Source organism: Podarcis bocagei (genome assembly GCF_964188305.1).
Source record: "Podarcis bocagei genome assembly, chromosome: 3".
NCBI lineage: Eukaryota > Metazoa > Chordata > Lepidosauria > Squamata > Lacertidae > Podarcis > Podarcis bocagei.
This window is the reverse complement of record NC_138127.1, coordinates 32,889,234-32,960,584: the sequence shown is the minus strand read 5'-3', so window position 1 is coordinate 32,960,584 and position 71,351 is coordinate 32,889,234. Positions and strand designations below refer to the sequence as shown.

The window sequence follows — 71,351 nt, the reverse complement described above, 5'->3', positions numbered from 1 at the left end:
AAGAGAACAAAATGCTTAAATACATGAGCAAGTGTATTCTGAGAAGGAACTGCCTGTTTAGAAAGATAGCCTAGATGATTTAGTATTTCTTTTCCACCTCTCGCCAGTTTGATTTGATTCATAAAGGTGAATTATGCCCACAATATCAGTTTCCAAAATGAATTCTGCGCTCCTGCACACAACTAAGCTTCTCTGAAATACTGTAATTTAGAAGTGTAGAACTGGCCAAAATTATAGCCATTTACTCTGGTTGTGTTGTTTTTCCTGGGCCAGAGTCCCAGTATGTGCAAGGAACCCTTCTACCTGAAAAAGCATCTCCATTCATTTTACTGGAAGTGTATATTTCTTTAGGTGTGTGGATTGAAGTGAGCAGTGTGGACCGCTGTGCACATTTATCCTTTTGAGTCTGTGTGGGCTTTCTAGATTAGGCTTTTCAGAGAAAGTGCCAAGTTCCATTCATTTCAGTGGCACTTAAACATGCCTACACTTTTCTGAATTGCCATTATAAACAGTGTGTCGATGTTATACAGTGTTATAAAGTATGATATATGGCAGTCAAATATGAAGTTGTAAATGATTTTTTTAAGTAAACATCAGTGGAGAATGACTCTTTCAGTGTTCTTTCTTTTTCCTTTTTCACTTCTGTGTCAAATCCCCACATGCTTATTAGATGTAGATATTACAAGTTTCCCCCCTGGCCTTTTTTAATTGAAAAAAATGCTGCAGACTTTAATGCAATTGTTAGATTGGTCAGCTGAAGCTCTACACACAAATAAAAAAGTACACATTGAATTTTTGGGACTGAGATTGACGCAGAAATTGCTATGCAGATTGTTCTCACACATATCACATTTATGTAGTTTCCCTAGGCAGCTTACAAAAATATTAAAGTACAGCATATAACAATTAAAATGAAATTAAACAGTAAGAGGCAGCCAAAAAACCCACACCATTCCTTAGAACAGAGATAGCATAAACTAATTTACAACTCATAACCAGGGGGCAAGTATGATTTAAAAAGAAAGAAACTTAGATGTTATGTTCCTTTACTTTATATTCCAAACTTGCAGCTGGCTTACTGCAGCTACGGTGGCTTTCCTTTGAACTATAAATCAAGCTGATAATTGTAGTTGAAATTAATATAATTAATTTATCTACTTAAATCTTCTCTTCCAACACCCATCCAATACGGAAGGGACTTGGAACTTTTCCAGTTTATTTATGTTGTGTTACAGTAATGCAAAATTCCTATTTCTGAATTCTGAAATGAGAAGGACTAGTCAATTTTCTTTTCTGAAACTGTCAGTTTCACAGTTTAGAGAATATAGGCTGTCCCTTAAAATATTAAAAGGGCTTCTATTCAACTTTAGTAAGGTTCTTTCTACTGTGCATTTTTGTACAGACCAAATATTAAAGTTAGGAAATGTGTAGCATTGATCTGAAAGAAAATGAGCTTCGTTACTCTTTCAGCATGGGGCTAATTTTGGTCCACCTCAAGGTGGGTTTCATCCACCTTACTGGCAGCCTGGACCACCAGGCCCTCCAGGTCCTCCAGCACCTCCTGCACCACCTCAGAATCGAAGGGAGAGGCCAGCATTCAGAGATCGCCAGCGTTCACCTATCACATTACCTGCAAAACAGGAGACTCCTCAAATCGGTATGTCCTCATCATATTAATTTTAATAAATGTAGTGCCTTGGGCTGAGCCAGCTCCTGTTATCAGTACAGTACTATCACAGCTTGAGCGAGCTGATCTTGGAGCCCCAATAGGAGGGAAAATGCTGAGAGAATGCATGGGCAGGAGATTTCCCTTGCACCTTCCTATGCTGTGGATTTCAAATGGCGTGTGAGCTCCTGTTGCTCTGTCTCAGCTCTTGCCTACCTAGCAGTTCAAAAGCATGCCAGTGCAAGTAGATAAATAGATACCAGGTAAAAGGTGTTTCCATGCGCTCTGGTTTCCATCACGGTGTTCTGTTGCGCCAGAAGCAGTTTAGTCATGCTGGCCACATGACCCAGAAAGCTGTCTGTGGACAAACGCTGGCTCCCTCGGCCTAAAAGCGAGATGAGCACTGCAACCCCATAGTCACCTTTCACTGGACTTTACTGTCCAGGGGTCCTTTACCTTAGCCACATCCCAACTCCTATTTATGTGTTTGCCACCACAATGTCTAGTTTAGCCTAGGGAGAGAATTAGAAAGCTACAGTGGCTTTCTCTCCGTGAAACATCCTAAAAACCTCAAACACATCAATTATCTGATGAGCTTAAAAAGAAAATGAATGGGTTCATTTTTAAGAAACTACTTTTCTGTATGAATATTTAGATGCTGTTAAACGCCGAACTCTGCCTGCATGGATTCGTGAGGGCCTAGAGAAGATGGAACGAGAAAAGCAAAAGAAGCTAGAGAAAGAGAGAATGGAGCAGCAGCGTTCTCAATTGTCTAAGAAAGAAAAAAAGGAAAATGCTCACACAGGAGAAGAAGATGGACCACGGTTACCTCAGAAAAGTAAATTTGTAAGTGAAAAAGTTTATTGCACTGACAGAACAGTTGTAATAATGCTGCATTGAATTCTAACCCGTATTTTAACCTATTTCATAACCCTTTTCTTACAGGATAGTGATGAAGAAGATGAAGATCTTGATAACGTAGAAGCTACAAGTAGTGGAAAAGTCAGTAGAAGTCCCTCTCCAGCTCCTCAAGAGGAGCAAAGCGAACCAGAAATGACAGAGGAAGAAAAGGAGTATCAGATGGTATGGATGAGTTTGGGACCAGTTCATTGGCCATGCCTGCATGTGCTTGCTTATTAGTAGGCTGCCATTCTATTTAAAGAAATCATAGTTGGTTTATCAAATAATGCTGATTTAACTAATTTTTGTTAAAATTCATTTGACTAAAATAATAGTTTCCAGAAAACTCTGTTTTTAGATAGCGTGCATGTATTTTGCAGCAAGTGCAATTTTAGAGAGGCATTCTCTCCTTTACATAATTGAAGGGGGTGTCTCTTTAAAGATGGTGTCTGTCACCTGTTGTTTATACTTACTTTAAAACATTTTTTAAAAAAATTAAGGATTCCTTTTTGAGTTGAATAAAAACAGCTTTAATCAACCTGTCCTTAATTAGTTAAAATTTGCACTCTTAGTTATTAGGAAAAGCTATTCCCCTTGGGCTAAGCTAGAGAAAGCTAGCAAGCCTGCTAGCAAGCAAGTTCTCTGTGCCTCCACTAGTACTTCCACTAGTAGCTATTAAGGCAAGAACGAAATGGTTGTATGCACAGCCTAATATGATGACAGTCAACTCCAACTTTAAAGCCACACAACCAGAATCAGCATTTAACTACACATATGACCGGCTTGAGAAAGGACATAGAACCAAATTTGGGCAAAAAAGTGGACATTTTGTAAAGTTACGGGCTAGAGCGACACTGGATATCACTGATATGGTGCTGATATAAGATGCATGGCAAGGGGAGAGAATGGCTAGAATCAAGTTAGGTACACATAGCATACCCAAAGGTTTATAAATGCTTGAGCAAACTTTAGATAATTCAGGCTCTTGATTTATAGGATCAACAGATTCCTATAAGGATCTGGATTCTCTTACTGAGAAGAAAAGATGTATGTGAAATGTGATTATAGCGCTCTTCTCTCCCAAACTCTGTTTCCATCTTCTTTCATTACTTGACTACACATCACTGAATGCAAAGGTGAACTGCTGTGCATACTGAACAAATAGGTACATTGCTTGTTGTTGAGCATGTAAGCAGTTGCATAGTGTGAGCCCAATGCTTTCTTCAGCAGTTCCAAGAAATCATGGGTAATGGAACCATTATGCTTCCTAACCTGAATAACTGAATAGAATTGCAAGAGTTTGCTGAGAATTGTGTTTGAACTGGGGATTTTATATTTATAATTGTTTAGATGTTGCTGACAAAAATGCTGCTGACAGAAATTCTCCTAGATGTCACAAATGAAGAAATATATTACGTGGCTAAAGATGCCCATCGTAAAGCAATAAAAGGTATGCTTAGGCTTTCTAGTACTTTAATTAAATATCCTTTTGCATGTCCTAGAACATTTAAATCCATAGTATCTGTACCTAAAAGCAGTCTGTATGTTAAGGAAGAAAAGTTGCAAAAATTCAGTTGTAATAATCATATACTATTGTCCTGTGCAGTGTATTGTTCTGTGCAGTGTATTGTGAGTTAACTTCAGTTATTCCATTTCTTTCCTATAGAATGTCATTTATTTATTTTAAATGTTTACATATTTTAGATAATTCTAGTTCAAATTTAGCTGAGTAAAACTTAAGGCATACTTGAATTATGAATGAATTTGCTTTCACTGTTAGCCAGCTATTTTCTTTTTACGAAAATAGGCAGCTTTATTCCATGTAGTTGTGAGTAAATAATTATATACAGTTCTGTCTGCAGATGAAATTTATTAACTTGGAAATGTATAACTATAAGAAACTGATCTATCCACTATTAATTCACAGTTTAAATTTCTAAACATTCGTGGCCAGAAAATAACTGGGTTTTCAATGGATTACGTTTTTAATGTTTTTTCTCTCCTCCACAAAACAGCAATAGTAGTAGATTTAACAATACCATAGACTCTCATGCCTATGAAATCGTGGCTATTTGTGTTAACATGTTGTTCCTGTTGTTGATGTGATACAAAGCTCCTGCAAAACAGCTGGCACAGTCCAGTGCATTGGCTTCCCTTACTGGACTTGGTAAGTATGTTCCCAGTTTTGAGAGGGACTTAATGGGGAGATTGCTCTGGCTTGCATTTCTAAATATGTATTGAAACTGCCCAACATGCAATAGGCAAGCATCTGATAACTTTTGTGTTTCTTAGAAAGGGCTTATCTTGCAAATAAACCTATTGAAATACACAAAATTGTACAGTGGTGTTATTTCCATTGTAAGCATAATGTAAGCCTGTCCTGTAAATGAAGTGTTTTGCACCAGATAGCTACTACAGTATCTAAATAAAGTAAATTTGGAGGAATATTTCTCCTGTTTTTAATTCAGCTATTAGTGTGTGCTTTGATAAAAGAAACCAATAAAAATCTACAGTTTTGTCCTGCCAGCAATCCACACAACAAATCTATGTTTTGAGTTCTCATAGCCAGCAGTTAGTGTAATATTGGGATATGCTGGATATGAAATTAAGAATTACATTCTGAGATGTAATAGTTTTTTTAAAATGTTTGAAATATCAGTGTAACATTATACAATTTTAGTAACTTGTTATATTAAATATTTTTACTACTAGTAAAAAAATCTTTCACGTTAGCTTAAATGTATTAGTCAACTAATACTGAAGAGAACATAAAAAGAAAGTAAGAATGCTTCTGTATCAGATGTTCAGTATTACTTTCTGCTAGTCTTGTTAGTTTTTCCAGATCTATCTTTTGGGGGAAGAGAAGTCCATTCCTATTCCATACCTGTACCTCTTTAATGTACAGTCTTTTCTGAACAGTAGAAAATTGATTGGCATTTGGGACTTTTTAAAGCCCTGGATATTGAAGCTGGCTGAAATCATTGCAAAGATGTCTTCAGGGACAGGTCTTAGGCACTGCACTCCTGTGTATATGCTCTTGCTGATGTACACTAAGCATTTGGTACTGGCTCTGTAAAGAGCTTTTTTACCCATATACTTAACGGGAAAGTATGTAACCATAGCGATTGCTTGCTGGAAAACATGGCAAGCTATTCCGGAAGAAGTAAAACCAGATACTGAACAGCAGGTCAAATGTGTGGGCCTTGAACATCCAGTCAACCACCTTTGGCACTTCCTCCAGAATAAGTGGCTTCTTCAGTGAAGAAGTGAAAGATGGGCAATATACTCTCCTCTTTGCCCTGCAGAAATATTAAGAACCAGGATTAATCTTCCCTCGTGATAGACTAGGCTTTATGCACGCAGGTGGACTGGGTGGTTATGGATCAGGAGACAGTGACGATGAGAGGAGCGACAGAGGCTCTGAGTCATCCGATACTGATGACGAGGAACTGCGACACAGAATCAGGCAAAAACAAGAAGCATTTTGGAGAAAGGAGAGAGAACAGCAGCTATTGCTGGAGAAACAGCTGGAAGGTAGGATGTGTGTTTGGTTCAGAATTGACAACAGCAGCAATGGTTTCCAACCTCTCAGACTTATGTGCCAGCTTGTACCGTAACTTGCAGCCTGGGAGCCAAGTGCAGAATAATGCACCATGTACACAAGCCTGAGCTATAGAGTACATTACAGGTAACTGAGGAATTTGGGGTTTTCTCTGTGCTTTGATACTAGTTCACAACTCCAAATAGTTTTATCTTTAGGTGACCTCACCTCTGTCAATAACACAGATAGTAAAATTTCATAAGCAGAGGCCTTGGCCATTGTAATTCCTAAGATCTGTTAAGAGTTGGATACACAAGGACTGGCTCACATCCAGAATGTAACAAGTAAAGAATCTGCTAGAATCTTTGGATAGAATAGAGGCAGAATTAGCTATAGCATGAAGAAATCCTTGGGGAAAGGCACACACTTTCCAGTACAGAGATTCCAGGAACACACATATTACAAAGATTCCTCTGAATTCATTGAGACTGCCAGTTTACAGTTGCCCATGGCAACAGAGATATTTCATAGATATTTATTGTGATTATTGTTTAGGTTCCATTTATATACTTGCTTCAAAACCCTATTAAAAAGGGAATTGTTGATGATTAACAACCCAATCTAATTCATGTTCACTTGTAAATAAGCTCCAGTGACTTTCAAATAGCTACAGAAAAGAAGTAATATAAAAGAAGTAATGTTATACTATGCTGCCTTGTTGATACACTGGCCATTAGTGGACGATAGGGAGAGATTTCTTGTATCTCTGCCATCTCGCTTAGCGTGATTTTTGTATTTGTTTCTTTTATGCACTTACTTTTGCAGAAGAAAAGCTCCAGAATGAGAAAATTGCTAAAGAGATGAGTGAACTCACCAGTAAAGAGCAAAACAGCAGTTCACCACCAGAGGATGCAAAAGAAGAGGTGGAGGCGGATGTGTTTAGTGAAAAGAAAAAATCTCCAAAGCAAATGACACCAGATGCTGAACCCAAAAAAGAGGTTAAAGAAAAAGAGAGAATAGGGAGGAGTAGGTCAAAAAGTTCAAGCAGTGGTAGTTCGAGTGCCAACAGCAGAAGTAGTAGCAGTAGTAGCAGCAGCACAGCCTCTAGTTCATCCTATAGCAGTAGCTCTGGTAGCAGTCGCAGCTCTTCACATTCTTCTTCCCCTAAAAGGAAAAAGAGGCGTAGCCACAGTAGATCACCTTCACATAAGGTTAGGCGCAGCAGAAGCAGGAGCTATTCTCACAGAAACAGGAAAGAGAGGAGCAGGAGTAGGGGCAAGGTAAGAGAAAGGCGGAGATCTAGTAGACATAGGAGTGCAGACAGGGGGGAGAGGAGGCGAAATCGTAGTCCTTCCCATGACCGAAACTGGGAGAGGCGTAGAAGTGATAGTCACTCAAGGGATAGACTTGCTAGCCTTTCCACTCGTAGTGGGAGTCGAGATAGGCGTAAAAGTGAGGACCAGCGTAGAAGTGAAAGTGGAAACAGGCACAAACACAGCCACGATAGTAAAGTTCAGGAGAGGAAAAAGGAACGCAGCAGGAGCCTAGAAAAAGACAAGAAAAAGAACAGAGAGAGGGAGAGGGAGAGAGACCAGGAGAAGCGCAAAGAAAAACAGAGAAAAGAAGAAAAAGACAGTAAAGCTGGCAATCATGATGAGAGATTAAAGAGGAAAAGAGATAGTGAAAGAACGGTCTCTCGTAGCGATTCAGTTTCCTCAAAAACATTAAGGCATGATTCTAGGCAGGAAAGCAAGAAAAGTTCTACCAAAGAGAGCAAAAAGCACTCAGGTTCGGAATCTAGCCCAAGGAGCAGTTCTGAGTCACCAGGCAGCAGCAAAGAAAAGAAGTCTAAGAAAGCAAAGCATAGTCGGTCGCGGTCCGTGGAGAAATCTCAAAGGTCTGGTAAGAAGGCAAGCCGCAAACACAAGTCTAAATCACGATCAAGGTAGTATTCTTTTAAGTATCTTGTTTGATTTATGTATTTATTTCTGTTTTTGTTCATCATCATGCCTGCAACTATATATTTTACAAGTTAAGCTAACTTCTTTAGATTATTCTCGGTGGGGTGGGGGTGGCGGCGGATGGGAACGACTTTGATAGCATTGATTTCCAACTAAGAAAATTTAAGTTTTTAAGCCTAACATGTGTGTTTTTTGATAGTTCTTTTCCTCTTTAATTTCCCTCCCTTTCTCTTTATTTTTCAGATCAATGACTCCTCCACGTCGTAAACGCTGAGGAATGATATGGCACTAGTCATACGATTTAAAAATTCCACGAGTTTTTAAGGGCTTGTCTCATTATAGAGGCTCATTATAGAGGCTACAGTTGTGGCTGTGTAGGTGAAAGCTGAACCCTCCTTTTTAAAAAAATAATCTGTAAATAGCTGTATTTTTGGGAAACGCTGCTCGGAGTTAAGTACTTGCTAGGATTTCTTTGTATTTACATTTTTCCTTAGTAGTGCTTACTAAGACTATGAAATATGCCATTCTCTTTCAGCTGTAATGTTCTTAAAATTGCTATTGAATGTACTGTGATGTCAATAAAGTTCTTTAGTTCATTTTTTGTTTAAATTCTTGTATTTTAATTTATTTTAAATTACTTTTTTTTTTTACAATACACTTTAAAATACTGAACAGTTTGTCAGTTTTAAATTTTCTCGGTGTTTTAAGTTTCCTCCTTGGATAATTCAAGGTCGGTCAGTCCCTGGGCAAAAGAATTGTTAAAATGAACTGTAGGGTTTTGTTTTTAAAAAACATTTATTGAATTATCATCCTACTGTCTGTGACTAAAATGTGCATAATTCTTATTGTACAACATACCAATATTAGCCAAGCACAAATAGTAGCGAAGTGCAAGTAAACAACATGTATGATGTGAGTTTGTAACTTTGAAACTCTATTCCTCAATATCCTACTTCTGTGTTAAAAAGCACACTCTATAATGGTTCATATGGTTAGAGAAGCTATAATCTATTTTGGATTCATTTGTTTTATTACTCTATAACTTCTGCATTAGAAACCATTAAATAACTCTGTGATACAGAAGGTTAATAAAAATAACTAGGTCTGGTCTTGCAACTTATTACTAGAAATATGGTTTCACTTTAAAAAACAAGACAGTTTTTAAACTTCTTTTCCCAACATATTAACCATCTAGACTAGAGAGATGGTCTTTTGGCTGATAGATCTGAACTCGTAAAAACAGGCATTTGCAAACTGCAAATTTACAACCTGCCCATCCCAAACAACTGTCAACAAACATTGTGAGTTCTTGGGAACTTCAAAATGTCAAATAATACATTCTGATGAGGGGTATTATGCTTTTTGGCTTTTAAATATAATTTGCTGACTAAATATACCCTTTAAAAATGGCTAACGGATGCAATGGCATATGCAATTGGGAATGTTCCATTAAATCTTCCAGGTAAATATTGCATAAAAAGAACTGCACCAAACAATTATGTTGCCCAGAGTCCTCCCATCCCTTTCTCCATGAATTCAACCTACTGTAGTTTTAAACGAAAGAAGAGAAACAAGCTCTAAGAATAAACTGGTTTTTAGATAACTAAGAATCTGAGAGATTTGGTTCAAAATTAAAACAGTGGGGGCAAAGATTTTTTTTCAGTGCTCCCATTTATTTTAAAATGAAGTACTGAGGAATACAGCTTTCTATGATCTACTGCATCCACTTTTTAAACTAGACTTCTATTTGTTAAGTAAACAAGATTGTGCATGAAGCTTTTTATATACTACACCAGCTGGATTTGTCACTCCCTGTATCAATGGAAATTTCATTCACACAAGTGCACTAATTTCAGTAATGTCTGTATGCCAATAAAGAGAGCATACTCTTCCTATTTAAAAGGTTCATAGGTTTTACTTAATGGTCTATATAACACATCACAGAGAGAATGGTGGGACCAAACTGTTGTCACAATGAGCTTTTAAGTAAATTGAGTTTCCTTTACTGGAGCTATAATTAATTTTTCTACAGAATATGATAAACATATTGACTTGGATCCAAAGAAGTGAGAGAAGGAGGCTGTCTGGGCCTATTTGGGTTTTAGTGCCTTGTGCCACCACCAGCCCATACAATCAGTTACCTACCTTATAATTTCATCACCTTTCTTACACACCCTGCCAATTATTCTAGTGCTTGTGGAATCAAAACGGTTGCCTAGATAAGAGTCTATTCTCTGTGCTGAATGAAGAGACAATTGAAGAGTTATTGGAGGTTGAAGGTCTCACCGAGAACCATCCCATGTACAAGATTGTAAACAACCAGAAGTTTTTTCTCCCCTCATGTGCAAGCCATAAAGGCAGGAAGGGAACATCTGTCTGCGAGCCAGGCCACACTCGAGTGGTGAAATTAGCCTACTGTACAAATTAAAATATACATTTGTTGCTCCAGCCATTTTATTCTCCACTTTACAAAATATATATTGAAACGTTGCAATAAGGAAAGGCTATAACAGAGACTGATGATTGCTGAGAAAGACCTAAAACAAGAGCCACCCCCCTTTAAACTTTTTACCAGCTTTGTCTGATTCACCAACTATAGTTATTCCTGGACAGGGATAACTTGGCTGCTGTTGTCCATGTATTGGTAACCTCGAGGCTGGATTACTGTAATGTGTTCTATGTGGACCTGCCCTTGGTCTGGTTTGGAAACTCCCAACAGGTGCAGAAAGCAGCCGACAGAAGCTTCTGGTCAAGAACCTGTGACGCCATTGCTAAAACAGCTGCTTTGACTGCTCACTTACTATGGAACCAGGTTCAGGGTTCTTGCACTAATTTACAAAGCCCAGAACAATTTAGGTCCAGGGTACCTCAGGAATTGCCTGAATCCTTATATCCCAGAGATAATCTGCAGGAGCATTGTCTGTCACTCCCCAAGTTGGGGCGGCTCCTTGGACAATAACAAACGGAACCTTTGGTGTCATCTGCCCAGTCCTGTGGAATTATCTGCCATTATTCAGCAAGCTCCTTCTGTGTCAGCCTTGGTGTAAACTTCTCTATTCAGGCCTATGCAGACAATTAAGAATGCATCCTTCCCACAGTAGTTATCTTTTTCCTATTTGTCTTTTATTGTATGGTTTTATGTTTTATTGCTGCTAACCGATTTGGGTGTGTGTGGTTTGTTTGTTTTTTAATGACACAGCGGTACATAAATATATATATTTCAAATAAACTAACAAATAAACTGTGCTCAAAAAAGCGGCTTCCTGGCATCCCGCAAGCAGGACTACAGTCTGACTTTGCTGCAGGGCTGTTTCCCCCGGCGGCTTTTCAGGATGACCGTGGCGCTATTCCTAAAAGCTGCGTCTCTTCTCGCCGGAACCGGAAGCTGAGCGCGGGTTGTGGCTGGAAACGACGAGCCCTATTGGTTAGGTGCAGGGGCCGGGAGGTGGAGCCCCGCCTGAGAGTGGCACCGCGCGGAGATCCACTTGAGCCATGAAGGGCTGGCAGAGCGGCTGCCTCAGTCGGGCCAGGCGGCTGTGGGTCTTCCGCGGGGAGACGGCGGGAGGCTGGGCAGCTTGCCGGCGCGCCCTGAGTTCCTGTGAGTAAGCCTTTGCGCTTCGCCGTGGCTATGGGGTCCTGCCCTACCTTCGGTGTCCTTGCATGCTGACGGGCTTCTTCCGCACGTATCTCCGGCTGGGTGGCTCTCTGTTATCCCTGCGGAATTGGCACTTTTGCTCTGGTAAAAGGCTTGGGGAGCCGATCCCCCCCCCAATCTGGTGCTGAAGTGACTTCAGAGCATTTCATTACAATCTGCTGCAGCCTAACTGGACGATCCTTTTGAAATTGGTCACACCCGCCCACCCTACAAATGGATTTCTAAATCTGTCTGTGCTTGGCTTAAATACAGGATCTTTCAAGCACGCTTTCAAACACGTGCATTTGGAGAGGATCCCTAACGAGAGAGAGAAAAGACAAAAATGTATCAATACAGGACGCAGCATTTCAGATCGGAATAGGGGACAATCATGTATTGTACAAGGCAGGCGGCGACCCTAGCAAGCGGGGCTTCCTCTCGCAGGGCTGCCATATTTCTAAAAGTAAAAACCAGGACACCCTAGAAGTTACTGAGTTTTTTTTGTTTAGGACAACCCTACCAATTACAGCCCTACCAATTGACATAGCAGAAAACTGCACCTGTTGCATTCATGCCTGGTGAGCTTAAATTTTCCTTTTACCCCAGTGTTTCAGCTGTCACGGATTACAGCCAAAGCTCTAGATAGGTTTCGTGGCATTTGCCTGCCCCTGCCATTGTAGTGTTTCCCCGCTGTCTGTTGATTGTAAGCTCCTTAGGAACAGGAACCTCAATTTGCTGCTTATGCAATTTTACAAGGTGCTAGGGTGTGCTGCGGGGACGCGGGTGGCGCTGTGGGTAAAAGCCTCAGCGCCTAGGGCTTGCCGATCAAGACCAGTTCGAATCCCCGCGGCGGGGTGCGCTCCCGTTGCTCGGTCCCAGCGCCTGCCAACCTAGCAGTTCGAAAGCACCCCTAAGTGCAAGTAGATAAATAGGGACCGCTTACTGGCGGGAAGGTAAACGGCGTTTCCGTGTTCTGCGCTGGCTCGCCAGATGCGGCTTTGTCACGCTGGCCACGTGACCCGGAAGTGTCTCCGGACAGCGCTGGCCCCCGGCCTCTTAAGTGAGATGGGCGCACAACCCTAGAGTCTGTCAAGACTGGCCCGTACGGGCAGGGGTACCTAGGGTGTGCTGCTAATGCGGTAGAAGGTGGGTAAATGGCTTTGCCATCTAACTTTGGATGAATTTTCACAGCTCCAACCAGGTTGTCTGATACTCATGTCACTAGCTTGTTCTGTTGAATGTTAAGTTTGCATTGAAATTATCACTGGAGTGTGAGGGTGTGGATCTTTCACTACTGAGGTAGTTTTCCTGACAGTATTTGTGTATTTATTTATTTAGATGATTTTTGTCACCTTTGTACAGGCCACAGGATGGTTTAAAATCAAAGCAAGTAAATAAGGATATGTAAAATCCATTAAAAACATACAACAATCACTGAATAACAGTTTTTCATCACAGCAACAATCAGGTCTCATCTCCTCCAAATGCCCGCTGAAAAGCTGTATTTACTAGCTACTTGGATCTGTAAAAAATGAGGCGAGATGCATGTGCAAGGATCCCAAGGTGCAAGGATCCACCACCGAAAAGGGCCTTTTCTTGACTCTTGCACCATATTAGATGAGGAGTGCCTGATCTGCTGATCTTATAGGAATGGTGTGTCAATATGGGAAAAGGAGCTCTTGCACATAGTAGTTTTAGCCCATTAAAAAGCAGTGTCACAAACATAACTTATGTATAAGAGTGGTAACACATGGTTGCCCTTTTGGATTAAAACAATCTGATTCCTGAGACTAATTATGAAAATATGCAAAACGTTATATGCTGCTGAAAGAACTCCAAAATGTTACATGAGCCAACTGTTTGCAGCCATTGTTTGTAGAAAATAGGTGCTAACCTGTTCAGCTAGAAACTCAGATGTATTAGGGATTCTTAGCAGTTTTAAAAATTGTTGGGCCAGGAAGCTTACAACAAAAATTGCTTTACTTCTCTCTCTCCAGGTAATCACTATGGACAGCCTCCTCAAATAGTCCAAATACCCTTCCTTAAGAGGTGTAAAAATCAGTTAAAATATCATATATTTGTTAGTTTTGTTCAAGCGAGGAACACAATGTGAGTATTATTATTATCTGTTAATTTTCTGTTCCATCCTTCATCCAAGGATCACAGAGTGGTTTACAATATAAAAACAGAAAAATTAATAACATAGTAATAAACAAAAATAATAACCTCCCACACTTCCTGTATTTTCTGATTACTTCATAATGATTGACTCAGCTCAAAATGAAGATTGTGGGTTTTTTGGAGGGGGTTATGGTTTTCATACATTTCTTAATAAGTAAAAAAATAACAGTAGTGTAATCTGTAACTCTCTTGGTGCATGGCCTACAAATTAGTAGCATTCTGGACACTTGTGCCTTTGTATTGTAAGCATAAAGCACATTTTGTGCCATTATGTTAGTGTCCCTGCCACCAATGTTTTACGTAGTGGCATGGCAAACCTTGCTAATGGACAGCCATTTGTTTTATTCAAACAAAAGGGCCATTACATGTTGGTAAGGCATAATTTATATATGTTGGGCAGCAGGATTCTGCACATCCACCTCTTGGATTACTGGATGTGATTTGTGAATTATTTGTCTCTACGTAGGTCAGATAGTTTGTAGTCTCTAGACTTTGTCAACATGAATGTAACAAGTGCTCGGTTGATTCAAACCAAGGGCCCAATTAACCCTAAAGTGGCTAGCTAGATTTTTTTGAAGTTCGTAAACAGGCCATGAAAACCACCATCTTTCGTACTCCACCAATTGGTATTCAGAGGCATAATGTCACTCCCTGAACATGGAGATTCCATGAAGCTATTGTGTTTATTAGCCATTGATAAAACTATTTCCGAAATACATTAGCCTTCAATACATTAGCCTTCAATGTAAGGAGCGATCATGTGGGGTCCAGCTGTAATCTGAATTTATCCACTCGTGAAATTTCCCTTTTCCAGAAAGGGAACTTCTTGTTGCACTTCTAAAATCATATTTTGCTAGCTGATCCCTCTTTTTATGCCATCTAATGTAATAACACCTTTGATGTTTAGGTTACTCACAGAGCGACACTACAGCATGTCACAAACAACAGTCGATCCAAAGGAGATGAAAAAATTCCAACTCCTGGCACATAAATGGTGGGATGAGCATGGAGATTATGCAGCTCTTCATTCTATGAATGATATTAGAGTGCCATTTATTAGGTAAGGTTTTGGAATGGGTCAGCTTTTACAAACTTCTGGGAATCTGAAAATCGTAACACATCACCTTTTAGAGTAGAGGTGTCTTCATTTGTATTGCTCAGCTTAAATATTTACTGAGTGCAAAGCTATTACAACTGGAGCTGTAGACTTTAAGTGGTAGACTGAATGAGCAGTTCTATTCACAAGTAAGTGGGCTTTTTGTTGTTTACTACTTAGTTGATATGTGGAGACCAATTTCACTTAATGAGGGTGTGTTTTAATAATGGGAGCTATGAGGTAAGCATATGCGTCTTTATTTTTGAGCCAATGTTGATTCTGGAGTGTGTATTGTAATAGGAGATGAAAAAGAAGAGAATATTAAGGATGACGAACCTTTGTTTAGTAAACAGAAAGTTCCCTGATTTCATTCCGTATCTCAGCAAGGCAAACATTTTGAGGCATTGGTAATATGCAAGTGTAGTTGATCTTTACTGGTGGACAGTCATAATTAAAACATAATTTGTTTTGTACTTTGTGTAAGAGATACTGTTTTAAATATGAGAAATGATCATCAGCCTGGAAGCCCTCTCTCTGGTGTGAAGATCCTGGATGTTGGCTGTGGTGGTGGATTGTTAACTGAGGTAGGGCTTACTCCTTTTGATAATAAATTTTCTTATCCCTGACCCTTTGTTTTGAAGTAGCACAGCACTGAAGTTTTGAATAGTGCTTATTTTGTTCTTCCAAGTACTTGTTTAATTAGAAGTCTCTCTTGCAATCTGCTCTATTAGTTCATTATGGTATTACTTATAGTAAGATAGTCTAGTAAAGCAAAATGCTATGGTGTGTGTGCCGATGCACATATTTATTATGTGCAGGCAGGACGTTGCTGTGTTCTTGCTGGAAATGCAGAATTTACTTTTTATAGTATGTGTTTGTGGTCTACAGTTTCTAGAAGACAAAATAATTAGCTATTTATTATAATTGGCAGTCTAAACTGCAACTATGCTTATGATGATCGGTTCTTCTTAATCAACCTAGAAAAAGTAAAATAATTGAATATTATTGGATCTGTCCCTTCTATTATTCCAGTAGGGGTTTTTTTGGGTGGGGGTGGAGAGACACCAAAGGGATAGATGTTAGGGAGGAAGCTTTGGATTTTACTTTAAGCTCTTCAGTAACTTCCTTCTAATCAAATAACAACTTGGTTACATATTCTTTTTTTTTTTAAGCAGAAGAGACTAACGTATCTATGGTCTTAGCCTCTAGGTAGACTGGGAGCTTCGGTTACTGGGATTGATCCTCTGGAAGACAGCATTAGAACAGCAGAACTGCATAAATCATTTGATCCAGTCCTGGCTAAGAGAATACAGTACAAATCCTGTACGCTAGAGGATATTGTGGAAGAGGCATCAGACACATTTGATGTCATTGTAGCTTCTGAAGTTGTAGAACATGTGGCTGATGTGGAAATGTTTATCAGGGGCTGCAGCAAAGTGTTAAAAGTGAGTTGGAAGAAAGCAAAAAAAGAATGCTGAATCATTTGCACTGTAAAATTAAGCTGTTGATTATAAGAAATGTTTTGCATTGGTTTCCTTTTTTTTTTACTTGCTCTGTGCTAAAGAGTGTAATTTTATGCAACCCTTATTGATTCAAATTATCCAGATTGAAAACAAACACAACCTTTACAATATTGCACTTTTTCCTGCTGAGGAAATAAACCAGACAATAAATGGGTTCTGGGTACAGATCTGTTGCATTTACCTAAAAACATGAAGGAAATAAATTATAAAACACAAAATAAATAAGTAGATATTTTGAGTTCTATTTATCCCAAGGGCCCCAGGGTAAATAATAGTAGTTTAGCGATCACATAACCCTGGCTTGTAGCACCCTGTTCCTCACAGAGCTGCAACTCGCAGCATTCCCTGCAAAGAGGGTTTGACTATTAAACCATTAGGAGTTATAACTCTGTGAGAGGAATAGCAGTCTTGTCACAACTTTCAGCATCCTTAACAAACTACTGTTCCCTGGATTTTGGGGAAGAAGACATGACTGTTAAAGTGATACAATACTGCTTTGAATATAGAATGCAGATGGGGCCCTAGATTGTTTTCTTATAGAAACAAGCCAAACAGTTATTAGTGCACAAAAATATTGCAGTAACGCTTAGCAGATATTCTGTATACCAATCTCAGAACCATAGTAACATGAATAAATTTGAATTTGGCTTCAGTATAAATTGCATTGCTTATAGTACAAATTCAAACAGCTCTGATGAGACCTTTTTTTGAATTGACCCACGCAAATATGTTTTGGCTAGGCCTACATGATTAGAGCTACATTACTTGGCTGATAGGCTAGTTTCACCAATTAAAAATCTGGTGATTGGCAAGAAAGGTGCCAGTATTTGTAGGGATGGCAGAATTTTAAAATAGTTTTATTCCAGAAAACTGGAGGCAAGAATAATATTTGAAGAAGCATTATATGCACATATGTAAGGAAATTCTTTTTCTAAGATGGTGTCTGCTGCAATGTCTTGAAAATCTGTAAAGATTTTTAAAATCAATTTAAGCTTGAACCACATTTTTTTTATTTACTTTGGTGACAATCCTAATTTTCACACACTAACTGGATGCTGCTAGTTATATTGTGTATACATGACAGATGTGCTAACACTTGTGCTGTTGTTGTTTAAGCCGGAAGGCTCCTTATTTATTACTACAATCAACAAATCACAGCTGTCCTACATCTTTGGCATTGTGGTAGCTGAGAGAGTATTGGGCATTGTTCCGACAGGCACCCATGATTGGGAGAAGTTCATACCGCCTGAGGAGCTAGAGAGGCTCCTAGAGTCAAGTAAGTGTTTAAACCCCAATGAAAGGACATAGTCAGTAACTTCCTTCAAGTTTGGCTGCTAGCTGACCTTAACTATCCCTTGATACAGGTGTCACATAAAGCAAGCATGCTTTGCAGAGTAATCATATGTAGTCAATGGGTGGGGGGAATCTAAGGTGTATGAAATACTAAATCTAGAGCCAGTGTGGTGTAGTGGTTAAGAGTGGTAGTCTCGTAATCTGGTGAACTGGGTTTGCGTCTCTGCTCCTCCACATGCAGCTGCTGGGTGACCTTGAGCTAGTCACACTTTTCTGAAGTCTCTCAGCACTCACCTCACAGAGTGTTTGTTGTGGGGGAGGAAGGGAAAGGAGAATGTTAGCCGCTTTGAGACTCCTTTGGGTAGTGATAAAGCGGGATATCAAATCCAAACTCTTCTAAATCAAAAGACCTGCCAGGCTTACACCAGGAAGTGAAAGACAGTTTTGTGAATTTGTTCACACTTACACCCACAACCCTGGAATCCTTTGATGAAGAGTGGTGAAGAATGACTGTAAATAATTAAATGGGGGAAGGTGTCAGGGACAGCAGCATCTTGTCCCTGTCCTGCAGTTCTAACCCCACTTACCTGGGGTTGAGCTCTATTGAATTAAATAGGACTTTCTTCCGAGTGAACATAGGTTTGCCCTGTTAGTCCTTTTTTGGTGTCCCGTTTTCACCCTGATTTTTGTAGGTTGCATTTAAAGTGTATTTTCAGAAGGGATTCTATCATAAAACAGTTTCTCTGCTTTAGGAATTTATGTTAATTAAGCATCAGTGAGAAGATTTACTGTATGATATCATGGGGTTGGGAAGGGGCAAGTGTACCGTTCTACAAGTGGCAGGTTTGGGTAACAGTGTTTATTCCACTTGGGGGAGGGAGAGGGCTGACAATGAAATGATGAAGTGGTATATACACACACAGGAACATGTAGATATACCTCAACACTGACTATTGGATCATCTGATGTGTAAAATGTTGGTGTGTAAATTGTAGGTGTCCTTTAAAAATGATTATAAACATCAACTTTCTAAAGATAGGTATTTTGTTTTGACTCTGAGTTTGGGTTAATGCATGTGTTAACCTGTGGTTTTAGTCACAATTCAAAAATAATCAGCCAGGTGCTAATTTGACTTTGTAGCACTGTATTCAGCAAGATACATTTTACTTGGGATGGACATTCATGAATGTTTTGATAGCATCAAGATTTAAAACCTGTTCGTAATGCTGCTTTGGCTGGCAGTTTATTGAGACAACACCACCATTGTGCCAGAATGACGTTACAGGAAATTTTGCACATGTTTACTGTGGATGTTAGGTCCTTTTTAAGAATAGTCTCCTTATGCTGTCTCTCTCTCTCCTTTCTTACAGATGGCTTTTTAGTCAAGACAGTGAAAGGAATGTTGTACAACCCCCTGTTTGGGTCCTGGAGCTGGACTGAAAGCACTAGTATTAACTATGCACTCCATGCTGTAAAAGCAGATATACAGGAACAAGTGGATCCAAATCTAGAGACAGACAAAGAGCAGCTCCAGACAAAAACTATGGCATCAGAACCTCCAGCTAAGACATTATAGCCAGAGGTAGTAGGAAGTTGGAGGAAGATTTGCATAAATGACTGTAATGAACCAGGAAGGAACAAACAGTATTGTGTTCACAGTGCTGGATGTTAGAATGTGTCTGCCAGTCTGTCTTGTGGTAAAGAATGGTTCATTCTCCACAGTATCAGATCTACAAAGCTCTCAGAGATGAGTTATGTTAAATAATGAGTCAATTGTATACCTACAGATTAGGTGTGCTGTGCAAGTTATTGGGAAAGGGGCAGTTCTTTGTGAAAGAGTTCTTAAAATGCATGCCTCTAAAATTCCAGAGAATAATTATTTTCATAGACTTTAGAGTTACTGGTTTAAAATGCTACATTTTGTATTTGTAAAACAGCTGAATTGCTTTTATTATCCTAATTCAGCAGCTTGTCTAAGAAATAAACCCCTACTTATTTCTTGCTTGCCTGTTAATCTTCAGGTATGCTGTTATGGGTACATTCAATGGAACCAAGACTTAAATCAATGCGAGGACTATTTCTTGACTTGTTAAGAGTTGCTGTTCAATATGTGGGTGAGCAGAGGGTTGCTTAATGCACTGCTCCCATGTGGAAATGCAGGGCTAGGAAATGGGGACATCATCATGTGACTATCATGTTGGAAATACATGTGCTTGTGGCAAAATACAGCCATGCATTCTCCATAGCTGTAGGGACAGACGCTAGAATGTTTTTGTCACTTGAACTGTGCCTTGGCACATTCTGATCACTAGACTCCAAGGGACCTTGGTATGGTATCCAGACTGGAAATTAAGCCTTGTCCAGTGATCTAAGGAAATGGTAGGGTAAGCTGTACTCTACTAGATATTGAAGTCACCTGACTTAAAGAAGCTTGGATTGGAAAATGTGCTTAGAAAACATATCACAAACTCTGGGGTGGGGGTATAGTGTAAATCTGGTCCCTTCCTTCATGAAGGTAATGCCTAGAAATAAACTGGTCTTTAAAAATGGCAATTTGTTGTTTAGTCGTGTCCGACTCTTTGTGACCCCATGGACCAGAGCACGCCAGGCACTCCTGTCTTCCACTCTGCCTCCTGCAGTTTGGTCAAACTCATGTTAGTACAGTAGCTTTGAGAACACTGCCCAACCAAAAAATGGCAGTAGCTAAGACTTATTCCATCTTATGCTAAATTCTAAAATCTGAACTGCACCAGCAAGATTGTCAGTACCAAGCCACAAAAGCTTTTTGCTAAAATAGCTTTTACCACCCTTAGAAACAATGAAGAATAATTCCATTAAATATTACAATCAATATTTCATGTGAGGTTTGTTGCAATAGCACCATTGGTGCCTAATCAGAGGAACAGACACATTCCATCTCTAGCAGTAAAAATGTAGGCACTTCTCAATAGAATTTTGCAAGGCAAAATTGTGTTGCAGGTTTATTTTTGTAAAAGTAAAAGATGGGATAATTCTATGAAACCTCCCCAAATTACTGCTTTGCTTTGCAATGAATGGAGACTCTTGCAGCATTATTTGTTGTCCGTGGAGAAATAGCTGAGGTCGGGTACTTAAAGGCTGTTGTTCCTCACCAGCAGCTGTTTTTGTTGGTAGTAACATGGAACCACTCCTGCCCACCTAGCAGTTCAAAAGCACCCCTAAGCGCAAGTAGATAAATAGGTACCGCGTTATAGCAGGAAGGTAAACAGCGTTTCCGCGTGCTGCGCTGGTGCAGGCTTGCCAGAGCAGCTTCGTCACGCTGGCCACGTGACCCGGAAGTGTCTCCGGACAGCGCTGGCCCCCGGCCTCTTAAGTGAGATGGGCGCACAACCCTAGAGTCGGACACGACTGGCCCGTACGGGCAGGGGTACCTTTACCTTTAATATGGAACCATGGCTTTATGCTATTTGTGTAGCAAATGCTTTATTAACTTCCTGTTTCTGTATTTTAGCCTTTTATATCTCTTTGATCCTGGCTTCAGGAGAACAAAGCTGGTCCTACCTTATAGTCTTGCACCCTAGAAACAATTAAGGCAAGAATTTCAGCAGAGTATATCTGCCACTACTCGCTCACTGTTGATAGCAAAGGGCTGTGCTGTCAGCAGTGGGTTGAATAGGGGCAGATACAGTCTTGTATAGCTCTTGCTTTTTATCAGATAAATGGGAAAAGAAGTCTTAAGGAAACATGTAAATAAAAATAGAACTATGGAAAGAACACAGATTTTAACACTTGTAGAAGTTGAAACCATTCATGAGGGCTTTTTTATTTGAGGAACTCTGTGCCTTTCAGTCACTACTGTGACAGTAAGGATTGTGGGAAAACAAGAATTCTAGCAAGATATTTTGGATTGCACAAAATTGCCACATTCCTACTGAGAGAAATCTAGCCCTGACTATATGACGATTCCGAAGCAGGTACCATTCAGTTTAATGGGGTTTGCTTCCCATTAAGTAGCTAGAGGTTTGAAGTCTTGACTTCTATGGTAGGAGATTATAAGGTGTAAAAACCACTGCCCCATTAAGTCCAACCTTCTGCTGGAATATCTATATAGTGGCCATATAGCTACCAAATTCAGGAAATGTTCAGCTCCATCTGTTGCACCCTGTTAACAAACGATAATCTACTATGGTATTCCATGACAAAAAGCCAGTGAGCTTTATTACTACTAATTAGCACCAAATTAATATATCAACTCATCTGAAATGTGAATGGCAGATTCTCTGGGTATCACCAAAGGTATAGTGTCTATATTAAGTATACTCCGTATATTTTCCATAGATTTAGTACACAAAGGGATTGAAACTAGATCCCAGTTTTCTGAGCTAAACTACAGTGGTACCTCGGGTTACAGACTCTTCAGGTTACAGACTCCGCTAACCCAGAAATAGTACCTCGGGTTAAGAACTTTGCTTCAGGATAAGGACAGAAATCAGGCGGCGGTGCAGCAGCAGGAGACCCCATTAGCTAAAGTGGTACCTCAGGTTAGGAACAGTTTCAGCTTAAGAACGGACATCCAAAACGAATTAAGTTCTTAACCCAGGTACCACTGCATATGATCCACCTTTTCTGGAAAACCTTTGGAGCTATCCCCAGTATCTTAACTAAGCCAAAGTACACGCAATAGAAATAGTTGTACAGTCATACCTCAGGTTGAAGTAGCTTCGGCTTGAGCATTTTTGGGTTGTGCTCCGCGGCAACCCAGAAGTAACAGAACGCGTTACTTCCGGGTTTCGCCGTTTGCACATGCACAGACTCTCAAGATGACGTTATGCGTGGAAGCGGCGAATCGCAACCCGCAGACGCAGGGACGCGGGTTGCGTTCGCTTCAGGATGCGAACAGGGCTCCAGAACGGATCCCGTACGCATCCAGAGGTACCACTGTATTACATATTCCCCTCCTTTCCCTTTTAAGGAGATCCGGTGGCATAACTGACTCTATACTCCCATCTTCCTCGTAACCTACACTCACTGGCGGAGGAATCAGAGTGTGGAGGGAGCAGATCGCCCCCGATACCATTATTCCAGTAGGGTGCCATCGTGGTGCCCCCCAGACATGCGCCATGCCCCCCATGTGGCGGACGCCGTGCCCCCACAGGTGCACGTCATGCCCCCCGGGGGGCGCCAGCCACCCCCCCCCACCTGCTCTCAACCCCTGGTAGCGGAGCATGCAGCTTCACCACTGCCTACACTCTTAGATAATCATTATTTCAAGGTCACCTAGCAAACTTGATGCAGAATGTGGTTCTGAACCCAGGTCTCTGTTCTGGCTTTCCAACTGTGGGCTAATTGGGGGGGGGGAGGGGGAGAGAGAGGAAGCATTTCACTCCCATTCCCACAGTGTACAGTTGTGAAGTAATAATCATTCATGTCCTGTTAGATACAAGTAAATGCACAATTTTTGAAACGTTCATTGATTTGTTAATGTTTGTTTGCCTGGTTGCGCAACAACATTCCCATAACCACAAGGCTTCCCCTTTCCAATTATTGACATCAAGATTACTCTACTGATGGATTCTTAAATATGTATGATGGAAGTCATCTTTAAAGCGGTAAGCCAGAAGCTAATTGGAAAAGAAGATGCACTTCATAATAGAAAAAGGACAAGTTGTCCTCGGTCAGTAGAATCTCTGCAGAAAGAAAGAAAATGTCTAAAGAAAGAAAAATTACTATTATAAATACAGGAAGAAGTAGATTTCAAGGGACAGTAATGAAAACATTAACAGGAAGACAAGTGGAAGTTTGCTAAATGGCCTTGGCATTTAGATCTGCTCTAGATTGTTTCTTAGGCTTGTAAGGATAACCTCACACTTGCCACCCTAAATTGGGAGGATTGTTAACAGTTTTTTTCCATCTGCAGAGGCATCTCGGGTAACATGGGTGGGGAAATTAGCTGTTCCCTATGATAGGATTCAGCAACTAGTCACCCTTCCCCTCCCAAGAGGGGTTTGGAAGAGCAGTCCATGTCAATCCCTGCCAGTAGGCCTTTGCATCAATGCCATTTGAGTAAGTGGCAATGGGGTCCATCAGAGACCCACCCCATTCTCTATTAAAAAGCATCAACGGTCCTTTGCCCAAACTGGTTGCTGACTTCTGGGCCAGGGGAATGGTGATGAATGAAGCAACCATGGTTCTGAGGGCCAAGAGGAGCTAGGCGGCAAATCTTTTGTCTGGACGCTTATCTGAGAGCTAGCCCTATTGAATCTAGAGTGAGACTTGCTTCTAAGTAAACATGAATAGGATCACACCGTTCGTCCTCATGGCCAAACATGGAAGGAAAACTAATAATTAAAATAAATAAAAACCCGCATCTTCTAAAAAGCAGGGGTTTTGTTTACCAACGAGAACGCATGCTTTTATTTGTTAGGATGCTGCGTCCAGCCCCCCTCCCCCCACACACCTGAACGCCACCCACGTGACACGGTCGGGTCTAATGTTGTGAAAGCTGCAGGGAAGGAAGGACAGCACCATGATGATGAGCCAATGAAGCAGACCGGGGCGCGCTTTCTCCCTCCAAGCCAGCCCTCAATCCCGCATCGATCCCCGCCCTGTTTGTCCCAGAGCTCTGGGCAGACCTGCCCTTTTGCCGCCGCGACCTTCCTCGTCCTCCCTCCAGCCGACGCCACAGTGGGAGGCAGGCTTGGGTGAGTGCGCCTGGATCGCGGGGAGGGGGGGGGATGTTTCAGGGTAGATGAATCGATCCTGAGGTTTATTTATTTATTTGTTTGTTTTCCCCAAGGCAGGAGAGCCATGACATCACCCCTCCTGCATGCAAAGGCACAAAGGCGAGAAGCAGCTGCAGGAGGACGGTGATGATGATGTTGCAGAGCTCGCCAAGGAGACCCGGCGCGGCTGCTGCTCACGCTGCTCTCGCTTTCCTTTTCCTCTTCCTCCTCCGCCTCTAACTAAGCCTCCGGCTCGCCGCCTGCTTCTCCCCCCGATGCAGACGCCGGCCCTGGCTGCGCCCGTGCTCGTTGGGGGAACCGGGATCCAGCGCCGCCCTCGCCGCGCAGCATGCCCTGGGGGGTTGGCTTCGCCTCGTCCAGGTCGTGCGTGGTGGATCTCAGCCGGAACCAGAGCCTCTGGTGCGCGGGCTCCGACGAGCGCTTCTCCTTTTATGGGGAGATCATCGCTTTCCCTCTGCAGGATTACGGCGGGGTCATGGCCGGGCTGGGGTCCGATTCGTGGTGGAAGAAAACCCTCTATCTGACCGGGGGAGCCTTGCTCGCCGCCGCCGCCTACCTGCTCCACGAGCTCCTGGCCATCAGGTGAGAGGGGGGCACCTCCGGGGGGGTGTCTTTGGGAGAGAGAGATGGAGAGCTAAGAGGTGCAAAATAGCGCGCAGCAAGGGCACCCCTAGGGACGAGGGTTGTTTTCCTAGGGTGGGGTGGGGGGATTCCTTGCTGGGTGGGGGAAGGGACGGGTTGTGATCAGCCATCATGCATCGATCAAATGGGTTCCAGGATACCCGCAGAAAGAGAAGCTGCACCTCCTTTGTTTCAATGTGGACCATCACAACTGCAGGCCCAAGTCTGAGCCCAAGGTCCATCAACCCCGGAACCTGTTTTCAGTGCCAGTGCTCCCGTGAAATGCTTGTCATGGGCCTCTGAGCATATGTAGAGTGTTTTTATGGCACTGAGTGAATGCAGCTGAAGGGTGGGGGGCTTCCAGGTGCGATTTGCAGACAGGTTTTCATGCCCCCCCCCATGAATAAAGGTGAGTTTTATAATACGCTTCAAGCTGATCAGGCCATGCCAACTATGTTTTAAGGTTAGGGGCCATGGAAAAATAATATCCCAATATTAATATATGCACAGGTCTTAAATGCTAGCAGTTGATGTGGACACTTCGTAGGGGTGTGGTTTGTTTTGGGTTTCTTGCAATGTGGTTATTATGGAGTACTTGACACACAGCCAAATAATACTGGTTGGGCATACAGAATAGTAGTCCCCATGGTCAGCCTTCTGACAAATAGGGCTTGCACTGGAGACTTTCTGGTGGGTTGTGGCATTGGTTTATATGGCCCTCTCTATCCTATTATAGGTATGTGTTTATGCTGCAAATCATATGATATGAGCACCAAATATGACAGAAATGGGTGTAGAAAACAGGGAGAGGGGGAGAATCAGAGCGTAAACTTCCGTTACCTCATTTTCATGTATTGGATAGCAACTCCATTCAGTTGGGATGCACCTTCTGTTATCTCTGCTTCTGTTATCATTTTGAGTCATAATACGTCACCTTTACAAAACTGCTTACTGTGGGATTTTTCCATGGCACACAGCTGTCCATTCCCTGTCCTTCACTAGTGTTTCACATTTTAAACTCTAAATGATCAGTGTGTTGTCGGAGGGGCCAGAGGCAAAAGCGATTGAAGAAGCAAATGTAAATTTCACATTGATACACTAGGCTAGTTTCCAGGCAACCAAGGGGCATTATGGGAGTTCCACAAAACATTTCAGCCAGGAAAAGACACTCAAGAGAGATATGAAGTAGGACTGGGGAAAGGCCCAAGGGCCAGACAGGGAAGCCTGAGGGGCTACATTTGGCTCCCAGGCCTGTAGTTCCTCATTGCTCTAAGTCTTCAAGTTCCACCCAAACATAGCAGTTCCACTAAATATCTGGTCAGCCTCTAACTTTCTGGCAATGCTACTTCTTTGGGGAAGGTATTAGGAGGTGGTAATGGTGGGATGAACCCAGACCCAAAAAACTTCCTGCTAGTCCCACTGCCATAAATAAGTCACCACATCCTCCACACACCCCTCTCTCTTTTGCAATTGGAGAATCAGTTAGTGTTTCTCATCTGACACATGTTTACATTCTCCCACAGTTGCTGAATTGTACCCCAAACCCTCCAAAGCTGTCCCAGATCTGCGAAGCACCTTTCTTACACTCCCTTACCTTCAGACACGAGGGTTTGTTGACATAAAAGTCAATATAGATGTGCCTCCTACTTCAAAATGATACCATCTCCATCTATTTGCAATGGTCTTCTTGCACTGTAGTATAGCTTGCTGTAAAGGCCACAAACAGCTTAAAACGAGAGACCATCAATGTTTAGATAAATTATGCAGCTGTGATTGTCATAGGCCAGAACCTGAAATTAACAACTGGTGCCGTAGTTGGTCTTTATTATTCTTGTAAACTATATTAAATAACTGTAGCATGAGTCCTGGCTGTCTTGGGACAGCACCTGGCAAACTATTTCTCCTATAGATCTAGATGATAAGTTTGGAGTGGTGGTGATGGCAACATCCAGAGATTATTGGGACAGATTTATTCTGGTAGACAAAGGAGCCATCCTTGCACAAAACAGGAGTAAACAGATTGATATCTGTGACATCTGAGAACTGTTGCAAATTGCCACGAGAGAAACAAGAACAACTAAAGATGGAAATGCATACCTTTATTCTACAATTTTGAGTAAGCTTGTAAAATGAATTAGGTGGATTTATCCTGAATTGCTGTTTGTGCTGGCCTGAGTCATCAGAGGAGAAGACTCTTGTAACACTGGTTAGTCAGTGCTCCAGAAAATCATTAGAGATTTTGCTATGGTTGCAATCAGGAAATGGAGCACTGTAGTAATTTATGCACTCATTTAGGTCTTTGACACCAAGCAAGGCCAATATCACCTATCTGTTGCAGTAGAGATGAGAGCAGAGTGTCACTCTACGCACAAGTGAAAGTACCTGATAAGGGATTGTGCCCTCTAGGTTTCTTCTGGTTACTAAGCAAGGGGAGAGATAACTCTGTCTCCCTAAAAACAACAACTTTGATTCCCTAAAAAAAGTTAAACAACTCTGGTAAATACAATGCGTAGATCACTGCCAGTTTTTTTAGTGGGAGTAGATTGCAGTCTCTCGGCAGCTGGACACCCCTGATCTAGGCCAACCCCTATAGTGCAGGAATACGCAGCTGTGCTGTATGGGAATTGAACCTGCAACCTTGGAGTTATCAGCACCACAGTCTCTAACCAACTGTGGTTAAAGACACGCAGCAATTCTTTTTGTAGCAGGAGCTGGTGGAAGCTCAAAAGCACTGAGGAAGGCGAGTGGAGAGAGATTTCTTCCTTATTCCAAGGATGAGGGAAACAGTGCTTCAGAGTCCAGTGTAGACACTCCCCACCCCATCTCAGAGGATGTTGAGCTTGCCACAGATAAGACACAGGTATCAAACAGGAGAAGGGTGAATGGGAAGAAAAAAAGAGCCAGAGGGCATTCTTGTTTCACTCTAACCAACTTTGCATTCTTTGTAACTATATTTACTGCTTAAACAGCACAGCCTTAAGGCCAATATCTGTTCCCTGGCATTAGTACAACGATACTTTCTGTAGCTGAAGCTAGACTGGACTGTCTATGGGAAATTTTGATATCCGGACATTGCATTAAGAGCTCAACCTGTTGGAATGGAATTTTCTAAAAGTGCTGGGTGGGAGATACTTGGGATAGGCACACATAGTGATGAACAGTTGTGTGTCATGCATCTAGTGGTAAGTATATTTGCAGGTGAACCTCTGGGGCCAGAGTTCATGGTGAAGCCACTGGGTATCACACTGATGCCTGACAGCAAGTGGAAGGTTTACTGTAGCTTTGATAAGGTCTCCTAGTTCATGAAGGTCTGCCTTTGTGCTACACAAGGACATTGCCACTTAGTCCTATGTATCCTTACTGCCTTGTAGCTACGTTTTGTTCTCACTGTTCTTTTAATGGTTTTTTTGGTTATATTTGTTCACCTCCCTGATATCTTTGATGATGGGTGACTTATAAATCTTAATAAAATAAAAATAAATAGGATCCCCACATCATACAGTTTAAATAATTATTCTGGAGAACTGAAACTGGAATGCCCTCACACTGCCTTCCCTCTCTGTCTGCCTTTAGTGATTCTCTGCTAACCTTCTGCCTCTTTCTAGTCTCTTCACTCTCTGACCAACTGTTCTCTCATGACTGGCTCCATACAGGGCAGTCCTTCCTTTCCCCTTTTCCTTTCCCTGCTTCTGTTGCGTTCCTCCACCCCTGCCAGAATCCTCTGAGCAATCATCAGAGTTCTCTCTGCACTTCTGAATCCCCATTAGCCTATAAATGTGAGGACGAATGATCTCTGAATAGATTGTCTGCTAAAGAACCTATGACAATTTGACCCTTTTCAATTCTCCTGACCCATATAACAACAAGATTCTTTTGTTAACTGAAGCCTTGCAAGTATGTAACAAAAAACACAATATTTTGAAACTGTTATTGGCCTAACCATTTCTTAGACTGCCTGCTGAACCCAAGCACTTTGTGTTTTTCCTGGCTCTCTAGACAGGAGCAGGAGGCTCCTCTCCTCTCATCCCGCCCCAATTGACGCAGTGGACAATTTTCATCCAAAAGTATGCATATCATAACAATATTATTGTATTTGGACTTTACCTTAACTGTGAAGTTTCTTCACAGAGCTACTGTCAGGTTGACTTCGGTAAAGTATAAGATAACCTGTAAGAGATTAGGAGAAGCACAATAATAAATACTGTTGTTGTCACAGGACTAGCACATTTTGAGTTGTGTGGGACAAAGGCTCATAGTAAGAGTTTTATTCTATCAATCTCTTCATACAGGGTGCCTCATAGCAACTGAAGCCCCCTATAACCAGAGTTCCTTTTGGCTTATCCAGCTTTTATTTATCCACAAGTTTTATGTGTATCCCATCTCATTAAAATCAATGGGATTATAGAATGTGGAAATCTGATTAGCACCACTGAGGGAAATAATCTATGAAAACAAAGGATTTGCTGATCTGCATGTTTTAGTTTTCATGAATTATCAAGCTTTCTGTATCATTTTAATGCATGTGGCGGATGTCCAACCAAAGTGGGTGGGTGTTGTACATAATATTCAGGGCTCCATGTGTTTTATTTATTTTAAAATTCAAAATAAGTACAGTTGCATATACCTGCATAACTTCTGTTCACTTGTAGGACAGGCAAAGAGCTGTGCAAGGCACTGGGGCCGCATTATCTTGGCCACTACTTCCCCTGCCCTCTGCCAGTGTCCTAAGTAGCCCTGCCATGTGGCAGACTTTGGGCAGCATTGAAGAAAATAGTTTCATTAGCACAAGGATTTCCATTTGCTGAATGGAACTTCCTCTTCCTGTGTTCTTCCTTTTTGCTCTGGTTCCTCCCCCAACCCTTTGGAGCAGATTTGTGTGGGCACACAGGGCAATGAGAGGGAGGGGAAGATCAATTGCACAAATGGAAATCCTTATGTTGACAGAACTACCGTATTTTTCGCTCTATAACACGCACCTGACCATAACACGCACATTGTTTTTAGAGGAGGAAAACAAGGGAAAAAATATTCTGAATGAAACAGTGGACGTATCATTTTTGTGCTTCATGCTGTGGCCACAGACATGTGATCTGATGGTGAATTTGGGGTGACCCAATGCAAAAATCCTGAGAATCCATGTGGATCCATGCTTTGTAACCACGTTTTTGCACCATTGCAGCCCCAGGCAACAGTGGGTGCGTGATTTGGGGGGGGGGGGGCAGGCTGTAGCCATGGACATGCTATGTGCTCTGATGGTGAATTTGGGGTGACCCAATGCAAAGATCCTGAGGATCCATGTGGATCCATGCTTTGTAACCACATTTTAAGTGGGGGGGGGGGGAAGGAAAAACACAGAAGGCTAAGAATGCAGGAGAGGGCTATAACGTGAGGAAAGGAAGGCAAAAGTTTCTACCCACCCACCCACCCAAGCCAGCCAGCGCTCTCTCTCTCTCTCCCTCCCACCTGCATGTTTTCCGGCTGCCTGATATATATATATTTTAATTGCCTTGACAGAAGAAAGCATTTTAACTGCATTAAGAACTATTTAGCAGCGAAACCTAAGCTTTGCCATCCCTTAAGAGGTACAGACACTGTAATCTTCCAGATCGCATGAATTTACAGGCAAAACACTGTTTAAGGATTTCATCCTTTTAAATGGAAGAAAGCATATTTGAATGCTGTGTGTCTCCAAAAACAAAAAGCAGGAAGTCAAATCAGAATTTTAAGCTGAACCTGTAATCTCTCTTCCCTTCACAAACATTGTTCCCTCCGGAGCATGGAGAGGAATTAGAAAGACGCTCTGCTTTCCCCTCTTCTTGCCTGGAGGGGAGGGGCTTTCCCTGCTCTTTGTTTGGACGCTCTGCTCTCCTCTCTACTTGCCTGGAGGGGAGGGGCTTTCCCTGCTCTTTGTTCCGTTTGAGCAAACACAGCAAGGAAACAGAGGAGGGTGGGCAGTAAGACCCAGAGGCAGAATGCAGGAAAGCAGCCGCTTCCTCTTTTCAGGTTTCCCTTCTCCGTGAAGCGCGGTTTGATTTTTGCCTGATTTTTCGGCTCCAGGGACCACACATTCGCTCCATAACACGCACAGACATTTCCCCTTCCTTTTTAGGAGAAAAAATCTGCGTGTTATAGAGAGAAAAATACGGTACTTTTCTGGACAGTGGACCTCATGCACCATTAAGCCTGGGAGCTGCTTGAGTGGGTAGATGTGTGCATTGCACACCTGTTTCCTAGAGTGGTTGTTCTAAGGTGGCGCCATATTGGACAAGGTGGCGCCACCCTAAAGCAACCACTCTAGGAATCCTGCTCTTCCTGATGCTCCTGGGACTAGGATAGGGGATGAAGACAAAGGTGGAGGCAATAGATCATATTGAAGAGCCAGAATGGTGTAGTGCTGAGATTGTCAGACTAGGACCAGGGAAACCCAGGTTTGAATCCTTACTCAGCTATAAAGTTTACTAGAAGATACAGGGCCAGTCCCTATCTTTCAGCTGCTAGGCTGTTTCATAGGGTGTTGTGAAAGTAAAATTGATTGAGGAAGAACCATGTATGGCATCCTTATGTAAGAAATACCTTTGTAAATATTTGCACCCCAGGGTTCTGGGACTTTTAACCAAATCTGTTTCAGCAATCTTAGTGGATTGAACCTTGCTTTTAAAATAGAGGTAAACTGATCTTCTCAGGATGTTAACTTCCTTGGTCAATACTAAATGTCCTGCTTGCTGATATTGGGATTTCAGAATATACACAAGCCTGGTTATATTTATTGTGAAATGGTTCCTCACAGGCATAGAAAAAATTAAGTTGATCCTTGGATTGACTTGACTGAGTTTATTTGAAATAAGGAAGGTGGGTGGAGGGAAAGAGTAATTATCTCACCATGAGGACTATAAGCTTGCTTCAAAAGAAAAAAAGGGACTTCTCAACATTCTAACTTCAAAGGCTTTTGCCAAGTACTTTGGGTCTATTGCTATATGTTATCTTCTCCTTCAACATGCTACAAGTACCATGCTAATTTTAGTATAGCATAATGTCCTGATAATTTTAAAGTAATACTCAGCAGCATTAGATATGAACTAATAATAAATCAAGGCTTATGTTTGCTATCAAGGCAGTTTCTGGACAAGATGGCATCTCTACATGTAACACTTTCATCATAACCATGAATATGGTCATTTGTGTGTATATGAATTTAACTGTGGAAGGTTTTAGATATTTGGAATATTGAATCATCTTGACTTGGCTTATTTTACCTTTGCAGTCCAAAGTGCTTCTTAGTGACTTAAAGCTTAATGAATACAAAATGGTGGCAGCCTATTGAATGACATAAGGAAAGTTTGCCTCAGCAGTTGCATTGTGCTTTGCAAGTTTGACATATTGATGCTGTATGACGCATGATGGATTCTGTTTTGTAAAACTTACTCGCTTGTTTTGCTTATAGGAAAGAGCAAGAGGTTGATTCAAAAGATGCTATTATACTGCATCAGTTTTCAAGGCCAAACAATGGTATTCCGAGTTTATCTCCTTTCTGTTTGAAAATGGAGACTTACTTAAGGATGGCTGATTTGCCCTACCAGGTAAACTTGTGCATGTTATGTTACTTTGGCTACTTACAGGCGCATGATGCCACCTATTTTAGGACCATATGCCTCGCCTAGAGGATAGGTGTATTGGTCTGTTCTAATGAGAAAAGAGTCCCGTGGTGCAGTCATTGCAGAACAGTACCACCTCATGATGCAAGTTTTTAGGCAGCTTGTTGGAAAACTCTCCCATATTGCACTCTTGGTGGAAAGCTTAAACATGGGAACACATAACTCTTTACAAGTAAGCTTTGACATGTGTGTAGTAGACAGGTTTGTGGGTGGGACTGTTTTCAAAAAATGATCCTTGTATATAAATGATGTAGTACAGTCATGCCAGAGTTCTGTACCATGTGATTGTCTCCTTCTTTAATCAATTATTCTTAGGGTTGCCTTCTGATTAAGGTGACATTTACTTGATTGAACATGTTAATTTTAGTAGATAGATAAATATATTAGGTGTGTCCATAAAAATAACAATTCTGATTTTAAAAAACCATAGCTTAATACCGAATTTCAGTCTATCTCTACCATTTACACACACACACACACACACACACACACACACACACTTTTGTGTTTTTCTGACTCTTCATGGTTCTTGCTGCTTCCAAAATTCACAGAGATGAAGACTCCGCTACCCCTTGCTAAGAAAGTAACAGCCATATGAGTGTAAGGCTGCATAGCTATCTCACACATTCCTTACCTTATCCAGTGAGCAACCCAAAGTCCAAGAGAGCAGTATGCATCTGGACTGAATTTTCATGAAGACAAGTGGAACAGCCCAGGGGGACCAGGTCAGAAGAGCATTTCTAGAGTAGAATATTCCTTTTTAGGAAGCAGATGAACATTGGAACAAGTCAGACCATTAGTTCATCTAGCCCAATATTGTAGCCACTGGCAGGTAGTGGCTTTCCAGAATTTCAGCCAGGAGATTCTTCCCAGCCATAGCTGGGGACTGAACTTGGGACAATTTATATGCACAGCATATTCTCTACCACTGAACTACTACCCCTACGTTTGCTTTAAAACATGCAGAATCGCAGTGGGCTCTGCCACATAATTTTGCTGTGCGGAGTGCTCCTGTTTAATCTTGTGGTGCCCATGAGCCATGCTGTCCCCAGATATTCCCTTCTGCCTCTGTCAAAGACACCTAGCATTTCATGGTCATTGAGAATGCTCTTTCCAGGGTGTCTGTATCCCCATTCTTTAGTTACCCCCACCTTCTGAAAACCTGGAAGTGGGGGGTGTTTCCCCTGAGCCTGCTGCTACTTCCCTCTTGTAAGCGGGTGATGCGATTTTGGCTACGAAAGCACTGTCACTTGCCTCTGCACACTGGAAATAGAGGGAGTTGTTCAGGTTTGCTTAGGGACTGCCTGAACACCTGCCTGGTGGTGTTAATACATTTTGTACCTGCTATTTGCAATTCCATGTGGAAGGGAAAGCAACTGCTGTTAAAAAGCAATTATTTCTTGGGTATATCCTGATTATACTGAAGTTTGTCTTTTCACATCCCTCGCTATTTTTGTCAAGGACAGATTCGGGAAGAAGATTTTATTATTGTGGCACTTTCAGTAGATTGGGAGCTGACTGTTGTCTTAACTCGGTGAGGTCCATACATGTGCAGAAGAGGTTCCCTCTCTTGCACGGCCTGCTGGAACCTGCCTGCCCAATGGTACCATTCACATGTGCCAGGCTTGCGTCATTCCCACTGCTACACGTGACAAGAACATAGAAACCATATTGTTTTGGCATATTGGCAAAGGGTTGTAACAAACGACTGCTATTATTAGCCATGTGAATTTTACAGCCCATTTTGAACTGGATTCCCCAAGCCCAAATTTATTTATTTTTTCTGCTACCCCCCACAGATTTGATGTCTTTTAGCAGGTTTATTTGACTTTGTTTCCCATGTAACTAAAAGTAGAATTGTTATATTTGATTAGGGGATCAATAAAACACTTCGTATGGTTTAAATGTTAATTTGTTAAAAATAATTCCCATGTAAAGGTGGGGTTTTTTTTTTGAATACTTGTAAATATGTGAGAGGGAGAGGGAGAGGAGAAACACGTAGTGTTGCTGGAAGGGAAGGTGAGATATAAATATAATGACTCGGTTGCACACTCTTTGCTTATATTGTTTAGATATTAAGGGGGTGGGAGAAATGAAGGTGATCAAAACATAGCAGGCCTGAAGAACTGTGCTCATGAATGTGCTTCCTAGGATTAGACTCATGAGAAGAAGTTAATTGCAGCTTTGATTTTAGATTTGACTGGTTTTGTCTCCATTCCAATTGCTCAATTTGACTAGCATTATGTTGGTTCATTATGTTACTAATTAAATTTGTGAAGCAATGGATTTCTAAAAGTAGAGAATGATTTACATAAAAATGTAGCAGCAGAGGCTTTTTTTTTGTTTTAAAAAACATAATTTGAAAAAAAATCCATCTTGGAAAATTCCCACCAAACATTTTTTCTACCCAACGTCACTGGGTGTTATGCTTGACTATCATCTATCTATCATCTATCTATCCTCTCTATCATGTCATCACCATTATTAACTACCTGATGGGCTCTGTATGTTGCCTTTCTTGTTCTTCCTTTGCTGTTTCACCTGCCTTTAACCCTCTGCCACCTTCTTGTAGTGAGCCATATTCAAATGGGAATGGGAAGGCAGGTGTTTGACATGCAGAAAGAATTGGTTACCCATACTGGAACACTTGAAAGAATAAGGGCTAGATCTGGGTTGCAATTGAACCCTCCCACCCTCAGTCTAGCCATCTGTCTTTATTGGACTTGCCAAGGGATTAAAGTTGGTGGTAGAGTCTCATATGCACCCACACCCACAGAGTCTGAAAAATCCAGCTGAGGGCTATCTCACTTTTTGCAATTTTGCCTGTTACCTACTTTTGGTCTATAAATGTCCAAAAATGTAGGCTGGTTCAGGAGATGGGCATGCATACCTACACAGGTCTAGGGAGCTCATTACAGTTTGGAATAGAGAGGTGCCAAATTTACCTTTAAAGCATGTTTCTGACTCTAGAAATGAGGCATCTGTGATTTCTCCTGCCCAGTTACCCATCCCTGTCTGCTCTTGTTATCCTTCTCTGTTGCTCAGCTCAAGCTACACTTGAGAGTCCCCCTGCAGCAAATTTTCCTGCGGGCAGAGAATGAAAGCATAAAAGGTAGATAAAACACCTCACCATTCATTCAGGAGCAGACATAATGCTTGGTTGTGACCTGTGGGTTTGTTGTTGACTTAGCAATAGAGCCTGAATTACTGATTTGTGATTGTTGTGTTGTTATTATTTTTTAAATGTGTGTTTGATTTCTCCCCCTGTTTTTGTTTTGGTACTTCTTTTCTTAGAACTACTTTGATGGAAAACTTTCCCCTCAAGGGAAAATGCCGTGGATTGAATACAATTGCAAAAAAGTGTCCGGCACAGAATTCATTATTGATTTTCTGGAAGAGAAGCTTGGAGTCAATTTAAACAAACATCTTGGCCCACATGAAAGAGCTGTTTCTAGAGCTGTTACAAAAATGGTGGAGGAGCACTTTTACTGGTAAGTTGCCATGGATATTAGATGCTCTCTGGTGATTTCAGATGTGATAGCACACTTGTTAGACCCAATTCTCTTTTCTGTCTTCTAGTTTTATTAGCATTGTCTTTCTGCTTACTCACACCACCCGAAAATATTCCATTCACCCCAAAAGACAAGGGGGCACAGATTTGCATAAACTTTGCACATCAGGGTTGCCAACCTGAATAAAACATTTGGGAGGGGGCAAGTAAGTCCTGCCCCACATAATTGATCACAAGATGTGGGGCACACACCATTTGAATGGCAATGCTCATCAACTTTGAGGGGGCCCGGGAATATCTATGTCTGCATAGAAATATAGGGCTGCAGCCTCTGTTCATCTCTCTTTAATTTTGATAGCAAGCCTGCCCTTTCCCAAGGGCTACAGCAGTTGCCCAAAGTGGTTTTCTGACCTCCTAAGGCTTTCAGTCTAATCAATCAGCTATAAGGCAACAAGTAGGAAGGAACAAAATGAAGGGATTATCCAAAATTGAAATACAGATAATAAAGGTGGCTGAAAATACACAGTCCCATCTACTTCCATTTCCTTGCACCTAGGCTTATTCTCTTGTTGTTGACTCATCAAGTCAACAAATGCCTCCCATGGACCCCAGGGAGAGCAAAACTGACTTGGAGGATTTATGATAATGGAAAAAGCACAGTTAGAATGCCATAGAGAGATTTCATGTTCTTAGACATTCAATGTTTGCTTCCATAATAAGTCAGTAAAAGCCAGCTGCTTCACCTCCCTAATCAAAGGCAGGATTCTTCACGCAGCAGCCTGTTTTAAGCCATTTTCTGAATTAACTTATGCTACCCCATATTATATTTTACATTCGATTCATGTTATTCAACTTCTCCACTTCAGTACATTTAGTTCAGAATTGTACCATCTAGATATGCCTGCAAAGCCTCCCGAGTTTCAAGAAATTTCCCCAAAGATTCTGTATGGTTTTGGGCCATTTCAAAGCAGCTGACACCATACAATGGCAATGTGCTTGGAGATGGAAGGAGCATGTGCTGAAGGCAAACAGTGCATTTCTGAAGTCAAATGGGTTCTGGCCCTGTAAGCTGCCTGGATGGGATTGCAGTCCCTATAGATTGCAGTCCAAGGTGCTTTGAGCTCCTTCATAGTTGCCACTGTCATCATCAGCATCAATGCCTGCTTACCCCATATACTCATTGTATACAAGGAAGAATTCCTGATGGAATGTTGCCTGTCGAGAAAGAAAGGTCCAAGAGCTCCCTCTAAAATAGGTACCCATTGTTATCTGTTACTAGAAATATTGGAAGCAGCCTTATACTGAATCAGATCATTGGTCAGATCAATTTTGTCTACACCGACTGGCAACAGCTACCCAGGGTTTCAGACAGGGGGCATTCCCAGACCTGTCTGGAGATGCTGGGGAATTGAAATGATTAAAATTATACTTGGTTTTTCCTTCTCAGCAATAAAGGTGCAGGACAGAGGAGATGAAGCTGGGAGAGTTCCTCCCTTCCATTACATTCCTCTTCAACCACTGCTTTGTTATTTCCTTTAAAGTACTGCTATTGATGTCGTCTCTCTCTTGTTCCATTTCAGCAAGTAGTTTAGCTTGATAAATAATTAAGGGTTGGATCCACAAAAGACTTTTGCTGTGCTGGCGTGACTCTCTTTTTCCCCCTCCTCCTCCTCCTCCTTTCCAACCCTCCCCAACTCAGCTTCTGCAGCTGAGCTCTGGCAACCCAGAGTGCTTCCCAACGCACATTCGCCCTGATTTCTTTGCAGGGAGATTAGACTGTGTTGGCTATTGAATGAGCATGCATTCTCTTTTGATTATGGGGAGGTTAGATGATGTTGTGTCATCCCATGCTTAAAACAAGCAAACAAATATTTTTGGAAGGTTTTTCATATTTCAGCGTGTATACATACACATTGACTGCAGAATAGATTGTGATATTATAAAAGTATATCCAAAACTAAATACTAAACAAAAGAACCCAAACAATCAGGGAGGGGAGAGAAATAAATATAATAAACATGTCATCCTTGAACAATGCATCTTGATCTATAGAAGGCATAAAAAAACAGTAGTGTATGCTGAACATTTCAGATTTGCATTCAGGGAGATTAGGCAACATTGGCAACTGAAAGCAAGTGTTATCCCATCGTCCTATTGCGTTCCTCATTTCAAAAAAGTTTAATCTTTTGGGGAAGCTAGTTGTTGCACCAACAACCTCCTAATCAACTGTCATTGTGCAACCTGAATTTGCCCCTAGGTGACTGAATACCCCCCCTCCGAAGTAGTGACAATCTGGAAGCACTCCTGGTCACAGAACACCTGGTGTGGGAGCTGAGAGGCACTAGCAGTGATTTCAGGACTGCTATCTGGGGCTCCGAAGAAGATGCCCAGGCATGGCTCTCTTACATATATTGCAGATGGGTACTCATACAAGACCTTTGTATATAAGACCTAAAATGGCATTTGTTTTGCTCATTCTGCGTGTATCTGTTTTTTTAAAGAAGAATATGGATAATGACAACAACAACAACAACAACAACAACAACAACAGCCCATCTGGCTGGGTTTCCGCAGCCACTCTGGGCAGCTTGCAGCATATCTAAAAACATAATAAAAACACAAAGCATTAAATAATAATAATAATATTTATACCCCACCCATCTAGCTGGGTTTCCCCAGCCACTCTGGATGGCTCCTAACAGAACACTAAAAACAGAAAAAAACTTCAAATATTGAAAACCTCTCAATACAGGGCTACCTTCAGATGTCTTCTAAATGTTGTGTAATTCTCCTTGGCAATTTCTTCTCCTTGATCAATTTCTGCATAGTGTTGAATGATTTCTGTCAATGTTACTGGGGAGCCCCTGCCAGTTCTGACTGTTTTCTGTGAGCTTTATAGGCACTTGGAACTTCCCAAAGCCAGTTGGCTGAAGTGAGAACTGTGTGCTAAAAGCACCTTGCTGGCACACTTGGCATATTTTCAGGGTAGGGGACCAGATTTGTTTTTGTGTGATCTAACTGGAAACCTTCCTTTCCACCCCACAGTGGGGTCACCTGAGGCCACCCTCTGTCATTTTAGGGAAAGCTTCACCAATCTGGTGCCTTCCAAATGTTTTGGATGACAACTCCCATCAGTCCCAGTCAGTGTGGTCTTTGCATGCAGAAGCTCCCAGGTTTTGTCCCCAGTGTCTCCAGGTAGGGCTGGGAGAAACAACTGCCTGAAATCCTGGGCAACTGCTGATGGCCGTTGTAAGACAGTACTGAGCTAAATGCTCTGGCTCAGTTTAAGGCAGCTTCCTGTGCTCTTACGCTGGTGGGGCTTGTTGTCCAAAATATCTGGAGGGCATTTGGTTGGTAAAAGCTGCATTAGGGTAATGGTGAAGCTCAACTTTGTTCAAAAGCCAGCATGAGGAGGCAAAGGAAGAGAGCCGGTAGACAGGCTCTGTAGGGTAAACGACCTGAATTGACACCACTTAGAAAGTATTTCTGGGTTTATAAATATTTCATTCTGAACCTTGCGGAAAAACTACTGCGCCTAGTTTTGAGAGCATTGTTGATCTCTTGCTCTTTTAAAGTTGTGATTTGCTCTGCTACCTGGAATAGTCCTGAGAAAGAGGCGAGGGCTGGGGCTAGGTGGGTGGGTATGGGACACGCAAGCGCAAAGCCTGTCTTGGTAGCTTCTTTGCATGTTTAGCTTTTGGAAGTCTCTGTTAATATACTCTGTTGACAAGTGCATCTCCGGTTCCAGCTGCATGCAGTCCTCTTGAAAGGGGAATATTCAAGTGTCGCTGAGAGAAGTAATTAACAGTCCCATTAAACGTGGCTTTCACACTCAAACAAGCATTGCTATAGAACATTATTATTAATCCACAAGGCAGTCCTTTGTTTCAAAAATGTCTGCAGTCACTACTTTGTAATTACTGGCATCATCATTGCCTAGGCTGAAGGGTTAGATGGGACTAAAATGCCACCTGGTGCAACTTGCTGCTGGGAGGTAGGGCCACTCATACACCAACCCACAAAACGGTCTTTCCAAATCACAATATGCCACTGCAGAGAGAAGGTACATTGCAAATAGCTCCAGAGGCCTCAGAAGAGAAAGCCATGTACGGAAAAGCAAAAGCACCTGAAATACTAGCCTGTGAGAACACTAGCCAATTGCTCATACCTAAGCTTCAGGAAAACTTGATTCTTTCAAGATAATTATGGGCATTTTGTGGAAAGGAAGGTGTAAAAATGTTTTAAATACAGTATTACTGAGGTGGAAGCCCGTGTGTGTGTGTGTGTGTGTGTGTGTGTGTGTGATTATTACTACTAATAATCTACTACTTTTAAAAAAGTAGTAGATTATTATTAGTAGTAAAAAATTTAAAAATAAGAGTTTGAAAGAAGTTTGATAATTATACTGTCACCCTTCTCTTCATAGTAGATCTAGCTGGGTGGTGAAATGGTGCTCTCCCCCCTCACCCCGAAGCAGTGTTTCTCTGTTTCAGTGTTGCACAAAAGAAGTTTGGGGAATCTACTGCCTCAATGAAGCCTGTTCTTCCTATTATCCGTGTTTATCAGCTTCCGTTTTGGTTTGGTCGAGAGAAGTGTGTTTATGTTCCTCACAGCTATAAATGTTTTTTCCCCCCTCACCACATTCTAGGACCTTAGCATATTGCCAGTGGGTGGACAATCTCCATGAGACTCAGAAGATGCTTTCCTTTACTGGTCCTTTTAGTGACCTGCTGAAGTGGATTCTCTGCCATATAACGAAAGGAATAGTGAGGCGGGAAATGTATGGCCATGGCATCGGCCGCTTCTCTGAGGAAGAGATCTACAAGCTGATGGAAAAAGACATGCGCTCTCTGGCGGGTCTTCTGGGTAATGTACAGTGCCTTTCATTACATTACATTATATTGAAAATGCATTATCACTTGTTTTGATAGACTATTCCAACCACTTTCATCTTATGCATAGTTTAGGTATATGCCTCATGAATGTGTTAAATTATCTCCCCCACAATCCAAATTGCACACGCTTCAGAAATTCAGCCACCGTGAGATGCTTTCATATGCCAACTTACATTTTATTTAGTTGCGTTGATTTTAGAGATTAATTTCTCATTATGCACAGTCTTGGCTATTCAACTCTGATTCTGCGTAAGAGTAATTTTGTGTTGAAAGGAAACCTGCAGAGCTGGTGTCATTGAAGACTTGGCTCAGCATTCTAGGATTCAGACATGTTTTCAGGAATGCACGATGATTCATTCAAATTCTCTACAATAATTAAATATACCGGCACTATGGATCACCTAAAATTACTGCACACATTTCCACTCCACAGTAATGCACACATAGAGTTCCCTTGCGAATGAGCATCCTCATTTGCCTCTGCAATGATGACTCTGATTCAGGGGGTATGGAACCTTTGTCGGCCCCAACATCACAATTCTCTGGGGGCAACCTTTTGGAGGCCAGATGCCTATGGCATAAAGGCCAGGCAGTGGTGTAGTGTGTGTGTGGGGGGGGCTGGTGCCCCGGGCGCACAATAGGGGGGCATAAACCAGGTGCACTTACAGAGATTCCTGTTGTGCCTTGCCGGTGGTGGGGGCTGGAGAGCACAAAGGGTGTCTCATCCAGCACCCAAGCGCCCATGTGTCTCATCCAGCACCCAAGCGCTTGCCTGTTGGTGGTAGGGGCTGGGGGGGTGCCTGCCTGGTGGGGTCCAAGGTGAGGGCTGAACAAGCACACTCCGCATCTGCCCTGGGCACTGGCGAGAAGCCCTACACCCCTGGGGCCAGAGGCAAGAAGTGGAGAGAGCAATGGGTCTTGCCGTTGTGTAATAGGCTGACTCTTGCCTTTGTGTAATAGGCTGCTTGTGTAGTAGCTGAGGCCCCCCACCCCTGTGCTAAATGAGCACTGTGGGCTTATCGTATTCTTTGGGGGAAATTGTCTATCACTGCTAACGCACAAAACTCCTTGGTCATATTGCAGTAGTCCTCAAATGCAGGCTTATATACAGTATGAACTCTAACACACTCTTCCTTTTGATGCATTAACTGGCTGAAATATGCCTGCAGTGACATGGCAATGCCATTCTACAATCATTGAAATTTGTGCCTGGTGATTTGTGATTTAGAAGCTCAACTGCTGAGCTTCATGCTTTGAAGATAATAGCAGGATGTCACCAGTATGTGAGTTGGGAGGGGAGAAATAAATAAATACCCACAGGCTTAAAAAAAGAAAGAAATGCTTTTGGCTTTGTTTTGTAGGTGACAAGAAGTACATCATGGGGCCCAAACTTTCCACTTTAGATGCTACAGTCTTTGGACATCTAGCACAGGCAATGTGGACGCTGCCAGGAACTAGGCCGGAGAGACTAATTAAAGGTAGGGGCTTCTTTAATTCCTGCATTATGGATTTGAAGGCATTGTCTGATAGTGAATGGAAAGGACCTGTTTGCAATCTGATCCAAGGCCTATTCATGCAATTCAGGAATTTGCAACTGCCCCATATGAGGATCAAACTTGCAACCTTGCCATTAGCAACATGCTCCAACCAACTGAGCTATCCAAGCTAAGTGACTGCAGTTAGCTCACCCTTCAGATTTTTGACCAAGACAGGGAAGTCAGAAGGTAGAGCTGGGATGGTGAACACTGTCAGGAAGGTGGAGCCAGGAGGCATAGTTCTTTGCTGAAGGGGCTAAGTGTGCATGGGACTTCTGACTTCAGGCAAAACCTATGGTCTAAGATCAGAGTTTTAAATGTCAAACTAATATATATCACCCTCTCACAAAACATCTGGATGATGAATGGCAACATAAAAAGCAAACAAGCTATAAAGACAATAGAGAACAATCTGTAAATGTCAGGCTAAAATTTCCTTGAGTAAACAACTGCATAGGTCTGTAGGCATAAAATGGTCTTCAAGTGATGTCTGAAAGTAAAAAGCAAGGATACCTGCCAAATCTCTGGTAGAAGAGCATCAGACTGGTGATATTAAATGCCTGACTTCTGATTGAGGCCAGCTGTGTCTCTGCTGTTCGATCCTAGCATATTGATTTAAGTTTCAGTTCATTACCTCTCATCCAGTCCATGACTGCATCTAGGCAGGCACAAGTTTAGCCATGCGCAACCTCTCCTGATTCAGATGCTACAGTGAAATAGACCTGGGCATCCTCAGTGTGCTGGTGACACCTTGCTCTAGGTCTCCCCATGACTGCCTCCAGTGGCTTCATATAGATATTAAATAGCATTGTGTACCCTTTCGTACCCCACAGATTAGCTGCCGGAGGGCTGAGGTATAGTCTCCCAATATTACCTAATGCTACTATCTGGAACTGACCCCAGAAGTAGAAAAGAAACCACTATAAAATGGTACCCCCAACTCTCTGAAGTGTTCCAGGATGTTATGGTGATCAATGGCTGAAAGATCAAGGAGAATCAACAGGGTCGCACTGTCCCTCTCAAATTCTCATTTCTCAGGGTGGCCAAAGCTGCTTTTGGTACCCAACCGGATCTGAACCCAGACTAGAATGGGCCAAGATAATCAGTTTTGTTGAAGAGTATCTGTAGCTGAACTGTCCCAAAGCAATAAAATAATAATAATAATAATAATAATAATAATAATAATAATAATAATAATAATAAATACACACACACACACACACACACACCCATTTGGCTGGGTTTCCCTAGCCACTCTGGGCAGCTTCCAACAAAAGATTAAAAATATATTAAAACATCAGTCATTCAAAACTTCCCTAAACAGGGCTGCCTTCTGGTGTCTTCTAAAAGTCAGATACAGTGGTACCTCGGGTTACAGATGCTTCAGGTTACAGACTCTTCAGGTTGCAGACTCCGCTAACCCAGAAATAGTACCTCGGGTTAAGAACTTTGCTTCAGGATGAGAACAGAAATCATGCTCTGGCGGTGTGGCGGCAGCAGAAGGCCCCATTAGCTAAAGTGGTACCTCAGGTTAAGAACAGTTTCAGGTTAAGAATGGACCTCCAGAATGAATTAAGTTCTTAATCCGAGGTACCACTGTAGTTGTTTATTTCTTTGACAACTGGTGGGAGGGCGTTCCACAGGGTGGGTGCCACAACTGAGAAGGCCCTCTGCCTGGTTCCTTGTAACTTGACTTCTCACAATGAGGGAACCGTCAGAAGATACGTTATGTTTATGTATGTGAAAAATATTGTTCTACAGAATATTTTCTTGTAGAATCCCGATGAAGAAAGGCAAGTTTCTCTCAGACAACCCTGCCACCTGGTGGTACAAGGTTGCACATTACCTATCTCTATTAGAGTTCTAAAAACAGGCTATAGGGGAAAGCATTCCTCCACTGCAGTTTGTTAGGCTTCATTTTGTCCCATGTTGTCCTCAGAACATATATCATTTTTCTCTTCTAGATAATGGCTGCTGTTACATATAACAGTGAACAAGTCAATAAAATGTGTTCTAAAGTATGAATAAATAGGAATGGTACTTTGAGATGTAGCCACAAGATTGTGAAGCATATTAGTTGTATATGAAATAGACCCTTCTTCCAAAAGAAATCAGTTATAGAATCATAGAGATGGAAAGGACCACAAGGGTCCCTTTTTAAATTAAACAGTATTTAAAAATATATATTTTTCTATTTTTAGTGGTCCTTATTTTTAACTGTAATCTGCCTTGAGTCCTGTCAGGAAAACAACAACAACATGAGGTATACATAAATATATAACAACAACAACATGAGGCATAATTAAATATATAACAACAACCACCTGACCACTCTTGTACATGCATTGGTAACCTCAAGACTTGATTGCTGCAACATACTCTGTGTGGGTCTGCCCTTGGGTGTGGTCTGGAGACTTCAGGTAATGCATAATGCCAGGGCTAGACACAAGTATTAAAAAATCTGCACTGGCTTCCCATCTGCTACCAGGCCAGATTCGAAGTTCTTGTACTAGTGCACATGAATAACTTAGGCCTGGAATACCTTTAGGACTGCCTTAAGGCTGTACATCCCATTTTGCTCACTGATATTAACAGGAGGACCACTAATAGTGGTTCCCTATGGACCAAACGCATGACTAGAAGTCTTCCCTTCAGTGTTGCAGGTTCAACTCTGTGGAACTCCCTCCCATAAGCCCCATCCCTGCTGAATTTCAGACACCTAGTTAAACCTAGTTTTATTTCAGGAGGTAGTGAAAAGTGAGTTATACATTATAAAAATAAAATGAATTGTATTTTCTCAATGAAAAATAATATTATTACTACGTTTAGAGGCCTTGTAGTTGGGTAATCATATAATGCTATTTCCTTCCCTCCCTGTGTTTTTTTAGGAGAACTGATTAACCTTGCTATGTACTGTGAGAGAATAAGAAGGAAATTTTGGCCAGAATGGCACCATGATGACGACAACACTCTGTATGAGTCAGAAGAAAGCAGCGAAGCAAGTAAGACTCACCCGTTGCAGGACTTCAGTTTTTACTCAAGGACAGAAACATTTGACGATGAGGGAACCGAGAATAGTTTTTCGCGAACACCTGACACCGATTACACGGGACATTCCCTCTTCGATTCTGATGTGGACATGGATGACTACACAGATCATGAACAATGCAAGTGATGTGTCTACAAAACGCTTCTCCGTCTTTTATCAGAAATGCCACCACCTCCTGGGAATCCTGCCAATTGGCCCAGGTGCTAAAGAGACCCAAATTGGTTGGGATGTGAGACAATGTTGCTTTATGCCATTCATGTGGATCTTTTCAGCATTTTTATTTTTATTTCTTTTAGAACATTCCACTGGATTCTAGTGAAACCCATTTTAATTCTGTTTAACAAGGTGGTATAGTTGACAAGGAAGGTAATGTGTGGGGACGAGATCCCCTCTCCTTTTTAAAGAAGAACATTCCAGAATGATATGCAGAAACCATCCATAGGCCAAAAGGAAGTATTGAGAAAGGCTGATGTTTGAGCTGATTTCTTCCCAGAGACAGGCTTGGTGGAGGGTGGAAAGAGGGGTCATTAGGACTTCATTTCTCGTCTCTACATAGATTGTGGAAATGGTTGACTGGAGTAAACACAGTGAGGGATTATAACATTATCTCCACCCTGCCCCCCGTGTCTTCCATAAGTTTGGGTGTGCCAAGTGACTGCATTTCCTCTGTGCACCCATATAAGGAAGGTTCATCTGGTCCCCAATTTCACAGAGAAACGGCCAACAGAGACAAAAAGAATGAGGGGTAGTTGTTTTTGCATTCAAAATCCCACCAATTGTTTCCCATCTGACACATCAGCTTGGCAATTTATTTATTTATATTGTAACTTTTTTTTTAAAGGGGTCAGTGCACCAATTTTGCTCCTCAGCCTTATGGATAAAGCCCACTGCCAACATTTCATCACACTTTTGTGTGACTGAGAAGCAGAAGCCAAGTTCAGGTTATGCAGATGGAGAGGTGAGCTATGCACAGAAAAGCAGAACTGATTTTTGAGGACTTGTTGGAGGTCAAAAGAAGAGGTTTAGCCTTCACCCAAATATCTTCCTTTACACTTAAAAAAACACAACCACCCTTTCTCTACTACATAAATGAATACTTGGTTTTCTCTCCTCTCCATCTCTGAATGAGAGGTCTGTTTCTCACTAGCTAGGATCCTACAGTGTGTTGCAGCTTTCACTGATGTCCTCCAGGTATACAAGTCTTCCTTACACACACAACAATAGGTTTTCTGCTAGTACTTAATCATCTTCCCAAGGAGCTTTTAGCAGCTCTTAGGTGGAGCATGCCACAAACATCTAACATCCAGAACATGGTGGTGTGCTGCAGATGTTTGCAAAGGCAACTGATTTTATTACAGGACAGGATTCTGAAAGGAAAGGCACTTGGGGACCAGCTTCTGGGATTTTATATATAAGTATTTATACTCCCCTGTTCAACCCTAAATGAATTTCCAGAGCTCTGACTCCAGCTGAGTCCTGCACTTGGAGCAGTCTGTCTGTCAGCAAGGTGTATTTGAAGCTACTCTTTTGCCCATTATTAACCACCTCCCACTTCTTGTGGCTCCATCAGTGTTTGGGTCTTGATGTTAAACAATTGTCAGTGTACAAGCAAACTAATGGAGCTGGAAAGAAAATGGTTTCTCTCTTTTCTCTCCACCCAAAGAGAATGCAACCTTACACAGACTGGGCTACTGTAGGGAAGGTATATTGGAATATGCAGACTAATTTTTATCGTTTTCAGGGTGCTTTGGGGTTCCCATTGAGCCAGATAACTTGAGCTATGCGATTCAGCTCCAAATGCATATCCAGATGTAATTATATCCATCTTCATAGTGAGCTGCTCAGCCAGGACACAAGTGTCCTTGCAACAGGAAGCAAGATATGAACCCTCCAGAGATAAACTGGGATACACTGAACCAGCGTGCCTGGTCTCCTAACGAATATGTGCTTCAAGTTTACTTATCATAGATCTTCTAATTTTCTAGTTCCTGGAATTTTCTTAGTTGCTATGTGGCCTACTCCTTCTTTGAAATGTAGTTTATGAGAACAGTAGCTACTCTCATTATCCATAAAAAAAATATTCGTAGGCTATCCTCTTTAAGGTCCCAACACTTAGCTGATGCCTTTCTACAAAGAGAAACAAAAACACTATGGAATGTTTGATGGGAGGTTAACAAGGCCTCTGCTTTACTTTTGCTGGTTCCAAATATGCCTGAAAAGACAGAGAAGTTGGTAGCAGCGGCAAAAATTCATTGTGCCTTGCCTGTAACGATGATATTTGGTGATGGATGCCAACTGAGGCCTTAAGTCTTGTGAGCTAGGGAAATCTTGTTTGCCTCTCGGCTTCCTCTGAACTTCTGTGGCTTTCCAAAGGACCAGGCACCCAACTAAACACAGGGTTGAATGTCTTTATTTGTTTTTATTTATTCCCATATCCTGCTCTTCTTCGTTTTAACTGCTCCCAGTGTGGCTTCCAATCCATATACAAACGGTCCAACTTAAAATCCTCATCAATACAAATCACTCCCCAAGTGTACCATGGTGGCTGGTGCTGAAAACCACTTAATAAATCCCCAGATAAGCAGAAGAATACCATGATGGTTGATGGTATTGAAAGGTGCTTTGAGCCCCTTCTGGAACAGCTGGACCTGGAGTTGTCTCTGCCAAGTTTTTAGTGGCTTGTGAGGGTGCTTGGAAGTGTCTGAATGTGGATGGGGCAGGATTTTCTAGACGGTGCATGTGATCACTCTGCTTCTAAGCTCCATTTGCTCTGTTTGTTCATATTTATTAATATATTGGTTGCTTTTCTGTGTCAAAACACACTCAAACAACTTAACACTATGACATATAGATAATGTAAAATTATTGAAACCTTTACTTGGATAAATATAGATGGCTAGATATGTTAACAATTAAAAAGCAAAGCAACAACTTGCAGCAACAATAAAATGCACCAACATCCATAGAACCATGCTCTGTAAGTAATCTTTAATTGGGGAGTGCTTTCAGGTCCCCACCCCACTGTTGCGCTTTCCACAGCAGACCACAGGGAATCACAGAAGTGCTTCACAGAAATAACAGTGGTTTCCACCCCTGCAACAAAAACATCTCAAACAACCACATACTTTCTGGTCTCCAAAATCATAGCACTTTGGGCATGCCCTTAGAAAGAATATTCAATATGATTGTCTCCTCTTTTGAATATAGGGTCATACAAAGATTGTACATTCTTCTCTTTAATGGCTTGAATGAGAAATCACTGCACTGGTGCAAATGTGTTTGAAAATAATTGGACCTGTGTTTGGGTTTGTCCAGTTGTGTTTCTCAGTTGATGGTCAGACTCCCATCAGTGGAATGGAGAGGGAAGCAATTTTGGGTCATTCTGCCTCCCACTGCACCTCCTCCTAATATTGCGTAAATGTATTTGAGGTGTTGGTGCTAACGTATAAGTCTCTATACAGCTCAGGTCCAGGTTAGTTGGGAGACTGCTTTACCTCTTATACACCCAACAGACAGGGGCATCCCCTTCCATTCTTCTGCTTACTGGGGTCACACTCCTGCCAGGGTGGCTTCCAACTAGATCTTGCAGAACTTTTGCAAGATCCCACCAGAAACCACCACTGTGCAACCCTGGTGGCAGAAGTGGGCAAGGGCGCCCATGGGGACAGCGCCAGGCAGGATTCCACCACCCAAAGCAGCTGCTTCAGTTGGCCTCATGAGCCGACACTTCCAGTAGATCATTGTGGTCTGCTGAAGAGTTTCTTCAGCAAGCTCCCAAGATCGCAGAAGCCTTCTCTGAAGTATTTCAAAGCAAGGCTTTTTGTGTGCCTGCCCCTGTTCTCTGGAATAGCATTCCTGTCAAGTTACTACTTTCTGGAAACAGTTGAGGCCATTTTTGTCACAACTGGGTTTCAAAGCTGGATAAATGGGTCTTTACCACAAGTCTCCATTGTTTGGGTTTTAGTCTTGTTTAATGTATCTATTGTCTTTGTGTTTTCAGCTGGTTTTAAGGATCTCTTGTGTAAATCGCCTTGAGATGCTGGTTTAGAAGCTGATTAACAAATTAATTGAAATATCGATGAGGATGGTGATGATAACAATAATAATAATAGTAATATATCTTCTTCATCGGGTTGGTGGAGCTTCTAGCACAGTTTTGGATGAATTCACGAGGGGTGTTATATAAAGGAGGTTGAATTGCTTCTCTCTCCATTCTGGAAGCCTTAGCATCACCTGAGCAATACTGTTGGGTACACAACCCTAAGATGACTTTGTTTGTCTCCCTGGGGAAAAATACTTGAACCTTTTAAGCAGTTTCTTTTCCTTCTTTCTGTCTATCCAAAGAAGCAGCCTTTGGAAACCTTGCAAGGAAGCTACAAAGGACATGGCGTTATGTCTGGAACCCATGATATTTTTTAGCTGCAGGGTTTTCTGTCTCCTCCCCGCCCCCCAGAAATGTGTGAATGTATTTATCACATTGTATGCCTTTTCTTTCTTAGGAACAACTCAGGTTATTTGGAAGGAGCTAAGTAGCCTGTGTTCCCCCCTTGGTGTAGTCAATTGAGTTGCTTGAGTTTAAACTGGATAAGGCAACTATGCATGGACACACAAACCTTTTGGATACCATAAGTATATTGATTTCTAAGATATATAGTTGAAGATCTTGCTTCTATTGAAGAAATATAGTTACTCCCTTTGCAAAAGATGTCTGGCAGTGACTGTGACCCTATAAAAAGTATTGAAATTAAAGAGCCAGATCATATTGTAAGTTGTGGTGCTAGGAGATTGATTTGACATTACTTTTTGGTTAGATGAGGCTGTACAGCACAGAAATAGGATACATGCAAGATAAGGTTTCAGATATCACTGTTCTTTCCAAGGGAAAATGTATTCCACACTTATACAAATAGCCAGTTTTTTTAAAAAGCTGTTTCTCTGAGAGACAGTAATGGGTGCAATCCAATAATCTGGTAAGCCAAACCTGGAGAGACTACTTGGCAAAATATCAATTAGCTTGCTGTATAGATGCACAGTTTTCTTTGAAAAATGTGAGTATTCAAATGCATCAGGAAATTTGACAGCTAGGTTTGTCAAATTGTACAAGTTACATTGCACCCGATGACTTCTTTCTCTCTTATTTTTTCTGCTTTTTTGTTAGCACAGAATGAACATTGTGGTTGTCAAGTGGCTCCCTTCTCTCTTCATGGGCCACCAAGACTGTCAATTTGAGCATTCCACTCTTGACACCTGTATCAAGTGGGCATATGACAACCTTAACATTCAATTCCTCACCCTTCCCTCTGCCACAAATAGGAAAAAATCTCAAGAAGCAGATATGCGTTTGGACCTAAGCAAGAGCATATTGCCAATTTCAGCAGAAGGTGTTTACCCAAAGTTAACTAATGTGATTGAGCAACAGCATGTATTTCATGTGTCCTCATTTCCTTAGATGTAGCAGATTGTGGGGGAACATGCTGTACCAGACAAAAGCAAGACCAGGCATGCAAGCAGGAGGTCTCAATGTATACCTTACTTGTATCTCTAGTTGACAACCAGTTTGTAGATTTGTTTGTACTCCACAGAGACAAAAGGGAAAGATGTGCAGCATTTAAGAGGTGGCTGTCATTGATGGGCCACTACAGGTGAACACCTATCTTCTGCTGGTGAATGAATCAGTAGATCATACAAGCATAACATATCATTCACCAAAGTGAACATGGACCTTTAAGGAGTACCTGGGACTACATAGCATGGGGTTGTCAACTAATTGGCAGGCCACACAATACATGCTCCATGTTCAGCCTGGGTGGAGTACCAGTTGTGCTGGCCTAGCTAGATCTTTCACTGATGAGTCAATGTTTCAGTTTTGATACACTGAAATGGATAGTATATAACAGGTGCCATGCTTTCTTTTATTTCCCTAAAAATGTCTGAGCTATTTTGTGTGTGTGTGTGTGTGTGTGTGTGTGTGTGTGTGTGTGTGTTGGGGTGTGTGTGTGCAGCTAGTCTGCTATGCCCCCCAATCATAACCTTCAGAAGAAGACAGAATATTTATGGCGCCAGGCTTTGATGAAAAGAGTTGACACGACTGGGATAGGAAGGAAGCAGGATTTTAAATGGTTTTTGTTTTGTTTTGTTTTTGCCTTGGTGGTGGAAATGTGCGCAGACCTCTGGCTTGACAGGTTTGAAGGTTTGTGCCGGAGGGTGTCCCTTTGTGTCTTTTTGTTGCTGATATTTTGTCAGTGATACAATATGCCTCTCTTGCTATTCTTTGATTTTGGCATCTAGAAGATGAGTGCTGTGATTGTGTACTGAGCAGGAGATATGAAATGCAATGTGTTTCATGTGTTACTTACTGCTCAGCTTATATGGTGCTACCTGCAGAAGTTGTTTTGGCAAGGGAGGGGGCTGTAAATTAATAAATTAGCCCCGTTCTTCAAGCTCAGAAGAGAAAAAGGCCACATGTGATGTGGTCTATAGGTGGTTGCTGTTGGCTATACGTGGATGTGACTTGCCTGATACAAACTGGTGGGCCAAATGGGAATGTCTTGACAAGCCAGATTTGGCTCAGGAGCCAGAGCTTCCTCACTCTGATCTAAAGCATGGGTCACCTTCAGATATTTCTGGACTATGAATCTCATCCTCCCTGACCATTGGCTATGTCGGTTGGGACTGATGGAAGTTGTAGCCAGCAACATCTGGAGTGCTACAGCTTAGCCATCCCTGGCCTAAAGAGAGAGTGTGTACACTGGCCCCTGGACATAGTTAAATATATATTTTAGCAAATGGCGGCACATTTATTTAACAATTTATAGACCTCTTAATACCCCTCGATAGTATAAAATATAAGAAAATACCAATAAGTTCAACAGACCTTAAAAGCAAGTAGCCATCATAAAATTATCATAATATAGATTAAGATCAACTGCATTTGAGGACAAATATACATAATGAAATCATATGTTTGTGTAGGTTTGCCTGAATACAAGTTTTTAGCAGGCATGGAAAACACTACAAATGAAGGCATAAAGAAGCTTAGTTGCAACAGAATGACTGGAGTTTGTTACCATGTAGTTTTCATTTCTCAGTTTGCAAATGATCATTGTATCATCTGACCTTGAAACTGGTGTTGCCATTCATGTTGCATAATATGTATGGTTAAGGGAAACTTCACTGCAGGCTACGCAATGGAATTGCATAGATGGCATGAAATAAACACGAGAGTGGGAAATCAACATGGTACTGCATATGCACATTCTGTCTCCAGACATCTTGCTACACAAATTGCATCTTATATCTGGTCTAGCATATGTATATTACAAATGAGTGGATCCCTGATGGAGTAGTACCATGTTATCTGTTCTGTATATGTTCACTGGTAGGTCAAGACTTTCTGGTAATTAGCAGGATTTGGGCTGCTGTTGCTGTTCAGTTGCTGTTGTTTTTACACTCATTAAAAAGATGAAGGGTTCATTGGTTTGTGGCATATTTTTTTTATACGGATCAGTCTACTTGTCTCTCAAATTTATTATGACTCCAATATTTAGTTCAGAACAATATGCAGATTTTAATTTTTAAAAACACTGATAACTCCAAAAGTCTTTCTAACCAGGGTATCCAAAAATATTGGGGAAAGAATGAAATGTATGTAGCTGGTGTGGAACAACAAGCTAATGCCCAACTGTTCCCTGTGCATTGTTTTGCAGAAATAAGTAACACATTGTTAGAAGACGAAAATAATTCTATTTGTTATTTTTAATTTATGAAGTTACATGGGGTATCCATTATTTTAGTACTGTTATTACTACTAGTTTATAAAGCCATATTTAAACTTGTGCACTTGAGTGTAACATACCTTTAAACTGTGCACTATGTTGATCAATGTGTGTGTGTAAATATATACATGTGGAAATCTGTATATTTGGTCTCAATGCTATATGTAGTTGATGTTTAAATGTAAATGACAATGAACAGATATCAAATATAATGTGAGTCCATCTTTGTTCTTCTTGCCTTAGATATTAAGAAATATCAGTGCTTGCCACCGCCATATTTCTTAACTGTGTGTTACAGGAAATAGATCAGGCTTCCTCAACCTCGGACCTCCAGATGTTTTTTGGCCTAGAACTCCCATGATCCCTAGCTAGCAGAACCAGTGGTCAGGGATGATGGGAATTGTAGTCTCAAAACATCTGGAGGGCTGAGGTTGAGGAAGTCTGATATAGATCATAGGTGGTGGAATCTCAGGTCTGGGGGCTGAATGTAGACACCCCCCAAAATCATGCCTCACCTCAGGTCACACACATTCTCCTCAAGTCACATCCTTCACCATTTGTTCTGCAGGCCTTCCTCAAATTTCTTCTTCTTCTTCTTCTTCTTCTTCTTCTTCTTCTTCTTCTTCTTCTTCTTCTTCTTCTTCTTCTTCTTCTCTCCTCCCCCCCCCCCAATCTGGCTGTGTTTTCCCAGCCACTCTGGTTGGCTTACAGCATATATAAGCACATAGTAAAACATCAAACATTAAAAACCTACTGATACAGGGCTGCCTTCAGATGTCTTCTAAAAGTTGTGTAGTTCTTTATCTCCTTGACAACTGCAGGGAGGGTCTTCCACAGGGAGGACATCACTACAGAGAAGTCCCTCTGCCTGGTTCCCTGTAGCTTCGCTTCTCACAATGAGGGAACCAGCCAAAGACCATTGGAGGAGAACCTTGGTGTCCATGCTGAGCGATAACATAGGTGTGTAGAATCCCTTGACTTTGTTATGGCTGAAATATTGACTATTCCAGAAAGGTAAGTTTTGTTTCTATTGCTCTGCCCACTTTCTCCTCAGGCCCTGCCCATCACCAATAGGTTCCTTGCTATAATATAAAACTAATTCCTGGTACCTGCTGCTGTTGGTTGCAGAAAGAGAGAGCAGTGCAATAAAAGAACAATATACGAGTTTATTTTTCATGATCTGAGTTCTAGAATCCTTTTATACACTTGAAGTTACATTGCTCTCTTGGTGCACTTTCTGTTTTGTAGGCATCTCCTATAGTAGCTGCTTTTGGCCATTGCTGGGGGGGACAGAATACCTGGCTAGATATAGTGTTGGATGGGCCAGTAAAATGTTTCTCTCATATTCCTTCGCACTGCAAGATTGCTTGCTCTTATAGTCAAAGTATTTATAAACAAATCACAGGAGAATTAACAGTTGAATACCCATTTCAACCTGAACTCCCTTTGTATGCCCCCCCCCCAATATGGTGCCATCTTATCTGGCATACATTTTTGGGCAATCCATTCTAATTTGGGCTCACGTCTGGGTTTGAGACTGAATCTGCCTTGATTGCCCTGGTGGTGGATGACCTCAACTGGGAGAGGGACAGGGGACTCTGTTGCCCTTAGTAGATCTCTTATTAACTTTTGATATCATCAGCCATGGTATCCTCCTAGACTGACTATGGGAGATGGTCTACAGAAGCTCTCAGAAGGTAGTATTGGATGAATGCTTCTCATCCCCCAGGCTGTTATGCTATGGAGTATTACAGGGCACTATAATATTTCCAATGCTATTTAACATAAAATGTATAGGCAAGCTAGAGGACCTTTGTTGAACGAAGAAGTAGGAGCACCTGGGACTTTTAATAGTTTCTCACACGCAAGCCCCACTGCTTAGTTGGCACTACTGATAATCTTTATATTGCTAATGACCATTGCTGCTTTAATGAGGATGTTTAACTAGAAGCTAGTTTAGTTTCTGTGAACCTAATCAGCAGGATCCAATTAAGTACCTGTAGTTCCATAACCTGTCACCATCTTGCAATTCATTATAGAAGAATAATAGGATTGATCTACATCAAACTAAAAAGTGGCAGGTTCACACCCGTATCACTTTAAGTCCTGCTCTCCCTAGGATTATTTTTGATTCCCACAAAAGTGCTATTTTGGGGTGCTACCATTAAACATGGTTTACCATGGGTTATGACCCTTCTATGTGATTGTCCCATTACTCCTGACTGTATGGAAAGGGTTTCAAATCCTCTCAATCTTCTGCATGGTCTTGCAACATTAAGGGCCCCAATGACAAAAAAAGATAGGCTACATAATACCCTGAAACAATTTTATGTAACCTGCTCAGTTCTCTCAATATGAAGGGACATGTTTCAAGTCTCCCCTGTTCTTCCAGATACAGTGGAACCTTGGTTCCTGAACATCTTCATTCTCATACGTTTCGGTTCCCGAATGCCAAAATGCTTCCATTTTCGACCCTTTTTTGGAACCCAAATGTGCAACGCGGCTTCCGCTGAGTGCAACCAATGCGAACGTTTTCGAATGTTTTGGAAGTCGAAAGGGCTTCTGGAATGGATTTCGTTTGGGAACTGAGGTTTCACTGTATCCCTAAAAGCCTCAGGGCTCCAATAATGGAAAATATTGCTTATATACATACATCATTTTATTTGTATGCTGCCTTTCCATAATTAAAACCATGCTCAAGGTGGCTTTCAACATGGCAAAATTACATGATTACAAACATAACAAAAGTAGTCACAAATAATAAATAAAAGATCAAAAAGTACACAACCAAATTAAATAATTTCCACATAAATCACAATAAGATCTAAGATAAAGAGAGAGAAAACCCACCAACAACCCCCCCCCCAACTATATCTCAATCCAAGTTCAGCAGCCACAGCTTTTATAGTTGGAGTCAGTCTGGGCCCTGTCCTCCCAGGCCAGGTGGGAAAAGGCCTGCAAGGCAGGGGGCAGGTTTTTCAGGACTCACAGCCAAGATGCTTTGAATCCTTACAGTGAAAATCAGGCAGGGCAACTGCCACTTCTTAGTTTGATGGATGGTAGCCCTACTATTCTTTTCATTCATTCATTTATTTATTTATCACATTACATTTATATTATGTTCCTCTTCATATAACTGAATTCTCTAGGCAGTTCACAGACCATTAATCAATTGTAGCCCTCAGTGATCTATGCCTCAGAACATTTAGGGATATATCTTTTTTAAAAAAATGAAAAAAGGTTTCTTCCACTGCTGGTTTCTATACTTAATGCAGAGCAAGCCAGAAATGTAGGTGTCTTTTACAGCAAGCCAAAAAGTGGGGTGGAATGCCCTGGCTCCTTAATGGCATTTGTGTCTCTTTCATCAACCTGTTTCCCATCCGACATGTGAACTAACTAGGACATGGATCTGGATTGCAGGTAGTGCAAACATTGAATGAGGACATAAAGACCTTACTCAGAGTGGGAAAATAGACAGTTTCAGTGTCCAAAGACTTAGACCCCATTGAGTTTAGAAGTACACCAGTGTCCTCAAGTAGCTTGAAAGCACTGCAATGGCCCTGATGTCTCCATTACTTTAAGCTTAAAATTGCACGATCACATACAGAGTTTAGAAAATCTGTAGCTATAAAGCAACCACATAGTTATAGCTGTTGCAGAGCTTAAAAGTGGATAATGATGAAGACTGCTGCACTGGGGGTGATAAACTGTCAAGCAGGCAGTCTTTAAGCTGAAGTTGTTATATAGTGGTTTTGGGTTCTTCATGGCACAAGTTTGACCTAAATATGCAGAAAGGAATCCATCGTTTGTGGTGTTACTCTGTAGTAGGATAGTATTCTGTAGGAACTTTAGATCTATTTTTAAAAATTATTAAAAGTATTCTACAGTAGGGGTGGTCAAATCTGCCACTAAGTTTCCCATTTTTTCAATCTGAAATTCAGTTCTCAACTTGCTGTGAAAATGTGGAGGGTGTCATGAAAATTCATTAGCATTTTGTGCAAATTTCTCCTAATAAGCACATCTTTGTATGTAGTTTTACATGCAAGAATTTTCCCCTGACTGAATGAATTTTCCTATGTTGTATGTGCATTTTGTGAACCTATCTCCTTAAATACATGAAGTTTTGTATGTATTTTTTGGGGTGAACTGCTATCGCCCACTTGTGGATCATGAGCCACCAGTTGTAGGTCAGTGGCTCAGATGATCAAAAGATGTGCATCTCAGCATAAGGCAAACTTTGAATGTTGCTTTAGACGAAGAATGAAGAACCTTTGTCCTTCCAGATGTTGTTGAACTCCAGCTTCCATCTGCACCAGCCAGCATGGTTGATGGTCAGGGATAATAGGATCTGTGGTACTAGAACATTTAGAGGGCCACAGGTTACCCAGCCTTGCTTTAGGCAAAAGAGTGGAAGTTATAAATGCTCTGTGATTTTATTTTTACCATTTAGATTTTCTCCCTTTTTTACTGACACCTTATGCCATGTTTTCCCACAATGGCGTTCAATGATTTAGGGATAACCACAACACTGTAATGTCCACTGCTCTTTCCATGCGGACTGGCTCAAGAATTCTAGAGACAGCAAACATTAGGATAAAAAACACACACCCCAAAAACCTCATATAGTACAGCTGTTAATTCATAGCATTACCTGGATGCAGAATTTCATTGCCAGAAACTACTCGATGCTACTCTGACAAAAACCACAGGAGGGCAGTAGAAGATTTGGTTTAGCTGAATGCCATTCCAGCGGTCCCTATCTGTGTATTTTAATCAGCTGGCATCCCTCCCACTGAACTCTTATCATGTCAGGAAGCAAAAATTTGACACTGATGCAGAAAGGGGATTTGATTTTCAGTTCTGTGTGGTACTTCATGCATTTTCTTCATACTTTTGTTGGCTTAGCTTATCACTAGTGCATGGCAAATGAACATTACCAGTTCCATCCTTCGTACTATTCACCAGCTAAAGCAGAAAGCTGGGCATAGAAACAATTGCTACAGGGTGTCCAAGGTCAAGGCTTGATCTTCTCAGGAATACAAATGGCTATAAAGCATTTTACACTAATCAGAGACTTTATTATATTTATTTATTTTTTCCTTCTAGTGGCCTGTTACACTCATTTCTTTTGAAGATGATTTACTCAGGGGCAGCTGAAGCTCAATGCAGCCCCAAATTCCCCAGTAGTATCATAGGGGATGGGCCTCGCTGTTAGCAGTGCAAGAGCAGTACAGCTTCTCCCCCCACCCTCCAAGGTGACAGTAGCAGTAACTGTCTTGGCAGCCTCCCCCCCCCCCTTTTAGCATCCTTCCATGATAAACTAGGCCTAGCACCACCCTGGGACATTGTGGGGAGAGAACGGTAGCTGCTTCAAAATCAAATTTAGATAACATTCTGCAAAGCTGCCATTACCTGTAGTGACCTCTTGCCAACCATCACAATATAGTTTTGCCCTAACTTGGGAATGTACAGCTTGTGACCCAACAAGCTGAGCACAGCCCACCTGTCATGTGCTGTTGCTTCACCAGTTCATCAATCCTGCCAAAAAAGGGAGGTTTCTCAAATCACAAGCAGGCCACCATAACTAGCTGGTGGACTGAATTTGGCGTAGCCGTGAACAAGCGAAAGGGTTCTAGCTCATAACTCTCGCAATTTGCATGATCTCACCCTGGGACCCTGGAGAGTAACTGCTCGTGTCAGTAAACAATACTGGAATTCAGTTTCTGTGAAAGCCAGTGCAAACTTTCCTGATCTGCACCTTTTGGACTGATTGTAAGGCTTGGAACGTAATTGTCCTTCAGAATTGCAGTTCTCTGAATTTTGCAGTATAGTTTTCAGCTGAAAAGAATACTCCAAAATGTGTGTACAGTGGTACCTTGGTTTGCAACCATTCTGGATTGCAACTGTTTTGGATTACAACCACGTCAAATTCAGAAGTGTGTGTCCCTTTTTTTTGGATTACAACCCATTTTGTTTTGGAGTCCCCACTGGTGAAAGCACATCTTGGGTTACAACCTATTTTGGTTTACAACTGGACCTCCAGAACGGATTATGGTTGTAAACCAAGGTATCACTGTGTATATATATATATACCGTATTTTTCGCTCTATAACACGCACCTGACCATAACACGCACATCGTTTTTAGAGGAGGAAAACAAGGGGAAAAATATTCTGAATGAAACAGTGGACGTATCATTTTTGTGCTTCATGCTGTGGCCACAGACATGTGATCTGATGGTGAATTTGGGGTGACCCAATGCAAAAATCCTGAGAATCCCTGTGGATCCATGCTTTGTAACCACGTTTTTGCACCATTGCAGCCCCAGGCAACAGTGGGTGCGTGATTTTTTTGGGGGGGGGGACAGGCTGTAGTCATGGACATGCTATGTGCTCTGATGGTGAATTTTGGCTGACCCAATGCAAAGATCCTGAGGATCCATGTGGATCCATGCTTTGTAACCACGTTTTTGCACCATTGCAGCCCCAGGCAACAATGGGTGTGTGATTTTGGGGGGGCAGGCTGTAGCCATGGACATGCTGTGTGATCTGATGGTGAATTTGGGGTGACCCAATGCAAAGATCCTGAGGATCCATGTGGATCCATGCTTTGTAACCACATTTTAAGTGGGGAGGGAAGGAAAAACACAGAAGGCTAAGAATGCAGGAGAGGGCTATAACGTGAGGAAAGGAAGGCAAAAGTTTCCACCCACCCACCCACCCAAGCCAGCCAGCGTGCGCTCTCTCTCTCTCTCTCCCTCTTTAAATGGAAGAAAGCATATTTGAATGCTGTGTGTCTCCAAAAACAAAAAGCAGGAAGTCAAATCAGAATTTTAAGCCGAACCTGTAGTCTCTCTTCCCTTCACAAACATTGTTCCTCCGGAGCAGGGACAGGATAGAAGGACGGACGCTCTGCTTTCCCTCTCTACTTGCCTGGAGGGGAGGGGCTTTCCCTGCTCTTTGTTCGGACGCTCTGCTTTCCCTCTCTACTTGCCTGGAGGGGAGGGGCTTTCCCTGCTCTTTGTTCGGACGCTCTGCTTTCCCTCTCTACTTGCCTGGAGGGGAGGGGCTTTCCCTGCTCTTTGTTCGGACGCTCTGCTTTCCCTCTCTACTTGCCTGGAGGGGAGGGGCTTTCCCTGCTCTTTGTTCCGTTTGAGCAAACACAGCAAGGAAACAGAGAGGGCGGGCAGTAAGACCCTGAGGCAGAATGCAGGAAAGCTGCCACTTGCTCTCTTCAGGCTTCCCTTCTCCCTGAAGCGCGGTTTGATTTTTGCCTCATTTTTCGGCTCCAGGGACCACACATTCGCTCCATAACACGCACAGACATTTCCCCTTCCTTTTTAGGAGAAAAAATCTGCGTGTTATAGAGCGAAAAATACGGTATATATGCAGGTTTTGGTGTCTTCGGGTATCTTCCCGTGTAAGAGTTGGGGTGTCTAGGCGACGTTTCGACGAGGTCTCACTCGTCATCTTCAAGAAGATGACGAGTGAGACCTCGTCGAAACGTCGCCTAGACACCCCAACTCTTACACGGGAAGATACCCGAAGACACCAAAACCTGCATTCCTGTACCCGTGAAAATCTACGAAAGCAAATATATATATATATATATATATATATATATAGAGAGAGAGAGAGAGAGAGAGAGAGAGAGAGATGGAGAGAGAGATGGAGAGAAATGCATTCATTGTGATAAAATATGTATTTAAATGTGTGTTTTGTGGTAAAATACACACTTTGAACTTTAATGCAGATTTTAAAAAATGCAGACTAATGCAGAACTAGGATGGAATGGAATGGATCCATGCCAAATGGAGCAGATGTAGACAGGCACATCCATTCCTACTAAGTGGAAGGCACTACTATATGCTCAGGTTGTGCAGGGCTTCTCTTCTTTACATCTGAGCAGGGCTGGCCCAAGATATTTGCTGTCTGAGGGAAAGGACAAAATGGTACCCCTGCATCCCGTATGCAGGGCTGGCATTTGAACTTTGTTTCAACTCTGACGATGGGGTAGCATCCTCCACCCATACCTGAGGGAAGGAGGCTAGCTTAGGGGGTTCAGGACAGGCTTGGTGGCAGACACAGCTGTGTCACCCAACATAGATGCATGGTTGTTGGGCTCCGGAGGGGAGCTTCATCTGGCGTCTGAGGCAGTTGCTGAGCTATGGCAAACGATAGGACTGGCCCTTCATATGCATTTCAAGAAGCCTTCATGAAACAACACCCTGCTACATGAACCCCAAAGCAAACATGATTAAAAATAAGTTTCAATGTGTGTGTTGTTTGGTAAGATGTAAAAAAAAAAAAGTGGATGTAAAAAAAAAGTGGAAAGTCTGGCTGATAGTATTGTAGTATTGTGAGCAAAGGCCACAGTGGCCAGCTATAGCTTCTGCCTCGGTTCCTAATATTATGCGTGAACTTACAATTCCCAAAGAGATCCTGTTGAGCTCAACAGGATTTACGATAGTCTATGTGGATTCAGGATTGCTGGCGATAAGAAGGATGTCTGCAATTAAGGTCAGACTTTTGAAAAGATACGAGCAAGTGAAGAATATTAATACTACCCATAATCTCTGCTGGCTCCATGCCTGGCCATTAACTTTGTTTATTTTCCAGCACCATTGCCTTGTGCTGATGCTCGAAGCAAACATCAGTGACAAATGATCCTCTTAAGCAAGTGCAAGTGGCTGGAGGCAGTGCTTGGGGCTAGGAACACAAAGTGGACTCGCACCAAAACGCCTTTTCCTCCTGCCCTCTGTGCCACTGGTATCGCTAGAAGGCTCATCCATTTCAGCTAGCAACAGCAACACTAGAAAGACCTGGCCCACGGAGGGCAAGGAGCCTCTGCCTCGGCATCAAGCAATAACAGCTGACAGAAGGCAAATGCATTTAACATATGATCATGAGCTAAAATCTGCCAACCACCTTTGCTTCCTTTAGGAAGCTCCACACTGCCTATCACCCAAATTATTTTTCCTAAAAGCAGTGGGGCAAATGTTCCAAACAAAGCTTTTTGTTGTTGCTTCCAGATTTAATGACCATTCATTCTTATTTGTTTGTGGGCAGGCTATACATTATTGGCTGGCAATCGAGCATATGTTTTGATTTCTTTGTGGGAAGATTATGCTATGTCATGAAAAGCAGTCCCATACTTGCAGGAACGTTTTCCCAGTGCGCTTTGGGAGAAGGGCTGTAGTCTGTAGCTCAGTGATAGAGTATCAATTTTCCCAAGCTCAAACTATAGTGTTTCCAGGTAGGGCTGGGAGGCAGACAATGCCTGAACACCTGGAGAACCTTTGCCAGTCAGTGTGAACAATTACTGTTGTAGATGGACCAATGGTCTGACTCAGTATAAGGCAACTTCCTATGCGCCCCTCACTTTCCTTACTGCAAACAGTCCATTTTGTGTGTGGAAGTGCCGCCCTAATTTGCTGGTATGAAACTGAATCTCACTTGATTTTTTTTAAGTGCCCTGATACTCAAACTGGGAGGGCATATGACAATTATTGTTAGACAGTTGCTAAGGGACAATCAGGAAAAGGGCTTTATTTGTGGTGGCACCTATCTTATCAAACATTCTCTTCTCTGAGCTCTAGCAAGCACCTTCTTTGATGTGCTTCTGCTGACAACTGAAGACAACCTTGTTTGCTCATGCGTCAGCAGACCCTCAATCACCAGCTCACTCACTTTTTGAGATTTGTGCGCCGTCTATTCTATGATGTATTTATTGTTTATGAAGTTTTATGAAGTTATGCACCAATCACTGCCAGCAAAATACAACCAGGGAACATATTCACCCTGTTCTCCCCCATGCAGCAATTCACTTCTCAATTACTTCCAGAAAATCAGGAGGACTGGAAGGTGGGGTGTTTTCTGCTGGGCAGGGCTCTGAAAAATGTGGTTTTCCTGGCTGCAGTCACCTGAGAGAGACAAGATTCTGGTAGGCTTCTGTTTAGAACTCTTAATAAAAACAATTCTATTTGAGGTGATCATCTCTCTGCAGCATTCTTTGTACAGGATCATCATGTGTGTGTTTGCAAAGGGGGATTGCCACATTAAATTCACATTTAGCGTTGCACACCCTTTTCTCATTTATTCTTCCCTGTTCTAAGCTTGAACATGACTGCAATTCATATGGGAATAAAGTGAAGGATTTCAACATACGTATGATGCAAGCCATCCTTCTCCCACAAATATGGCATTAAAAGGTCATGGTAAATAATAAGAATAATACCTAGCATTTGCATGTAGTGTTCCAAGCACCCTGCTTACATTATTTATTTGTGAGGATTACAACTTCACTGTGCTATTATCCTCTGTATTGCAGATTGTGTGGTAGGGAGTGGACAAAGTCAGAGGGAGGATGGTTTGACTAAGGCTGTTAAGCGAGTTTGTGCCACAGGTGAGCAGAGCTAGTTCTTATCACCACAACTCAAACACCAGCAAACAACGAGACATTACAGATTCCAAGGTGTTTACTGAACAGATGTTGCAAAGCCAGCCACTGGTTAAATCAACTTCAACTCAGTGCTTATTTGCATTTATCTTGAAAGCTACCAGGGGAAGCAGGGTTTTGGAGAACTGATTTGATATACCGAAGCCACATGAATTGACTTCCGCTTTCTAGAGATGATGCTTATGCCATAAGAAATTGGTTCGCCTTTAGGGTGCCGCAAAACTCTGTGGTTGTTTTCATCACTGAAAGTCTATCGCAGTTACTCCCACATTGGGAATTTTGAAACTTCTTTCCCCTTTATCTAAGAAATGTTCATAGAAATAGTCTAAAAATGAAAGCATCAGAGAAATCTCGCCATCGGTGGATTCAAAGTCAGGGGACACGGATGATGTTAAATTACTTGGAAATGGTCGTGTTGAGCTCGTGAAGAGCTGAGCATTTGGCACCCTGTCCTAAGCGGGGTTTGTTTTTTGTTTTTTGTTTGCAGCACAGTGTGATCTGTGCCCTTCCTTCTCTCCGTGATAGGCAGACACCACTCAGCTTCACGGTTCCTGTTGAGAGATACAGCCAAGCGTCTGCCCTGGGAGCCGAAGCCAATTGGAATCCTGGCAGGGTGTCAGGAAGGCCCAAGGGATAGAACGCAGCGCCTTCCATCTCTCTCTGTGTCTATCCCTTTAGTGTTCCAGCAAAGGGGAAGTGAGAAGGTGAGAGGGTGTTTGAATCAGGTGTTTCGTGTGTGCGTCTCTGTCTGTGTGCAAATAGATTTTTCTTCTCTTCTCTTCTCTTCTTTGGAACTGAAGATAGATGTTGAATTATACTCTTAGGCTCCGAGAAGATTAATCATTTTGTTACCAAAAGGTCAACACTCAGCAACTGAGCCCAGAATGAGCCTGCCTCCTCAAAGCAACAATAAAAGATAGCAAAGCCACGGGTGGCGTGAACCTGGGTGGCACCCCCCCACCCCAAAAAAGTAGATGGGATGCTGCCAGTTCCCCTGAGTCATTTGTTAAAGTTTTATTCGGTGGAATGAATTAGGGTGTCTGTTTTCTCTTTAATACAAATATGGCCTTCAGGGAAGAATGGGCTTTAAATTCCTAACATCTGAAATACTAATAGCAAACTCATTTCCTGAAGGCAAGTCCTTATATTGCCCAACTGGCCCCATTAATGCACAGCAGGATGGTACTGACAGATTTGGAGTTATCCTGTAGTTTGCAAAACAAAAAAATCCTTATGTAAAAACCCCTTAAGGTGTGTTTGTGTGTGTTTGTGTGTGTGTGTGTGTGTGTGTGTGTGTGTGTGTGTGTAAAAGCAGCCCAATGAAGGCAGCATGCTCAGTGGTCATGGAATTTTAGTTGACTGTTGTAGGGGAGAAACAACTGGAAAAACAGGGGAGTGGAAGAGACAATAGCTGGCTGGCAGCAACCCTGAAGAGGAGTATTCCACAGGCAACATTTCCAGGCACTTCTCACTAGTTCCCTATATTTCCAATGATCATGGGTGAGTGTGGATCCTTATGCAACACAAATGGAATTATGGTGCGCAAGATGAAAATATTGGAAGGGCTGGGTGAATCCAAAGGTTTCAGAAATACAAAAAAAATAGGAAAAAAGAGGGGGCTCCCAAAAGAATTCAATGAAGGCTGAACATCTATGAAGACTGAATGCTGACTGATGGTTGGAAAGGTAGCCAGAAAACCATGGGTGGAATGCAATGTAGTATCTTGGAAGAAAGCATTGCCGGGTATCTGGCTGGCTTGAACCTTGAATAGGAGCATTTCACACTGCAATACTTTGTTGCAGGTCTTACTTGTTCTATGTATCAATAGCCATTAGATAAATTATTTCTTGGAAGAGCAGTGTTAAACTTGTTTGCCCAGGTACACAATTTCCCCAGATGTCTGTCTAAGTAAGTTAAGAATTTCTTAGCTGGATGAAAACAAAGAACTCCATTATATAGGAAACCTAGGATATTGTTTTTAAATTCATCTTTACTCATGCATTTTGATTAAAAATTGTCTATTGGGTGCCAAAAGCTAAGAACCTTTAGTTTTAACTTTGGGGTATCTTTCAAGGGAAAAGAGAAAAGTCTTGCTGGTTGATAATACTTTCCCATAAAGGCAGACCTGACTCCACCTATGAGGTTTTCATTATGGGACTGGACCAGGAAAACTTAAATGTTCAGGCAAATAACTGAAGCTCGGAACGAAACCTGCCCAGTTAATTCTGCCTGCATCATGCAACCTCATTCCTCTAACAGTTTCATGTAGGTTCATTATAGAGATCCAGTTATGCAGAAATGATTATTGACTGTTTATCCTGTTCCAGTCTGGGGCCTAGTGGGAGGCCAAAGTTCAGCAGAAGTCTAGAACTAGTTGGCAGGAGATCAGGACCATGGTCAGCTCACTGTGGAACCAAGTACATATTGAAATTGGATACAAGGCTCTCAAGAGGTGCAACCTCCTAATAGTGGTCTGGAGTCAAATGAGAGGTTATGGAGGCCTCACATCAGACTGGTGTTTCAAGGTTACATCTGTTGGGGCTTAAAGGAGCCCGGGCCCTACTCCTCAGACGCTTGCCTCAGTTGAGGTGGAGAGACTCCTACTGTCACTGCATGTGGCACCTGAAGAGTGTCTTCCGGTACTGTTGAGGGTTCTGAAGAGGAGGAGCCAGGCCTACTTCTTCATACAGTCAGATGAAGGTATCACTGGCTCCAGAGGCTCCCCTCCAGGGTGGGAGGTTCATCTGGTGAAGCAGTGGTTTCACTCTTTTGACTTCATGCACCCAGGCTTCCTCATAGTCTGTGTCACCAAACTCATAGTGGAGGGACAGACTGCTGGGCCATGGTATGCTTTTGCTCTTATTTTTTTGTGGTACTAAGAATCATGATTTTATTCATGATCTCAAAAGCAATCAATCCCTTTAAAAGAATGCACTTGTTTCTTACTACCCATAAGTCAAAGCACCCCTCGGCTTTACTGAGGTGATTTTTATAGAAGGAGGGTCACAGAACTGGTCCAGATGTCTGGTATGGCAGATATCCTACTGACAATAATGGTTGAAGGCTTTGCCAATTGCCTTAGGGTATGCTGGCAGTTCTTACTGATCAGCGGCACCTTCAGAGTGGGATAACTTTCCCGGATTTTTTGGTATGTATTTTGAGTGGAGTATGTTAGTGAGTGAGACTGGGGGAAACCAGAGGTATATGGCATTGTAAAAATGTGTGTGCCATTGTATAGATATGTACCAAATCAGGGCCATAGGCCACGATTAAATACAGTATTTGCACCAGTAGTTCCTGGCATGCCTTAGAAGCATATTGAATAAACTAAGTAATGGTTGGACTTACAAGTTCTATCCAGGCACAGTACTGGTGGTAGTGGTGAGTGCTGTGCAATATCAAGAAGTGACACAATCTAAAACAGAGGGAGAAGAGATGCCTGTTTGATATATGAGCAATAGGAACAGGATAGGGAGGGAAATGGGGTGGTGGAGGAGGGGCATTAGAATTGAATGGAAAAACTGAATGAAGAATTGAGCCTAGAGAAGGAGCTTTGAGAAAAAAGTGGAGCTGTCCTGCTTAACAGTTGCACAAGTTGCACAAGTATGAACATCATTTGTACTTAACGGGCAACCAAACGACTCCAGCAAAACGTGTCTGAGACAACATCAACAGGGTGATTTGGAAGTCCTGACTGCAGTGTCAGGTCTTTCAGATATTGGATCCAAGTTCGTACAGGGGTTGGTAACGTAACTGATTTATTGACAAGATTATATATGGCTCTCTAGCATAACTCTAAAATACAAATCTGCAGAAAACTTTCTCTTGGGCTTAAAGGTAAAGGGACCCCTGACAATTAGGTCCAGTTACGGATGACTCTGGGGTTGCAGCGCTCATCTCGTTTTACTGGCCGAGGGAGCCGAGGGAGCTTCCAGGTCATGTGGCCAGCATGACTAAGCTGCTTCTGGCAAACCAGAGCAGCACATGGAAAAGCCATTTACCTTCCTGCTGGAGTGGTACCTATTTATCTACTTGCACTTTGATGTACTTTCAAACTGCTAGGTTGGCAGGAGCAGGGACCAAGCAATGGGAGCTCACCCCATCACAGGGATTTGAACCGCCGACCTTCTGATCGGCAAGCCCTAGGCTCTGTGGCTTAGACTAATGGTAAAGAGGGAGGTGGGCACCTGGAGCCTAGGCTGACCTTAAGAAAATGGTGCACAGTTAATTCACTGTCCCTAAATACAGCAAAGGTACATCTCAAATTAAATGTTGAATAAAAGGGACTCAAAATACCTTGCATCCTATGACAATTGGTATCCAAATCTGGTCTCCAGCCCTAAATGCATTCCTTTGATAGTCACTTCCCTCAGTCTCCATTTTAAATACATTTATTCCTGCCTGCTTCTCATCACCCTGAAGCCCGACTCCTGCCTTTGGTACAGAAGCTCTGATGTCTTAATGCTCCCATCGGTTGTGAGGTTCCTGCTTGACGTTCAAATGTGAATCTCAGTTTTCTGGCGTGAGTCTTTCTGTAACTGCAGTTAATAGCAAGGCAGCCCCCTTTCCCCCTTTATTATAAGCACAAACATCTATTATTGCTTTTTGAGATAATCTAGCAGAATAGTGCACAATTGAAAAGACTGGCGATAAAAATCTAAATGCGAGGGCAGGATAAGAACATGCCCTTTCTTCCAGCTCTGTCTATTCTCTTGTATGTGTTGTCTAGCTCTGTAATTAGGATGGCATTCAGAAAATGTGAACAAAGTTGGTATTCTTTTCATAACCCCCCCCCCCAATCTTTGCATTGCTGCATGAAACTTTTGGCTTCGGCTTTTCCCTGTTCATTAACCATGCCAAAATTTTTAATCTAACACCACTGTTAAAGAGTGGCAGGCTTCCAGGGAAATATATCAGCCAGGCTTATTAATTTCATGCCAAGTGCTGGAGGCGTGAATGTAGAGAACGCTGTTTGACTTTGGATAATAGGAATCAGGCAGCTTAAAGGCAGGGGATAAAGATCAGGAGCCCTGGGTCTCTGGAGGAGGAGCAGGTGCAGGCTTCAAGCAAGGCCTGCAGGCCCAAAGGGGCAGCCTATGCTTAAAACAATCTGCAATGCCTTTTTTTTTTAATTTGGCATGTGCCTCTCACAGCTTAACAGACCGCTGCTCCACAAAGAGTGGTAAACAGAGAAAGGGAAATTAAAAAGGGAAGTCCCTTGACAGACAAAAACAAATTAGGGCAAACAAATTACACAGAGTCAACAAATAAACAAGGGAACATCTGTGAATATATTTCTTGGATTTTCGGATTCTGAAAGCAACCTGAGCAATGGTGTTGGGATGTATGAAAGAGAGGATGGAGAAAGCCATCCTCCCTCCACTTTGGAGAAGGTGGGAGAAATGGAACAAAGAAGAGGACCGGCGCACGCTGGCAAAATATTATTCACAATTTTTATTTCCATTGGAAAAGCCATGGAATAGGAGTTAGGAGCAACAAACTTAAGCTCAATAGTCTTCACTGGGATGCGTTGCAACTAGTTTCTTCCTTGGGCTTTGCCAGATAGGTGCAAGGTATCATAGCAGGGTGTATAAATATTCTGGTAGGCATAATTGTGCTGTTTTGTTAGGAATTATTCATCTCCACCTAATGTAGAAGAACTTCCTCTTCTCAAATTCCAGGCCTGCTATGTGTTTTTGTAAATAAAATACTCAGATTCAAGTTAGTACAGAAGCAACAGGTAGATGCAAACAGTAGTAAATGTGTTCCAATTTTTTTTGCAAATATATGATATACTTCATATGGCCATATTTCAATAGTACGTAGCTTAGCCTCAAATATGAAAACTCTGTTACTTGAGCTACCTTTCCAAGGCAACCTTTATGCCTACCTCTTGAGATCAGCATGAAGTGATCGAAAATTTAACAAACAGTGAGTTTTGAGTTGAAATTTTATGGTTTGACTGTGTATTTCAGTCTATGACATCGATTGCATAAGCTGAGGTTGCTCAACCAATATTAAAAAAAAAACTTCGCTATGTAATTTTGCATCATGGCTTGCGTCCCATCTTGCAAATCTGTGCAAGAACACTGTTTTTCTTCTGAGCATTTGGCATAGACCCCATCTGTGGATTCAACTGGGTTGAGCATAGGTGACACAATGGAACCATGCTTCTTACTGAGTCACAATAACAAAATAAGAGCTGACCTACACATTAAAAGAAGTCACATGGAAACTTTTTGGGGGAGGATACTGCTTCAGACTACAGGTGAGAGTATACATGTCAAATTCTCTCCTGCCTTAAAAGGCTGCCTACCATGCCAGGGAGAAATCTAAACGATGCCTTTTGTTCCTGTCAAGGTTGCTTAATATCTGGGGTGGATATCACTGGTCATTGGCTATGCTTGCTGAGGATGATGGGAGTTGTACTCCAGCAACATCTGGAGGGCCAAAAGTGCCCCTCACCTGCTTTATACAAACAGATAATCTTTGACTGTGTGATCCACCACCTGCATTAAAAAAATATTTAGTCCCAGAAAGGTTCCCTTTTCTGTTGATCAGTTTCAGACTGAAGCTCTGGGGTTTGTGAAGCTCCTTTCATCATCCCTGTTAAGATTTTCTCACAACCTGATGCCTCCTCTCAGAAGTTGGTGACTGTGCTCAGGATCGAGGAGCCCAGGATGACACTTCCTTTGATATCGTCAAGCTTTTTGGTCAAGCTAAATACCTGGCCCACACATGCAGTAGAAAGAGGGGGTAGAGATGACAACTTGAGAGGGAAGATGATGCATTTTAGAATGCTTTGCTTGATAAAAAAAAATCTCCTTGTAATTAAAACCCCCCAAACTGTGATCAGAGACAAAATTCTAGCCCAGCATGCTCCCTGTTGTGCTAGATTTTCACTTTCCAGGTGTTTTTGTAGAAATGTATGTAGAAGGTCCAGCCTACTCTACCACCCCAGAACTTCTCCACATCATTCTGCTTCATGTGTATGCCAAGCCCAATTTTAGTCAGAGTGGTTTCAATGTCAAGACTCAGCCATGGGAGGACTCTAGAGGTGCAGACACAGTGAACAGAGCTGGAATGGGGAGTCTTGGATTGAAATCCTCTTTCTGTCACAAAACCTTTTTGCTGTTGTTGTGGTGGTGGTGTTGGGTGGGTAAAATGTGAGAGCCCATTTACTCCACCCTGCACTCCCTTAGAGGAGCAGGATGCAACTGTGATTAATAAAGAACGCCAGGCAGTATCCTAGAGCATTTGCAGAGTGCATTTGCCGCCGTGTAGCCACCATAAGTCCTGATGCAGTCGCAATTTCAGGAAAGGGTTCTGAAAAAGAGA

At 42.0% G+C, this 71,351-nt stretch overlaps 3 protein-coding genes across 6 annotated transcripts in view; all 3 read left to right on the top strand.

Annotated features, from left to right (window-relative positions):
• Positions 1-8,677, top strand: part of PNISR (PNN interacting serine and arginine rich protein) — an 18,893-nt gene extending 10,216 nt beyond the window's left edge. Inside the window, exons 5-12 of the mRNA XM_081186577.1 lie at positions 1,471-1,657; positions 2,322-2,512; positions 2,612-2,749; positions 3,917-4,016; positions 4,680-4,733; positions 5,930-6,100; positions 6,933-8,052; positions 8,312-8,677. Coding sequence (XP_081042703.1) covers positions 1,471-1,657; positions 2,322-2,512; positions 2,612-2,749; positions 3,917-4,016; positions 4,680-4,733; positions 5,930-6,100; positions 6,933-8,052; positions 8,312-8,342 — 1,992 coding nt within the window. The 3' untranslated portion in view covers positions 8,343-8,677. The remainder of the gene's footprint in view (positions 1-1,470; positions 1,658-2,321; positions 2,513-2,611; positions 2,750-3,916; positions 4,017-4,679; positions 4,734-5,929; positions 6,101-6,932; positions 8,053-8,311) is intronic.
• Positions 8,678-11,504: 2,827 nt separating this feature from the next.
• COQ3 (coenzyme Q3, methyltransferase) lies at positions 11,505-20,348 on the top strand. Of its 2 annotated transcripts, XM_081186660.1 has the most exons (8): positions 11,586-11,666; positions 12,212-12,280; positions 13,700-13,811; positions 14,791-14,943; positions 15,464-15,563; positions 16,182-16,424; positions 17,619-17,778; positions 19,166-20,348. In XM_081186660.1, the coding sequence occupies exons 2-8, from the start codon at positions 12,274-12,276 to the stop codon at positions 19,369-19,371; spliced, it is 981 nt and encodes a 326-aa protein (XP_081042786.1). In that variant the 5' UTR covers positions 11,586-11,666; positions 12,212-12,273; the 3' UTR covers positions 19,372-20,348. The 2 variants fall into 2 exon arrangements, with proteins under 2 accessions (XP_081042785.1, XP_081042786.1); XM_081186659.1 differs by lacking the exon at positions 12,212-12,280 and having other exon boundaries at positions 11,505-11,666.
• Positions 20,349-24,170: 3,822 nt separating this feature from the next.
• FAXC (failed axon connections homolog, metaxin like GST domain containing) lies at positions 24,171-53,767 on the top strand. Of its 3 annotated transcripts, none has more exons than XM_081186653.1 (7): positions 24,171-24,475; positions 24,575-25,099; positions 32,580-32,715; positions 36,085-36,281; positions 40,950-41,167; positions 42,558-42,674; positions 45,620-53,767. In XM_081186653.1, exons 2-7 carry the CDS (start codon positions 24,846-24,848, stop codon positions 45,904-45,906), a joined length of 1,209 nt encoding a protein of 402 aa, XP_081042779.1. In that variant the 5' UTR covers positions 24,171-24,475; positions 24,575-24,845; the 3' UTR covers positions 45,907-53,767. The 3 variants fall into 3 exon arrangements, with proteins under 3 accessions (XP_081042779.1, XP_081042777.1, XP_081042778.1); XM_081186651.1 differs by having other exon boundaries at positions 24,571-25,099; XM_081186652.1 differs by lacking the exon at positions 24,171-24,475 and having other exon boundaries at positions 24,496-25,099.
• The last annotated feature ends 17,584 nt before the right edge of the window (positions 53,768-71,351 follow it).

Bases quoted from the DNA above. Each gene is read 5' to 3' on its own strand.
- COQ3 (XM_081186659.1), top strand. From the start codon at position 11,561: ATGAAGGGCTGGCAGAGCGGCTGCCTCAGTCGGGCCAGGCGGCTGTGG. The intron at 13,812-14,790 runs GTGAGTATTATT...TTTGATGTTTAG, and splicing joins GTTCAAGCGAGGAACACAAT to GTTACTCACAGAGCGACACT. The intron at 17,779-19,165 runs GTAAGTGTTTAA...CCTTTCTTACAG, and splicing joins AGAGAGGCTCCTAGAGTCAA to ATGGCTTTTTAGTCAAGACA.
- FAXC (XM_081186653.1), top strand. From the start codon at position 24,846: ATGCCCTGGGGGGTTGGCTTCGCCTCGTCCAGGTCGTGCGTGGTGGAT. The intron at 25,100-32,579 runs GTGAGAGGGGGG...TTTTGCTTATAG, and splicing joins CACGAGCTCCTGGCCATCAG to GAAAGAGCAAGAGGTTGATT. The intron at 36,282-40,949 runs GTAAGTTGCCAT...ACCACATTCTAG, and splicing joins GTGGAGGAGCACTTTTACTG to GACCTTAGCATATTGCCAGT.